Below are 72,089 nucleotides of genomic sequence, written 5' to 3' on the forward strand. Positions count from 1 at the left end.
CGGTCACCCCACAGCCATGCGTTCCCCTCCCTGTAACCCCTCAGCCCCCTTTCCCAGCTCCCCGGCATCCTGCGGAAGAGGCTTTCTCCCTGAGGCTGCAGGTGCCTCACCCAGGAGGCCTTCATGGCGGTGGTGTCTGCTTGGCCTGACCACTGACCTAGTTTCTGGTCAGCTAGCTTGCCGTGACCTCTAGGAAGGTGTGGCCGCTGTCCCTGACTGCTGACTTGCTTTTGGTCAAGACCCACCAAGAGAATTGAAGTGTTCCACTGCAGTCCCCAGGAGCTGGGGCCAGTTGTGTGTATGCTGAGGGGGCAGGTGATACTGCCCCTGCCCTGGGGGACCCCCCTTTTGTAGGAAAGAGGATGTGAAACTTTCAGCTTTGAGCGGGTTTGGGGCTTCGGTTCCTCAAGCCCTTATCTCTGGTGTCTGCCGCCGACCCCGCTCTATCTGTCTGGCCATCTGTGAATTCTGGTTCCTGTGTGTATCTCTGGTCTTGACTGTTGATCTTGATTCGGGCTCAGCCTACACCTCTTGTGTCTAAAGTCGGCCCTCCTTACCTGACCCGGGTTTCTCCTGCTATCTTGCCATGTGCGTTGCATGTACAGTTAAGAAAGCTCATTTCCTGAAAACAGGCTTATCAGCACTGTCGACTGAAAAAAAATGCATAACCTAAAAGTTGAGAATTATGGTTTATTCGGCAGACTTTCTGAGGACTTCAAGCCCGGGAGGCAGCCTCTCAGAGAACTCTGAGGGACTGCTCCCAAGAGGTAAGGGAGAAGCCAGGATATACAGGGGGTTTTGCAGCAAAGGCCAGGTAGTGGGAACATCAAAAGATCACTGTTGGTTAAAGGAAACCAGATATCCCAAGTAGTTGAATTTAGCGCTTTTCTGTGTATGGGAAGATGCAAGAGTCGGGGCTCATTGAAATCATTCCTTTGCTATGCAAAGATAAGGGCTAGTATCCTGTCCTTTCCCATCCTGTGTCCCCTCAGGGGGCACCGCTGGGGGTGGCTGCTGTGGCTGAGGGTTTGGCAGTGGGCAGCCCGTTTGTCTCCATCCTGAGTTCCCTCGGGGCTCACCATCGGGGCAGCGGTAGTGGCCGATGGCTTGCTGGCCGCAGCATCCTTTGTTTGCTGATACGGCCGGCAACATTTTTCATTCACAGCACAAACAATAGGTCGGGCCTGCAAGTCTGAACACTGGCACACGTCTAGTGTAGCCAGCTCGTCGCATTAGCGGCTAAGTTAAGTTAAAAGCAGAGATGAAGACAGACAAAATGGCAGCTTTCTTTTACCATATTCAACCCAATCATTTGTGTCTCAAATCTGCGGGCACCTTCTCTGAATCAGTCTCTACTGTGGCTTTCCAGAACGCATAATGCCAGGTCTTACTGGCCCCTGGGGGGATTGCCTTCCTCTTCTTGGGACACAGATGCATCAGCCTGGAGGCCCCAGTGTGTTTGCCGCGATCACCGTCACAGGAAACCGTGCTTGGGGAAGACAGAGCCTGGAGGCCGGGCTGCGGGGTTTGGGAGGGTTTGCCCTGTTATATAAATAAAGGTGACACGGCGGTTCATGCTGAGATATGTCTCCAGTAGGAGATACGCGTTTACTCAGACTCATTTAGTCTTTCACTACAGGGTTCTGGGGACCAGACTTCAGGTAGTGGTGGAAAGCTGGGCTTAGTCTGAGGCCTGACCCGGGCGGAGGATCCTGAGGCGAGGAGCTTACTCTGCGGCCTGCTTTAGGGGCCGCTCACAGCTAAAGAACAGGACGAAGCCCAGTAGCCAGAAGGACGTCTTGTAGCTTCACCTCCTTAGCCCCGTGGCCCTGTCCAGCCCTGGGGTGCATGCGGTGTGTTGGGAGCGGGGACAGCTTTTTGCTCCATACTCGGCCACCATTTTTAGTGCCACTGATGGCAACACCTCTGCTTCTTCCAGCTCTCACTTCAGCGATCCAGCAGCTTCAAAGATTTTGCCAAATCCAAACCCAGCTCCCCAGTGGTGAGCGAGAAGGAATTTAATCTGGATGATAACGTGAGTTTCAGAGCCTCCTTGGGGGATCTGGCTGCCGGACCTGGGTGGGGGAATGGCGGGGTGGGGGTGGGGGTGGGGGAAAGACCCTTTTAGGATTGTTGAGGCAAAGTCTTTTTAAATACAATGCGCCCAAGTCTCTCACCCACTAAAATTCTGGGCCCTAAAACCTCACCTGCATTCTTTTCGATTGCAAATTAATTGTCGATTTAAATACAAATGAATAGGGCCAATTTAAATACAAATGAATAGGGCCTGGGACAGGTCTGGGGCTGAAAGGGAAGGGATGGGGAACTCTGCTTCGCACCCTTCCAGCATCTGCCAGGACCCAAAAGCCGCCTTCAGCTCCCAAGTCCTGGACCTAGACATGGTCACCAGGGTTCCTGGACCTCCACATTTATTGTCACAGATTCCAGAAGATGACTCAGGTGTTCCGACCCCAGAGGATGCTGGAAAGAGCAGCAAAAAGCTGGGGAAGAAGTGGAGGGCCGTGATTTCCCGAACCATGAACAGGAAGATGGGCAAGATGATGGTGAAGGCACTGTCGGAGGAGATGGTGAGGCCTGGGACCCATGGGGGGGGCAGGGAGGACAGGCACCGCTCTGGTAGGGTTTGAGCATGGCCACTGTGACAGCCACGCTCAGGTAACGATGCCTGGCCCCATACAAGCAGGAAGGGGCACCTTGGGAAGGGAGCTCCCTCGGCCATGGACATGGCAGGAAGGCGTGGTCCTGAGGGAGCAGGAGTGGGGTCTGAGGAGGGATGAAGTTGTGGGTAGCAGAAGCTTCGTGGGCAGGCGGGTCTGAGGAGATGAGATCACACAGGGCAAATTCATCCACCGCAAACTTTTGCTTGGAACTAGCCCCTGTGATTGGGAAGGCTTGACTCCAAGAGGCCCTATGAAAGAAAATCGACAAGGCTGGCTTTGGCCCAGGGAGGGAGGGCAGAACACACAGCTGTGGGGCAGGCACATCCAAGTAGCTAAAGTCACACAGCGAGTCCGGTTTGCTCCTGGTTCTTGGAGGAGGTGCCCTGGCAGCAGTGTGCTAACTGGCTCATGCCAGCTCTGGATAGCAGTTGGTCAAATTTTCAGGGATTTTGTGAGCCAGGTGTGAGATACAACCATTACTGAAAATTAGCTTCTACCAACTTAGAATTAAATCTATTATTTTAAAAATAAAAAGACTAAAGTCAGTCTTCAAAACTCATTTCCTAATTCTTGTACTACCTTTCACTGTTCTCTGTGCCCTTGAGGTTACTGGCATCTACAGTCTTTGGGGCTGGAAATAGCCGATGATGGTACTCATTCAGTGACACCAGAGTGGTATTTCTCTGTTGCCCACGGTGGGGAGTATTTACAATACAGGAGTTGGCAACTTCTACAAATCAGGGCTTTTATTGCCATTGAGTCATTTGTGAAAGTTACCACCCCACAGAGGTGTGGGGAGGCCCAGGAGCTCTAGAGTCAGACCGACTTGTCTGTGGGCTCCTGCGTGGCCTCGGGAACGTTCCTCCATTACTTCTCATCTGTAAACTTGGGACGATCGAGCACATATCCTCAAGTGAGGATTAAATGAAATCCTCTGTCTGGCACATAGGAGCACAGTCAAAAGTAGGGACTCTCCAGCACCGTGGTCTGCCTGGCTACGCCCTAGTAACAGCTCTGAGTTTCAATTCTGGCACTGAGGCCTTTTCTGTGTGTAAGTTGGCACTTTGAGCTGACAAAGTGCATTCACACGGCACCCCCGTTGAGCCTCATTCCATGACGTGGGCAGGGCAAGGACTGTCAGTCCCACTTCACGGAAGAGGAAACTAGGGCCCAGAGGGCGCCATGCAGCCCGCGAGAGGCAGAGCTGGGGCTCCAGCCAGGCCCCAGTTCTCCCTGGAGCCCAGGCCCATTTCCTCTGCACCCGGGGCTGCCCCATGTGCACCTCAGCCGAGGCTGCTCAGGGCTTGCTGCCTCTCCTGCCCTCCAGGGAGATACTCTGGAGGAGGGCTCAGCCTCCCCGACGTCTCCAGACTGCAGCCTGGACAGCCCCGGCCCTGAGAAGATGGCGCTGGCCTTTTCTGAGCAGGAGGAGCGGGAGCTCCCAGCACTCAGCCGCCAGGCATCCACAGGTGAGTAGGGGAGGAGGGGCACACCTGCTGAGTCTGGAGGAAAGGACGGGGTTAAGGCCATACACGTGGCTGTCTGGGAGAGGGTGGTACAGAGAAATGAACCTTTACTGTTAGCCTGCTGGGACCTTTCCCAGCCCTCTAAACGTTAAATCTTCACGACAATCTCATGGGGCCAGTACTATTATTATCCCCACTTTATTGATGTGAAAACTGAGGCTCAGGGAGGTTAAGTGACTTGCCCAAGGTGACCCAGGCTTGAACTTAGTTCTGCCCTAGAGGAGCCTCCATTTGCTGGAGGGGCCCAAGGGCACAGGAAGAGCCCCATTGCCCTCTTGCACCAGCCCTCCCCCACCTTCCAAGGGGAGCTAGAGGCTACGGCTCCCTGGGCCTCTGACATCCGAGGCTCGGGTGGGGGTATAGGGTCTCCAGCTGTGAAGACTCAGCCTCATGGACACCAGTCTTCGGTTTGCTGGGCTCAGGACGCCACTTGGCATCTTCTAGATGTCCGTGGGGCTGGACAGGAGCTTCCAGCAGCCCTGCCTGGACAAGGGGCTGCAGGCTTTGCGCTGCAGACCTACAGAGGCACTGCCGTTCTCTCCCTTCGGATTAGTTCCAAGTTCTCTGATCTTTCTCTGGCTCCAAAGACACCTCCCTACCCCCACTGAAAGCCTCTTAGGCCCTCATCCTGCCCTTCCCAGAGAGAAAGTCTTGAGTTTCCGTGTGATGTTGTAACTCGACACAGAGTCTTATTAAGTAGAGAAAGTAAAATATTGATGCACGATGTGGCTTCCTGGGTGGAAGGTGGCTTCCAGGAGCACTGGAGTGGGAGTCAGGAAGCCTGGAGTCTAACAGACCCAGTGCTGCCAATTATAAGGTGAGAGGCCTTGGGCAGGTCACTTGGCCTGTCTGGCCTCAGTTTTCCTCATCTGTTCATTGGGGTGTTGGCCCAGTTGGTCTCTAGAGACCCTCCCAATTTGCCCAGTCTTTGATCTGTGAGCCATTCCTCCTTCTATGGTCAACTATTTTCATGCCTGGGGCGCCAGGAGGGAAGCTATGCTCCTTCAGGGTGGCAGAGGGGTTGGGTCAGAATCCCTTCTGCAGTGTGAGACTTACTAGAGCTCAGTTTTCTTCCCCAGCATGTATCCTTGGGATTTCTAGCCAGACCCCCTGGAAAGGTACCTGCTGGGCACTGCCCCAGCTGTCTGGGGACAAAGGTGACCTTCCTCCCTGCCCCATTTCCTGCAGGCAGTGAGCTCTGCAGCCCCAGCCCAGGCTCTGGCAGCTTCGGGGAGGAACCACCTGCCCCCCAGTACACAGGGCCCTTCTGTGGCCGGGCACGAGTCCACACCGACTTCACTCCCAGCCCCTATGACCACGACTCACTGAAACTGCAGGTAAGGTTGGCATCCAGGCCCCTGCTGAGCCTGGCAGGCTGTACCCCATACAGGTAGGGGGTACAGGAGGCCAAGGGGCCACCTCACCCCTGCTCTGTTCTGCTCTGCTCTCCTCCCACAGAAAGGAGATGTGATCCAGATCATCGAAAAGCCGCCTGTGGGCACGTGGCTGGGCCTGCTCAATGGCAGGCTGGGCTCTTTCAAGTTCATCTACGTGGACGTGCTGCCCGAGGAGGCTGTGGGACCTGCCCGCCCCAGCCGCCGACAGAGCAAGGGCAAGAGGCCCAAGCCCAAGACCCTGCATGAGCTGCTGGAGCGCATCGGCCTTGAGGTTTGAGCTGGGGCCTAGTCTAGTGTCTAGGAGCAAGGGATGGGGGCCAGGGCAGGTCAGCTCTGCGGGGAGAGACGGGTCCTAGGTGGGGGCGGCTTGTAAGCGGCCGCGCTGGTGGCCTGCTTCTGCCCACAGGAGCACACGTCCACCCTGCTGCTCAACGGCTACCAGACGCTGGAGGACTTCAAAGAGCTGCGGGAAACACACCTCAACGAGCTGAATATCATGGACCCACAGCATCGGGCCAAGCTGCTCACGGCTGCCGAGCTGCTGCTGGACTACGACAGTGAGTGGCTTGGGAGCGGGGGAGGGGCGTGAGCGCTGGTGCTGGGCGTGCTGGGCGTGTTGGGCGGCGAGGCCTGCCTGGCCCTGCCCCGGCGCCCCTCTGCAGCGGGCAGGCACCTTCCACACTTGAATTCCAGTCTCGGGCAGAGCTTGTGATGAGAAGGGATTTTAGAAACGATCGGGCTCAACTCCCTTTGGGATCAAACGGGAGACTTAGGGCCAGAGAAGATAAGGCGTGGACTCGAGGCCTCCACGTTGGGTAACGACAGAGCCACGATTCAAGAGCAGGTGTCCTGGCTACCAGCTCAGTGCTGAGGAAGTCTGAGCTCCTGGGCGGGAGAGCTGGCCTGGAAACCACTCCCACCAGAAGGGCCGAGAAAGGGCAGGGGTGGTTGGTGGTGGGCGACCAGAAGAAGAGACGGCCTCCGGCGGGCTTCCCAGGGTCCTTCCACCCACATGGGCCCCCAGGGTTTCTGAAGCCCCTCCCAGCTAAGGGCCAAGCCCCCCACATTCCTCTCCCTCCCTGGCCCCCGGCAGCCGGCAGCGAGGAGGCGGAAGAGGGCGCCGAGAGCGGCCAGGAGCCAGTGGCGCACACAGTGGCGGAGCCCAAGGTGGACATCCCGCGTGACTCGGGCTGCTTCGAGGGCTCAGAGAGCGGGCGCGACGAGGCAGAGCTGGCGGGTGCCGAGGAGCAGCTACACGGCCTCTCCCTGGCCGGGGCACCTTGAGGAGGCAGTGTGGGCCGAGGCTGGGCCCGAGCAGCCCAGGCCGCGGGGCTGGACCCAGCCTCCCGCGGTGGCCCCGGGCCGGAGGACCGGCACCGAGCCCGTCCCCGCTCCCCCAGGGGTACCTAGGGCAGTGGAGGCCGGCCGAGCCCTACAGGCGCTGCTGGAGTGCACGCCAAGCCGCCGAAGCCGGGCCGCCTCCCTCCACCAGCTACTGGACAGCACAGCCCTTCCAGCTGCGGCCGGAGCAAGGGGGGCACTGAGGGGCCACCGGGCCCACGTCCCTCACCACCAAGGCCTCCAAACCCTCCTTGCCTCCACACCACCCTCCCCTGTCGCGCTGCTCCTGGAAAGGGGGCCGAGTTGGTGGTTCAGGTCAATCTCAATACCCTAGGGAACCTGGTCATTGAAAAGAACTCTAACTGATCACAGGTGAATCCAGATTCTCTAAATAAGGTTTGAAGAAAGCCACGTGTACATGTATCTTTCCTACTTTCTTCACCTTAATTTTCTTACAGGTTTAGCCACTAAATCACTGTGCCACTTGAACCGAGTGCCTTCCTCAATCTGGGTCTAGGACAGGTCAGGATAAGAATGGATAGTTGCTGAGGGCCAACTCTGACATTCTGTGATATTAAACGTCTGCTGTCCCATTACCTGTGGCCCAGGACACCAGTGGGGTTTACTAAAGGGGCTGGAGGGGCCTTGGTCTCCCAAATGAAACGTCTCCTCCTGCTCCTCCATTCCATACTTCCCCACGTAACTCAAGCCAAGCTGCAACTCCCCCAGCTTAAAACAATGCCCACACCTCAGACAACAAGCGCCCTCCCCTTCCACTTCCAGCCCCTTAAATGACACTTCACCCAAGGCCAATGGCAGATGGCCCGACCTGGCTTCCAAGGGCAGACCGGCCCCTCAGAAGCAAGACTTGGCCTCTCATGTGGGTCCTTACAAGCAAAGAAAGCACAAAGCTTGATACTGGGGAGTCCACTATCCCACCTTTACTCTGCTAAAGGTTTTCTTGTACCTTGAGCTCCAGAAGGGGAGGGAGAGTCAAGTATCCTAGTACTTGACCCCAGTACCAAGTCTATGCCCAGAATTCCCAGAGTAACCCTTTCCCGGGGCCCAACTGGCCTGAGGGCAAACAGTGCCCGCCATGTCTTGGACTGCCTGTTTAGTGGACACTTGGACCTAGTACCAGGAACTCTGGTAGAAGCCATCTTGGGGGAGCGGTTTGGGTGTAAATATGAGGGGGGTGGAGGGAGATGGGTTGGTAGCAATAAACAGGTAGAACTAAATCACCGTCTCCGGTTATCTTTCCTATGGAGAGAGTGTTGCGGGGGGGCGGGTGGAACACACCAGTCTCCTTCAAAGCTGGACTCAGCAAAATGTTCTCCACTGTCAGGGCCATCTGTCCCTTCCCCAAAGATGCTCAGTGCCCTTGACCCTGCTGACCACTAACCAGCCCTCCTCAGAGCTCAGGCTCCCATGGCCACCAGCCTTGCTGGGGTCTGAGGGTGGGGGGTAGCTATTCCCCTCTTCCTATAAGAACTATTCATTGCCCACCCAGCCCCCCGCACCCCGCGACAAAGGGCCTGCTCCGAGGGTTGTCCAAGAGGGAGATCTGCAGTGAGCAGGACCTTCCCTCTGAGGTCACCTCTTCCTGGGTCCCACCGTGTGCCCACTGAAGCTACACCATCTCCTGGGAGGTGGGCTGGAGACTCCTGGCTTCCTTTGGTTCTCCGGCATTAACTGCACTAGGGAGGGCAAACTGGAGTGTGAGCTTTGTTCTCAGCTGCACTCGTCCCACTACCCTTAGTGGCTTCCAGCAGCCCAAATGGCCTCACCGCCCTAGTGGTACTGAATAGTTGCTGTCATTTCGTAAGCAGCGACACGTGTGCTGGGCTCCACGCACTTTGCATATATCTCTCCTGTGATCCTCATGCTATCCCCTCCCCCTGAGGTAGTACCATCATCTTCCCAATTTACAGAGGAGGAAACTGAGGCTCAGACAGGTTGAAGATGTTGAGTGGGAAGCCCAACAAGCTTTCAGAGCCCCGCCAGCCTTCCGGAGGGCAATCTATCACTCTGTGATGTACCTCTGACACCCTTTGACCCAGCCATTCCCTTCCCAGGATTCCATCCCTACAAAGAGCCACACAAGTGCCCACAAATATATGGACAAAGATATTCACGACAGCTTTGTGTAAGAAATTGGAAACAATGCAAATGGGGAATTAGTTAGATACCTTATGGTTCATTCATACAGTATCATTAAACATGACGTTGTAGAAAAATATTTAATGACACGGGGAAAATCTTTGTGAATTTTTATTGTTTAAATTGAAATTTTAAAATTATACAAATAACGTACAAACGTTCTTGAAAAAGAAGTCTGTGCAATATCATGGGGGAAAAGTGAGTAATAAACTTTATAGGGTGATTCCATTTTTATTTAAGAAAAGGAAACATACACAAGAATAAAGACCAGAAAAATCTGCACCAAATGGTTACCAGTGATCTTGTGAGGGGGTGGGTGGGATTAGGGGAGCGAGGAAGAGAAGTGTTAATACATTCTTGTCTTATTTGAATTTCAAAAGTATTATTTTTATATCTATAAAAAGGAACAATATTTTAATTTTTGAAAACAATGAAACTAAATAAATAAATAGGCCTAAGCCTCCAATTTACGGTAGCAGCAAAGTCATGATCCTGCTGCCTTTTGATGCAGGCTTTTGGAAAGATGGGGAGTGGGGGTGAATAAGACCCAAAGTGCTTAAAATCCACATACACCAAGGGGAGCCTATCAGAGGAGATTCCTAAACCTTTGAAACCCCCTGGGTAATACCTATCTATTAGCTCCAAGCTGGGGAGAGGAAAACTTCAGAAAAAGAGGAATGACTGAGAAAATGATGTTTTAAAGTCCTCCCCTGCCCTGGGTGGGGGGGGGGTGTGTGTCTCAGAGCTACGGGGCTTCAGTTTGGTCTGTAGGCTGAATACAGGCTGAAAGTAGGTAGTTGTGCAAGGGCTCCAATGATCACCAGACTTAGGGAGGGGCCAGTGAAGAGGGGCAATGAGGAAATGTAGACTACAGGCCAGGGCCTGAGGGCGAGGAAGGCAGTGCCTCTGTAGGTCTGCAGCACAAAGCCTGCTGCCCCTTGTCCAGGCAGGGCTGCTGGAAGCTCCTGTCCAGCCCCACGGACATCTAGAAGATGCCAAGTGGCGTCCTGAGCCCAGCAAACCGAAGACTGGTGTCCATGAGGCTGAGTCTTCACAGCTGGAGACCCTATACCCCCACCCGAGCCTCGGATGTCAGAGGCCCAGGGAGCCGTAGCCTCTAGCTCCCCTTGGAAGGTGGGGGAGGGCTGGTGCAAGAGGGCAATGGGGCTCTTCCTGTGCCCTTGGGCCTTTCCAGTAAGTGGAGGCTCCTCTAGGGCAGGAAGGTGAAGACTAGCAGTTAGGAGCTCTGGCCAACCTGAGTTCAAGTCTTGGCTCTGTCACTCACTAGCTGGGTCACTTTGGACAAGCCGCTTAACCTCCCTGAGCCTCACTTTCCACATCAGTACAGTGGGGATAATAGTACTAGCCTCATGGGGTTGTTACACAGATTGAATGAACTAGTGTATGTAGAATACTTAGCACAGTGTCAAGCACAAAATTCACGCTCAATGAATGATAACAAGTCACCACCCTGCAACCTCCATTTCATTCCCTTCAAGGCTAGTCTCACCTTGGACCCCTAGCTAGTGTAGTGACCCAGAGCAAAGGCTTTGGCATTCTAAAGTGTCTTCAAATCCTGGCTCCACCACTTACTAGTTAGTTACAGAATTTGAGGTAATTACATACACATATATTTCTTTTCTGTAAAATAAGAATAATGATCTATATTGCGATATATAAATATATCAAGTGAACACATTGCACACCTTAAACTTACACAGTTATATGTTAATTATATCTCAATTTAAAAATAATTTAAAATAAATAAAAATTAAATTAAACAAAAATGAATAATGAGCTAATAATACCTACCTCTTGGGGTTATCAGAGAAATAAATGAGATAGCATATAAAGTTTCTGGCACATAGTGACAATAAATGCTGGGGTTTTTTGAACTTTTTTGTAACCTCCAAGGTACTGAGCTCAAGAATGGGCACAAAGGCCACGCTGACATGTGCTTGTCTGCAGACTAACTGCTGTAGCTCAGAGACATGCTATATCAAAGCTCCCAGAGGGTGCTAGGATTCAGGGTAGAGGGTGCCAGCTCTGGTGTCCGGAGAGGCTGGTGATGGAGAGAAAGCCCACCTGAGAGCCTGAGACAGCCCTAGCTCTGCCCAGCCTACAGTACGATGATCAGCCCTGGGTATCAGACTTATTTTAGGCAATTCCGCTGGACATCCATGGGCTGCTAGAAGAAAGAGGATAAAGGCCAGATTCAAAAAGAAAAAGTGTAGAGTCCAGCCAGCTCCTCTCCAGTTCAGGATTAGAGATACCTCCCCAGCCCATCAGGGGAAGCAGTTGGGGGTATCAGCACATTCTAGCTAAACCATCGCCCCTGCCTGTCACTCCTTGCCTTTATTTCCCCAGGTAGGTCCTGATCAGCTCCCCCACCTCCCCCCCACAAAAACGGCTACCGCCTCCACAAATTCCCTCTCCTGCTCCCGCCCAAACTCTAGACCATCATGGTCTGCCTCTCACTCATAGAAACCCCGCCCAGGCTTTTCACAGAAGTGGAGGCCTCAGTGGGGCCATTAGAGACCAAGGGCATTAAAACAAAAGCTAAAAGAGGTTTGTAAAGGGGAAAATGGGCACTGATCATGGTAGTCTCAGTGAGGTTCAACACCTTCCCCCCTCCCAAGTCAGGAAATTCAGGATGAGGTATGAGGTTTCCCAGCTAGGGAAAAGAAGTGGCTCTCCCACCTCTCCTTCACAATAGAGGCTACCTTGGCTTCTCATACAACGTCGGCCACATTCTATATTATTCAGCCAACAACACAATCAAGTGGGAAGGAACTGCCTCCCCTCTAGACCCAGCCAACATTCCTCCTCCAGGAAGGTCCTAAATAAACGGAATTCTATAGCACTTGATATGTAGGCTTCACCTTTTCCTAGAACTTCACAGTTACCAATACAGCATTTGTATACCATTGCCTCTGGGACCTGCCAGGGATAGCGTCAGAGAGAGCCCAGGGCAATGGCCCTCACAAAGGGACAGGCGATTTGACTGTGGGAACTCGGCAAGGCAACTTCCTGACTTTCTGTGCTAAAGAAACCCCACCATCAGTTCAACCTAAGTGCAGGGGTCTGTAGAGAGATTTAAGAGATTTAAGTCTAAAACAAAAACCCAACAACTACCCCCATATCAGTCTGACTATATATAGTCAGCCCTCTGCATGCCTAAAAGGGAGAGATCATTGGTAAAATTCATCCAAAATGGCAAAAAAAATCCTAAAATTACTGCGGTTTCTCAACTCACAAGAGAATGGGGTCAGCAATGCAATTTCTCCCAAAGTTAACCCTAGCACATGGTCAGCAAGTTTTCAATAAGTATTTATTGAATGTTAAATGAAGGAAAGGCTCATTTCATTCAAGTGACACTTGGAATTATTCAAACTCCTTTCTCTGTCTACACCTGCTCGACTGAGGGGCAGGGGGTTATGCCAGAAAACTCTCTGGACTGGGAGTGAGGACATCTGGATTCTGGTCTCTGCTTTACCAGTAACTGTCCATGTGACCTTAGATACGTCACAGTACTTAATTTTCTGATGAGAGAGAGAGAGCCAGAGTGAGCACAAGCGACGTGGACCACGTGATCAGTGTTTTCCTTTCAGGGGTGTCATGGACAGAGGCCAGGTTTCATGACAACCACGTCTCTAATTTGGGGCACAAAACTATCACCCACTTGGCCAAGTTGGAACAGTCAGATAGCTGAAGATGGGCAGTGGCTGGCAGAAAAGGCAGTGTGAGGGGGGCTTGAAGAAAGCGAAGGGACATGGAACGTTAGGGAAGTAATTCAATGCCGTGCTCCAGAGTTGTAAAACCACTTCTAAATCAAGGCCCCTTCACTTCCTGGCCCATGGTGGAGGGTGAGCTCCAAGCTTTCATTTATTAATTGAGTAGAAAAACCCCTAATACCAGAAGAAAGATAAAGGACTTGGACGGCCAATTCGCAGAATACAAATAGCAAGAAACATAAAGCAGAGGGGAGGTGTGGAAAATGTTTAACCTCATTATTAACGGAAGAAATAGAAATTAAGAAATGAAGGCATCAAGATACCAGTTTACCGCTAGCTACTAAATTACCAAATGTTTAAATGAGGTGTGTTGAAGGAGGCTCTCTGATACAAAGCTGGTAGGACAAACTGGGACAGCCTTTCTGTAAAGCAATTTGGCCATATTTATCAAGAGCCTTTAAAAGAGCGCTCCCTTTGACTCAGTAATTCCACCTCTAGGAATCTATCCTAAGGAAATAAGATATGCCCATATATACGGAAGTTCATCACAGCAGTATTCATAATAATGAAAAATTGGAGACACCTAAATGTCTGACAATAGGGAAAAGGTTATGCACATATTATGGAGTCATTAAGAAGTATTTTCAAATAACTTCTAATGATATGCAAAATGCTAAGTAAAAAAAGCAAGATTACAAAACTATATTTATACTTGAATTCCAGTTATGTTCAAAAATATATATGCACAGAAAAAAGACCAGAAAGAAATACACCAAAACATTAACAGTGATTATTATATTTGGTGATGTGTTTATGAGTGATTTTTCAATCTTCTTACTTTCCTGTACTTTCAAAATTTTCAACATGTGCTACTTTTAAATTTGATGAACATGTGTTACTTTTAAAATTTAAAAAGCACATTAAAAGTATAAGGGGATGGGGGGGTGTTTTTGTTGATTTTCTAAATTTTCCAAATATTTAGAGGTAGAAAGGGACCTTTGAGATAATCTAGTCCAACAGCTCTCAACCCTATCAGCCCCAACCCTCCATTGGTATATACAGTATTTTGCAATGTACCCTTTGCCACCCTGAAATGAATTTCATAGTTAATATAAACTGCTTATACACATAATTTCCAGAATAGCAATATAATACACTAACTATAGTATAAAGGAGAAATAAAAGGAAAGTCATTTATAATCAGATAATAGATATTTCAGTACGCAAATGCCTGCACAAGACTATACTAAAAGATCTAACAGTCAGATGCTTCCACTTATATATTTAGATTCACTGCAAATGCAGCTGCTACAAAGGAAGACTAAGTATTGTCAACTTAAAAATCCATGAATGGCATTGCTACTGGCGACATGATTTTCAAAAGTCACAACTCTTGGTAAACTTCTGAATAAAATAAAGTACCATCTTCACTCAATTTACACAATTGTTGCATTACTGGAAATTCAGTGTATGATATTAAAACTGTAAAAATATGTTAGTTCCCATTCCCCTTTCATATTTATCCAAAACATGAAATCCACAATGACTCCCTCTTTTGTGAGTTGGGCTTGCATCCTTTAAAACTAATGATATTTGCAGTTTTAGCCTTTGATACTGTTTCTAAAACCCATTGCTGAAGAACAGCAAGCAATTCCTAGAATGTATTCTCAAAACCGACACAAATGCTTTTTGAATTATTGGAAGTATTGGTCTTCTTTAGTATCACCAAGGCACAAGAGCAAATTATCATTAAAAAAAAAAATTACTGTGATCCCTTGGTGATTTTCCCTAGCCTGGCCCCAAGCCTCAAGGGGTACAAAATGAACTGAGCTAGAAGAAAAGGACTAACAGGGCCAGGCTATGGGGAGAGGGAGGGGGGCTAGGTTGCTAGGTTACCACTTGAGCCAATCCAAGTGGTCCCAGAGGGGTACCAGACACACAGTTCAGGTCCCTCTCTCTGCCCCACTAGGCTGAGGGCCCTCTCAAAAGAAGGGGGTCAAAAGGTGGGGGAGGGGTCCGGTCACGCACGCTAGGCACAAGTAAAGAAATGAGGCAGAAGCACAAAGAAACAGACATCCCTGTATTTCTAAAACCATTCAAGTCTCCTTCATTAATTGGCTTCCCCCCGAAAAGAAGGATTTCTTTATTACGAAACACCAGAGAGTGAAAAACCCAGCACACATACACATTTGTAGGCTCACACAAAAGTGCAGAGATTTACATATTAAATTGCATTTAAGTTAGAAAATAGATTTAAAAACAAAATACTTCTTTTTCCCCCAACAAGGTAAAGAGATTTGGTCAGCAGGAAAAGGGGCCTTAAGGGTAAACGCAGGAAGGTCAGGGCAGGAAGAATGGAGTTTAGCTGCTATAGAGTTAGAACCCACTGCTGCCACTGGTGAAAAAAGCAAAGGGGGAGATGGTGTTCTCCACTGTGGCAAGCAGGGCCCCAGGGCCAAAGGGACATGAAAGAAAAAAAAGAGGCCTCAAAGAGCCAAATTCCACCAACCCCCAGAGGTTTTGGATCTGTGCCAACCATCCTGGTCTGGGGAAGTGGGGTGCATAGGAAACTTAAGGAATGGGGAGGAAGGGGAGAGGTGGAAAGAATGTCAGCCATTGAAAAGAGCAAACAATTTAAAGCCTATTCCCCTGGGAGGGACCAATTCTTCAATCTCCCCTCTGATCAGAACTCAGACTAGGAACAGTCCCAGCTGGTGCATGGTATGAACGGGACAGATCTGCAGGCCCAGGTCTTAAATGCAGAAGATTTATATAGGAAAAGAACAAGGGCAGGGAGTAGGGAAAAGCAGAAGCTTTTTAAAAAAAAATCATTTCACACTAATGATAAGGGGTTTCCATTCTGACCCTTCACCTCAGAAAAAGAAAGCTTCTCTAACTGACCCAAGGGTCAACAGAAGAGTGGCTGAGGTAAGTTGAGGGAGGAGAGAGGAGATGGGCTAAGACAGGATGGGTTGAGAACTGACTAAAAATGGGTTCATCTGAGTGGCAGGTTAACTGGAAAAACCTAATATCTTCCCAACTCTCCAGGCTTGGCCTTATTTTGAACTAACTAAAATCTAACTACAAGGACAAAACTGAGAGAGCCAGAAAAAGAATGAGAAAGTAGAGGCAGATAGGACAGGAATCTGAGTCAGTCAGAGTCCCAGTCTGTCTCTCTGTCTCTCTAAGGATTGCTAAACTCAAATCCTGCTACAAGAAAATAGGAAGACGTAGAGAAAAAGCTAGGAGCGGCCAAATTTCATTACTTCTGATTAACTGGGAAGAGCGAGACAAGAATTGGTAAGGAATCTTGATTACAGACCATTTAAAAAGAAATATACACCATCACTTGTAAAAGATCACTAACAAAATATTTCCAAGGGGAGGCCCTGAGGAGCCTGCTTTAATAACCAAGACTCATTTGCAATTAACAGCATCCATCTGCATAAAAACAATACCCTATTAAAGAACTTGTTCTCTTAATTTAATATAACCCCTGACCCTCCCAATCTTTCTAACACTGTTCATGGCCTTGAAAGGCCTCTTTTCATAGCCCAGAAGAAGGTAAACTTCAACCCAGAATGTAGTATAGGTCAATGGAGAGTTTGGGAGCTACCTCTCCAACCCAAGGGCCCCCTGGAAAATGGAAGTATGCGTAGTAACAGGCACCCCCTTCAACCCCCACCCCCACCCCACCCCCCAAAGATATTCACACCCCCACGGTGGTTCTTGAAATGGAAGGGGGAAGGAGGAGGCAGGCAGTTTGCATTAGACACAGTTTAATCGCCTTCAAATAGATTAAAAGTTCTGGTTTACGCTCCCCCCCCTCCCCGGAAGTCATCCAGACAGGACCCTGGCTTAGAAAAACACAGGTGCTCTAGGAAATATAGCCACATATAATACATAAATCTTCTTCCCTGAAATAGAGCAGGTCCTGAGTAGAGCTGACTGGGGGCCACAGCCCACCCCCAGGGTGAAGCGGCTCTGGGACTCTGCCGGTGGAAGTGCTGGAAGAGTGGGGCCTGGAGGAAGCCCCCGGTGTGGTTACCAAGCCCGAGGTGGGCCAAGGCCTTGGAGTGGGTCCCCCAGGAGGGCAGCAGTGCGGGGCTTTCCCTCCTCACTCAGCCGAGGCCTAATGGAAGTACTGGTTATCCTTTTTTTTCTTTTTTTTTTTCTTTTTTGAGGGGACATAGGGGGAGAGGAGAGGAGAGGAGAGCCTCTCTGTGCCTTAGTTTCCCCATTTGTGCATACAGGGCCTCTGCAGGCCTCACACAGGGAGTCTGAGGGGGTAGTGTTTAAGTGAGCACTCGGGCTTCCTCTGAGGAAAAGGAACCACCAAAGTGCAGACTTTTATTACTGCCGTTCCTGCTCCCAACGGGAACAAGAGTCAAAAGGAAAACAAATTAAAAGGGGCTAATGAGAGAGGAGGAGAGATGAGACAGAGAGTGCGAGGGGCCGTGCCGTTGGCATCTCATAAGTTCTTATTGAGAACAGCACAGGTATTAAAAAGTTTCTGGGTAGTCTACGAGAAATGTGAATTGTTATCTATACTGCAATTACTTACATATATCTCACTGGAAAAGAGTGGGGCTTGGGTGTTAGAGAGTGGACAGGGGACAAAGGAGAAGCTGCACGAATAAATACAACAAGTGGAAACTGCCTGCTCCATTCCTGAAAGGATTTGCTGGCAATGTTGGCACTTCGTAGCCAGGAGAATCTTTCAACCCCACTCTCCATCCCCCTCCATTCTGAAGGCCTCAAGAATCCAGTTAGAATTCCCTGGCCAGAGTTCTCTGTGACTGCCCCTGGACTCATGACGTGCAGCAGCTTGAGAGGATTTGAGCCAGTCTCAAGAAACTTTACCCCAGAATTGGGCCAGTGACCCCAAGCAGGAGAGCTGGGATCTGGGAAGAGAGGGGAGTCCAAGGAGCCTCTGTGGCTGAGGCCATGGAAAACCAGTGCCAGGGCCCAAGGGACCCATTTGTCCAGTTACCAGAGGTGACTGACATCTTCTGCAACTGCTTGGAGTCCAGAAATTAAAAAAAGCTTGCAGCAAGAAAATGCCAGTTTACAACTGGGTGAATAAAGACCAAAGAAAAACAGTAATAGGAACAGCTTACTTGCTCTCTGTCTCAGGTTATCTTCTCCCATTAAATCTCTCACAGCCCTAATCATACACAACAAAAGTCTCTTCCATAGATAGGCTACTTCTCAGCTTCAGTGGCCTCCTGTGAGGGCTCTGGGGGCTCTGGGGGTGGCATCTCTTCAGGAGTGCTGGTGTCCTCCGGCATCTCATCGGAGCTTAGATGGTCTGTTGGAGCCTGAGAAGGAAAAGATATCAAATTCAATACAAAGCTCTCCCTCAAAATCCAAATGGAGGTAATCCATAGACACTGAACTCTTCCTCTGAACCCATCAACCACACTGATGCTACAGATACGCCACCACCAATACCAAACTCAGAACCAAGACTAGACTGTTGTCTTCTCAGCAGAAGGCAATTGAAGTTTATTTGAGTTCTATTCTTAACTGTCTGTTGTGGACAGATGTTTCTATTATTATGCATGATAATAATAAAAGGGACCACAAATAATTACACAGACCACCTTCCCTCCTTCACAACAGACTGTTATAAAATAGTTGTCTAACAAGGCCTGACACGGTGGTTCTCAATCTTCTTTCGGCCCTAACACATACCTCCCTAGAACAATGATTCTAAACCAAAGAGGGTGGGGTGGTAAAATCTTCAGATGGTATATCTGGTGTGAAAATGCCTCCTGAGTGATTCTAAAATACCACCCTTCCCCACATTCAACTGAGAATCACTAGCCTGTATTGTAATGATTTAAGATCAGACTCATCAGAAAAACAATATTCAAAATGATGATAATGATATATAAACATGAGTTTGCTGTACTTCAAAAAAGAAAATTAAAAATTTAAGAAAGGCAAAGTAGAGAACAATTATCTAACTTACAAATAGCATTCACCTAAGAGTAGGATTCGATTTCTTTTTTTTGGCCGCGCTGCGTGGCTTGTGAGATCTTAGTTCCCCAACCAGGGATTGAACCCCGGCCCATGGCAGGGAAAGTGCTAAGTCCTCACCACTGGACCGCCAGGGAATTCCAGGAGAATTTGATTTTAAAAGAAAGTTCAAGTCTACTAAAAATCTATTAGAACTAATAAAAAAAGTTTAGCAAGGTTTCAGGATACAGAATCAATATACAAAAAACCCAATTGTGTTTCTATATACTCCCAATGAGCAATCCGAAATAACTTCATTCATAATAACATCAAAAAGAAAAAAATGTTTATGAATAAGTGTAACAAAAGAAGTGTAAAACTTATACTCTGAAAACTACAAAACATTGTTGAAAGAAATTTAAAAAGACCTAAATAAATGAAAAGACAGTCCATGTGTTAATGGCTCAGGAGACTTACTTAATCTTGTTAGGATGATAATACTCCCCAAATTGATCTATAGATTCAATGCAATCCCCATCAAAATTCCACCTGGCATCGTTGCAGAAATTGACAAGCTGATTCTAGGATTCATATGGAAATACAAGGGACCACAGCCAAAACAACTGAATAAAGAATAAATTTGGAGGACTCACACTTCCTAATTTCAAAACTTACTACAATGCTACAGCAACCCAGACAGTGTGATACTGGAATTAAGAATAAACTTACTGGGGCTTCCCTGGTGGCACAGTGGTTAAGAATCCGCCTGCCAATGCAGGGGTCACGAGTTTGTGCCCTGGTCCGGGAAGATCCCACATGCCGCGGAGCAACTAAGCCCGTGCGCCACAACTACTGAAGCCTGCATGCCTAGAGTCCATGCTCCGCAGCAAGAGAGGCCACCACAATGAGAAGTCCTTGCACTGCAAGGAAGACTAGCCCCCGCTCACGGCAACTAGAGAAAGCCCGCGAGCAGCAACAAAGACCCAACTCAGCCAAAAATAAATAAATAAATACATTTAAAAAAAAAGAAAAAAGAAAAAAAAAAGAATAAATTTACTGATCAGTGGAATAGGACTGAGAGTCCAGAAACAAACTCTCATGTTTACGCTCAATTGATTTTTGACAACGGTGCCAAGACAATTCAACGGAGTAAGAATAATCTTCAACCAACTGTGCTGAGACAACTGGCTATCCACATGCAAAAGAAAGAATTTGGGGCTTCCCTGGTGGCGCAGTGGTTAAGAATCCGCCTGCCAATGCAGGGGACACGGGTTCGAGCCTTGGTCTGGGAAGATCCCACATGCTGCAGAGCAACGAAGCCCGTGCACCACAACTACTGAGCCTGCGCGCCTAGAGCCCGTGAGCCACAACTACTGAGCTCGTGTGCCACAATTACTGAAGCCCGTGCGCCTAGAGCCCGTGCTCTGCAACAAGAGAAGCCACCACAGTGAGAAGCCCACGCATCGCAATGGAGAGTAGCCCCTGCTCGCCACAACTGGAGAAAGCCCATGCACAGCAACGAAGGCCCAATGCAGCCAAAAATAAATTTTAAAAAAATTAATTAAAAAAAAGAAAGAATTTGAACCCTCTACCTCACACAATATATAAAACTTAACTCAAAATGGATCAAAGACCTAAATGTAAGAGCTAAAACTCTAAAACTCTTAGAAGAATCATTTCTCTGATAAGGGACTTACATACAGAATTAAGAACTCTTACAACTCAACAATAAAAAAACCCAAACAACCCAATTTAAAAATTGACAAAGGATCTGAATAGACACTTCTCCAAAGAAGATACAGAAATGGCCAATAAAATCATGAAAAGATGCTCGACATCATTATTCATCAGGGAGATGCAAATCAAGATTACAGTGAAATACGACTTCACACACACTAGGATGGATGGCTAGAATCAAACTGGTGGATGATAATAACAAGTGTTGCCCAGGATATGGAGAAATTGGAACTCTCATATGTGACTGGCGGGGATGAAAAATGGTACAGCCACTTTGGAAAACAGTACAGCAGTTCCTCAAAAGGTTAAACATAAAGTTACTATATGACCCAGCAATTTCAATTCCATGTACATAGCCAAGAGAAATGAAAACATATGTCTATGTAAAAACTTGCATACACATGTTCATTACAGCAGTATTCATAATAACCAAAAGGTGGAAACAACCTAAATGTCTATCAATTGATGAATGGATAAATAAAATGTAGTCTATCTATATAACAGAATATTATTCAGCCATATAAAGGAAAGAAGTACTGCTACATGCTACAACATAGATGAACCTTGAAAATACAAGGCTAAATGAAAGAAGCCAGTCACAAAAGACCACATATAATATGATTCTATTTATATGAAATGTACAGAAGAAGCCTACAGCAAAAGAAAGTAGATTAATAGTTCCCTGGGGATGGGGCTGAGGGAACTGGGGGGAAAGGGAGAGTGACTGCTAATGGGTACAGGGGTTTTTTGGGGGGCAATGAAAATGTTTCAAAATGGATTGTTGTGATGATAGCACAATTCTGTGAACATATTACAAACCAGTGAGTCCTACATTTTAAACAGGTATTTTATGGTATCTGAATTATATCTCAACAGAGCTATTACAAAAAAAAGAAAGTTCAACTAATAACTTTTTAGGAACATACTTTGTTAAAGCATATGTGATCAGTATAGCTGGGAGAGTTTCCACATCTGCATATTCCAGTGAGGAAGCCCCCTTCTACCAAGGTAACCACACCACTAACTCCAACCCACCCCCCTGACCCCTGTCATTGCTCCTATAGCATTTTATGCTTCCCTCATCAAGGCACTTTTCACTACACGGACTAATAACCTGATTTCTCTCGTCCCCACTAGACAATGAGCTCCATAAGAGCAGACGCATCGTGTGACTTGTTCACTGGTGTATCCCTAGCACCTAGCACATTGGCTGGCACAGAATGTTGAAGAAATGACTAGATCTTAATCTATGTCAAGGGCACAAAGATCTTAAGGCAATGTCAGGGCAGAAGCAGAGACAGGGAAGCTGGAGTGATTGGACACAAAATTGCCTAATTATATCTCTAAGGTGTAAATTTAGTCTACACCCTCTATCCCCGACGCAGTCTTAAAGTCTAAAAGCCTTAAAAAGTCAGGAACACTTACTGGGCTCTGAGGCAAGAGGCTGGTACTGGCCTCCTGAGTACTGGGAGGTCGACTTCCACTTTCCTCCAGTGGCAAAATACCCCTTCGATCCAGCACACTGAAGGAGACAGGAGAGTTAACAAAGCACTTTGCATCCACCTCTCCATCCACCCACCCCACTGAATCTTCCTGTGTGTGCTGGAAAATATAAACCTGCCCTTTGGCAGTCTAGTCTGATCCTAGCACACATCTCCTACCTTCCATTCACTTTTTCTTCCACAAACCAGGGAATACCACATTAACAAGGGAACAAATAGATAAAATAAGAATGAAAGGTTATCCCTTCAAAACAACCAGCCCATGGCCTATGGTCCATGTAGATATGGCACCAAGGGACAATCCCCGGGAAGACCTCTTTTGACACGAAGAGGCCATGTTCAGAAGAATGCATCAGACCAGGTGCCAGGATCAGGTCAAACTGCTTGTCCCAAGAGTTCCAGGATCTTGTAGTCCTCTGAGTACCTGGGGGGCAAAGGGCCACACAGCACTTCACAGCAGTTCTTCACAATATTGCCATGGCTATAGGGATTCTGGACACGATTCTTCCCTGTCCATGAGCCTTTGATCTGCAAGATAAAAGCCAAGGCTTACATTAAACATTATGTTGAAGAAATACATGCAGCACAGGAAGATGAAAAAGTTCTGGAGATGGATGGTGGTGATGGTTGCACAACAATGTGAATGTACTAATGCCACTGAACTGTAAACTTAAAAAATGGTTTAAGATGGTACATTTTAAGGACTTCCCTGGTGGTCCAGTGGTTAAGAATCCACCTGCCACTGCAGGGGACACGGGTTCGATCCCTGGTCCGGGAAGATCCCACATGCCGCGGAACAACTAAGCCCCTGCGCCACAGCTACTGAGCCCACGCGCCTAGAGCCCGTGCTCCGCAACAAGAGAAGCCACCACAATGAGAAGCCCACGCACTGCAACGAAGAGCAGCCCCCGCTCACCGCAACTAGAGAAAGGCCGTGCGCAGCAACGAAGACCCAGCACAGCCAAAAAAAAAAAAAAAAAAAAAAAGATGGTGCATTTTATGTGTCTTTTACCACAACAGAAAAAAAAAAAGAAATACATGCATACCCACGGAAAAATATTCACAATAGAGTAAAAAAGCAGATAGATACCTGAGCGTTATTATTTCCATTTAAAAATACATAATATATTCACATAAACAAACATGGGAACAAGTCTAGACAAGTCTAGAAGACTATAGATCATACCATTAACAATGGTGATGCCTAGGAGGTAAAATTACAGGGACTTATTTGCTATTTTTTGCTCATCTGTATTTCCTGATTTTCTACAATGAATATGGATTAATCGGTAACTTTTTGTTTTTAATTCATTAATTTATTTATTTTAGGCTATGTTGGGTCTTCGTTGCTGCGCGTGGGCTTTCTCTAGTTGCGGCGAGCGGGGGCCACTCTGGCGCAGTGCACGGGCTTCCCATTGCAGTGGCTTCTCTTGTTGCGGAGCACGGGCTCTAGGCGCGCGGGCTTCAGTAGGTGCGGCACGCAGGCTCAGTTGTTGTGGCGCACGGGCGTCGTTGCTCCGTGGCATGTGGGATCTTCCCAGACCAGGGCTCGAACCGGTGTCCCCTGCATTGGCAGGCGGATTCTTAACCACTGCGCCACCAGGGAAGTCCCAATCGGTAACTTTTTAAAAGCAAGGACTTATTCAATGCAACTGTCCCTCTCCATTCCAAACCCAGAGGTACCAGTTAGCTTTTAAGGACCTATGAACAGCTAAAGACCTTGTGCTCATCCAACCATTCAATCTCTTCTTCCTAATTCCCTACAGGCATTCAGCTCCAAACAAAGGAGTCTGCTTTTTCTTCTACACACCTGGTTTAACAATCTCCCACACCTGGCTTCTGCCTGCCTCAACCTCCCAGGCCCTGGAGACTCAGTTCTCCAGCAGGTAATTAGAGAATAGGCTTTTGGTAGAAGCACATGTAATGAGGAGAGGAAAAGTTGACTCACATCTTCATTGGTTGTCTGGTTGAGAGCCACAAGGAAAGTGTGGAATCCAGTCAGTCCCACGACGGACCAGAGTGTGAAGAAGCAAATGAGTACTTCTAGAACAGTGAGGTGTTGTTAAGGAATGTTGAAGAAGCCACACCAGGGGACTTGATGCCGCAGCCCATACTCATGACACCAGTCACACCATCTTTACCCCTTGGAACATGTATCACAAATATATATCCATACATAACAACGGGTGAATTCTAAACTTGCTGGCTATATCCCTCATGAAAGGTAAAGGACGCCTGTTTATTCACTACAAGTAGCTCCCTAACAGATCTAGTCTATTTAGGTGTTTGTCTGTTTATTCATCATTGGCTCTTCAAAGGGGACATTTAGGAGGGGTCCAAAGCTAAACAATGTTGGCCATCACTGCCAATGGAAAACACATCCAAAAATAAACTTTATTGGTGGGAAAGAAACCAGAATGTGATTTCTAGAAATCCCATCTGAATCTCCTTTTCAGAAATGTAACTGCTGTACAAAATAAGCCTTAGCTGTAACAGGAAGGTGGGACTCCTAGTAAGTGACACAAGAGGTCTATTGAGAGCAAAGTATAGCCCACTAGAGAAGGCAAGGCTGAGCCTGGGATCAGAAGGACTTGGGAGGGAGGCAGTGGAGACAAAGGTGAAGGAAAGAACTCCCTTTAAGCCCTGGCCATCCTCCATTCTAGTCACTACCACTAAGGCTACATTTAAAAATTTTAGACGTTGGCACTCTCTGATGTCTGAAAAATGAGATGGTGGAGAACTGCAGACAGAAAGCATGCTGAAAAGTAGTTTAAGAGGGCTTCACAGGGACATCCTGCCAGGGGAGGATATGTTCCAGGAGTTTCTTTCAATGTCTCCAGGAAGCCAATTTTCAAGGATTCTGTGAAATTGGGAGGAGGAGTAGAGAGAAAGATTAGTAACTTTAGTAAAAAATACACACATACCCTAGTGCCTACTCACTTTCTTCCCTCCCTACCCCTTGTTACAAGCTGGCAAGAGATAAGCCCTCTTTCAGGCAAGGGACTCACACCTCCAAGCTGGTACTCTCTTGACTAAAGGGTTCACCTTCTCAATACAGGACCCAACACTGGACTAGAGAGTCGGCCACAAACCAAGCATCTGGCTCCCCTCCCTTTTCCCTAGCCTCCAGCTATGGCCATGGAGGGGGATATTCATTCATAGATGAAAGAAATCAGAAATATCCAAGAAAAATCCTCTCTCTTCATCAATCCATATCTCTTCACTGTTCAAAATCCAGCTCAGGACTCATCTCTCCCCAGGAAGCTGCCTTGATTAAGACCACTCCTTTAACTCCGCGTCCCATCTGCCCTTGGGCTGTTTTATGTGTGTGTATGTGTGCACGTGGACACACACACACCACACAGGTGTATATTTTCTATCTTCCAAAGTAGACCATGAGCCACTAAAAGACATTTCTCTGGTATAACCCCTTCTACCACCTGACACAAGGGCAGGTCTTATGAGGCAAAAGAGGTGACACAGCCAAAAATACATCCCCAACCTTTGGGATCACCTCAGAAATGCCCAGTACTCTAGGTACAGACCAGTAATTATGGTGCTGGTCTCCAGCAGAGCGCCACTGAGAAGCCCAGCACACTGGTAAATCCTAACTGATGTGAGCTGAGGTTTGGAGCTCTGTTCAGGAGCGGATAGTAGTGCTCACTTTTAACTGGTCCTAAGGTGCCTTCGCAATGGTAAAGTCCCACCAGGATACGGAACCACTCCCCTAAGCTGTCCTCAAGCCTTCTCCCACCACCCACCCCTCCAGCAACATACACTGCCCTGTATACTCACTGAGGGCCACGTAGACGATGTTGAAGGCAAAGACATAGATCGTGAGGAGGGACAGAGAAAGGATGAAGAGGTAGAAGTAGCGGTAGTTCCTCTTTCCAACACAGTTCCCCACCCAGGGGCAGTGATGGTCGAAGCGTTCTGTGGGAGAAAGAGAGAGTCCAGTGCCAAAACCTCCAAAACTAAGCACAACCCTGCCATCCACTTAATACCTAAGTCCAAGACCCCTAGGATCGCTGCCTATTTCAACTGTAAAAAACACTGGTTTTGTATACACTGATGTGTATAAAATGGATGACTAATAAGAACCTGCTGTATAAAAAAATAAATAAAATAAAATTCAAATAAATAAATAAATAAAACCAAAAAAAACCTATTTCCTTCCAAAATAAATTTTAAAAAACACAAACAACACTGGTTTTTATTTTTCACTTTTCCACAATGTTTTCACAGCCATCTCATTTGATCCCCACAATCATCCTGGAAGTTGGGCAAAAGAAGATATTCTTTTCTCCATTTTACAGATGAGAAAACTGAGACACTGAGGGGTTAAGTGATCTGTCTCACTGTCAGTTAACAGCAGAGACCTTGCTTTTCCAAAGAAAAGTCTTAGTAAGTGTGTCTACTAAGCGCAGGAAGAATAAATAGGTGTAAATAGTCAAGGAAATTTTGAAAAATGAGTAGTGTGGTTTTTCTTAAACTCCAGTTAGTAAAAAAATTATAAACCTACATACCTGAAATGGTGTGGCATAGCTCAATGGAATGGAAATCACCCAGAAACAGAATATATAAAAATTTACTGTCTGAGAATGGTAGTGCTTCAAAACCAGTAGAGAAAGGAAGTATCATTCCATCAACAACTCAGAGACAATTGGTTACTTGATTGAAAATAAGGTTAGATCTTTTTCCCTCACACTATTTACCAAAATTAATTCCAGATGAATTAAAGAGTTAAATGTAAAAACAAAGTGAAACCTTAAAGTAACCATAAAGAATAGGTGAACATTTGTCTCCTGTATGGAGAAGGACTTTCTAAGCATAAAAGTAATGGAAGAAAACCACAGATGACAAAGAAAAATAGATTTGATTCCATACACTTTAAAAAATATTTCATATATGTTAAAAATACTATAAAGAAAATTAAAGAGGAAAAAAACCCCGAGAAAGTATGTGAATTTTGTAACTTAGTCTATGAAAAGTCCTTACAAATCAATAACAAAATACAAATACTCCTTCAAAAATAGTCAAAAAGCAAAACAGTTAATAAATACCATATAAACATATATTTAAACATTTTCAGATTCACTAACTCATCGCAATACTAATACAACAATAAGACACTTTTCTGCCTGTCAAAATAAGAATATAAAAAATAATATTCAGTGCTAGTGAGAACACGGTAAAATGTACACTCTAATATACTGTTTGTGGAAGTACAAATTGAGAGAACCTTTCTGGAAAGCAACTTGCCCGTATGTATCAAGAGCCTTAATAATGCTCACACCCCTTCGGCAGAATAAATCCATTTTTAATAATCTCTCATAAGGAAGTAGAGATGTGCACAGAAATTTAAGTTCAATACTTTTTTATTAAACTTTTTATTGTGGTAAAATATATAAAACGTACAATTTGCCATTTTAACCAATTTTAAGTGTAAAATTCACTGGCATTAATTACATTCACAATGCTGTACAACCATCACAACTACCTATTTCCAAAAATTTTCATCACCCCCAAACCACCGCTTGGATTGTCTCCATCTTTTGGCTATCGTGAACAGTGCTGATGTGAACACTGATGTACAAGTATGTTTGAATTCCTGTTTGCAATTATTTTTTGGTATTGTTATGGACAGAATTGTGTCCCCCCCTAAAATTCATATGTTGAAGCCCTAACCCCAGCGTGACTGTATTTGCAGATAGGGCCTCTAAGGAGGTAACTAAAGTTAAATGAGGTCATAAGGGTGGGGCCCTAATCCAAAACAACTGGTATCCTTATAAGAAGAAAAGGAAGAGATACCAGAAGTGCGCGAGCACAGAGAAAAGGCCATATGAGGACACGGCAAGAAGGTGGCCACCTGCAAGCCTCACCAGAAATCAACCCAGTCGGCACTGTGATTTTGGACTTCTAACCTCCAGCCCTGTGAGAAATTAAATTTCTGTTATTTAAGCTACTCAGTCTGTGGTATTTTGTTGGCAGCCCGAGCACACTGGGTAATACAGGTATTACCCAAGAGTGGAATTGCTGGGTCATATAATTCTATGTTAACTTTCTGAAGAACTGCCAAAATGCTCTCCACAGCAGCTGCACCATTTTACATTCCCACCAGCAATGTATGAAGGTTCCAATTTCGCCACATCCTTAAATTTAATATTTTTTTTTTAATTTAATAATTTTGATTGCAGTTTTATAATAATGAATAAAACAGGATCGTGAATAATATCTACTGATAGGAGACCACCTAAATAAACTAGAATATAGCCATATGATGGATTATGCAGTCATTAAAATAATATATTCAAAAAACATTTATTAAAGATGTAGAAAAATGCTCAGGATATAATGGTAAGTGACAAAGGCAGGACTAAAAACTCTAGTATGATCCAATTTCACAAACAAGAGAAAGACTAGAAGGAAATACAGCAAAATGGAGAGTGAGTTTGGGATTAAGTTTTATTAATACCTGTACTTCCCATATTTTCTACAATGAACATGTATTATTTTAATGAATGAAAAAAGCACAAAGAATAAAATACATCATTTTTAAGGCACAGTGAGCTGTGTACCAGTCAAAAAATAAGGCTGTAAAAACAGGTGCATCTCCTAGTTAAAGGGCTATATCTTTTCTGAAAAGGGAAGGAAGATAGCCTTACTTTAAGCAAACCTGCCATATAGAAAACACTGAAAAATGCAGATTTATACAGATATATTCAATATTTTTACCATCAATATATTATAAATCACACTTTTTTCTGATAATATTGATACAGGTAATACATGCTCATTGTAGAAAACTTGAAAATAATTTTTTTCTAATGAAGGAAACAAAATCCCTTATTACCCCACAACCTATAGATAATAGACAGTAAGCATTCTAGAGTACTTCCTTGCATAATTCTTTATACATACTTATATTTTTTTAAATGTGTAACTGAGATCACACTATAAATGTAGCCTATCTTCTATTTTTTAGCTTTTTAATTTATTTTAGCTTTTTTATTTCATTTAGCTTTCTGGTATGCGCTTTACCCATAGAAGTCCACTGTATGTTACGTCCCACAATTTATTTGACCACTTATCTACTGGTGGACAGTTAGTTTCTTTCCAATTTTTCATTACTATAATAATCTGGAGGTAAATATATCCATACCTAAATCTTTACCACATCCCTAATTATTTTCTTGGGATAGATCCCTAGAAAGCAAGTCACTGGCATCAAAGGGTTATACATGTTTTAAGGTTTTCATGAAGTTTATTAGGTTGCCTTCCAAAAAGTTTGTTCCAATTTATACTCCTACCAGTGTAGGACTAAGCGTTATCAGGTTTTCCTTGCTAAATTTCTAGGTTTAAAAAGATCTTGTTTTAATTTTTATTTTTTTGCTTTTTAGTAGAGATGAACCTTTTTTTCATGTTAACTAAGTAATTGCATTTCCTGTTTTATCTGCTGTCCACATTTCTACTGAAATGTTATTGCTTCTTTTTTAAAAAATCAATTTGCATGAGTTCTTTATGTTTAAGAATATTAATAAGGAGAGGGAATACTTTTTGAAAACCTTCACATCACACTTTCTTGAAATATCAAGTTTCCTGGCTCATTTAAAATGAGTTTCAATTTATAAAAATCCTATCTACATATAGCTTTTACCATATAAAGTAAGATGTATCTTCCCAACCTTAACCTAAAAAGAATTGGCTAATGAGAGGAAAGCAATGTACTCAGGCATGCTCCATGGCATATATAAAGAATGCTGGAAGTATGCCTATTGATAATATAAGGAATTACACATATCTGCCTATCAACAGACATAATTACTGCCTGTTTTTGATCTTTCCCAGGGCTCAGCATACACTAGGCAGTGATTACAACTAAGTCACACATATGCAGATAGAAGCACAGACCTCTGTATTATGCACACATACACCCCCCCACCCTTGCAGCAGAAGCAGAGAAAGAACAAATGAGGGTTTTGGAATCAGAGCTGTTCCAGCTTCATCTCATACTAATTTAATTATATGAACCTAACAAAGGTGCTTCATCTATTTCTTCATCTGTAAAATGGGGATAATACCTATCTTATGGGGTTCTTATGAGTCTTAAATGAGAGAAAGGGAAAGCACTTAGCACGTGCCTAGTATATATTAGGAATTCAATAAATGCTAGCAATTTTTTTCTTCCTGGGAATACCACTTCTCATTTAGCCCTTCCTTCCCCGATGCTGCCCTCCAGTGGACTAGGATTCTCCTCCCCCTATGTTAAGGTGGGTTCCACTTGAAACAGATCCAGTAGAAGAAAATCTAGATTTGAAAAACAGGTAAAGTTTATTTCTTTATTTACCAAAGAGGTTGTTTTTTTTTTTTAAACTAGAGGATATTTAAATTATGATTTGATCTACAGAAGTACAGTAGATTTACAATTGTTCGGAAGCTTGCTTCCCATCTAAAGTTTCTTAACTAAAAATCTAGCTTGTTTCCTATCTAAATCTATCTTCCCACCCCCACTGATTTTTCCTGAGAAAAATCACCCTGACCCTCTTCTTCAACTCAGCCTTTCCCCCAGGCAACGTCTCTTTGGTTTTACTCACCCACACAGTTGTCACAGATGCTGCAATGAGAGGCCCGGGGAGGCCGGAAGATCTTGCATGTATAACAGTATTTCAGCTTCACAATCTGGTTGTTTATCTGGAAATTCTTGATACGAGGGGGTGGTCGCTGGCCTTGGGGTACTGCACCATTGGTAGCTTCTGTAGATCAGTAAAGACAGTTAACACCACTGCTAGCCATTATTTGAGACCAAAAGTCTTACCACCTCTCCAAGAGCAATGGGAGTAATCAAACGTTCCCTAGGCCCACTGTCACCCCCAGGCTGGCATTTCCAGACTAGACTCTCAACATCACACAGTATCCTCCCCAAATTCCACTGAGTGCCATGCAATTATTTTGTGCACATGTAAAAAAGTGTTTCTTCAAGCTTTTTGGCTGATTACAAAGAAAAACATTCATAAAAGAAGAAATAAAAATGGCTAAAAAACATATGAAATGAAAACATACAACTTTACTGATAATCAAAGAAATAAAAATTAACATAAAGATACCATTTCCACCTTCTATATTAACAAGTATTAAAAAGAAGAACCTAGGGGCAGGACAGGAATAAAGACGCAGACATAGAGAATGGACTTGAGGACTTGGGGAGGTGGAAGGGTAAGCTGGGACGAAGTGAGAGAGTGGCATGGACATATATACACTACCAAATGTAAAAGAGATAGCTAGTGGGAAGCAGCCGCATAGCACAGGGAGATCAGCTCGGTGCTTTGTGACCACCTAGAGGGGTGGGATAGGGAGGATGGGAGGGAGACGCAAGAGGGAGGAGACATGGGGATGGATGTATATGTATAGCTGATTCACTTTGTTATAAAGCAGAAACTAACACACCATTGTAAAGCAATTACACTCCAATAGTGTTAAAAAAAAAAGAATAAAAATACCCAGTGTTGGCAAGGATGGGGAGAAGGTATTTTTATACATTACCAGTAAGCAATATGGCAGTGACTACCAAAATTTTAAATGTGTATACTTTTTTAAAAACTTAATTAATTTATTTATTTTTGGCTGAATTGGGTCTTCGTTGCTGCGCACAGGCTTTCTCTAGTGGTGGCAAGCGGAGGCCACTCTTCGTTGCAGTGTGTGGGCTTCTCATTGCGGTGGCCTCTCTTGTTGCGGAGCATGGGCTCTAGGTGCGCAGGTTTCGGTGGTTGTGGCACATGGGCTCAGTAGTTGTGGCTCGCGGGCTCTAAAGCGCAGGCTCAGTAGTTGTGGCACACGGGCTTAGGTGCTCCGCGGCATGTGGGATCTTCCCAGACCAGGGCTCGAACCCGTGTCCCCTGCATTGGCAGGCAGATCCTCAACCACTGCGCCACCAGGGAAGCCCTTAAATGTGTATACTTTTGACCCACCCGTTCTACTTCTAGGAACTTATCAAAATTACAAAGAGATGTACAAAAGATGGTAACACAGGATATTTGTCACAAAAGTCACTTTTAATAGTGAAAGACTGAAAATAACCTCAATATCATAATAGGAGGTTGGTTAAGTACATTATGATACATGCATGGGATGGAATATTATGCAGCCATTTCAAATGATGTACACATTTTAAATGATGACAGGAAAATATTCACAACATACTGAAAAATGAAAATGTACGCTAAAAAGAAGCATGTATAAAGGATTTTACCTTGCAAAAGTAAAATATATGCATGAAAAAAGACTGGTAATATTTAGAATCAGAAAAACAATTATCTAAAAATAAGAGTAATACATGCTTATTGTAAAAAATTTGGAAACAACAGAAAATATGAATAGAAGACAAAAAAATCACTGATGGTCTCTCAACTCAGGGATATTTATGCATTTTGGTATATTTCCTTCTACTCTTTTTTTTAAAATAAATTTTTACTTATTTATTTATTTATTTTTGGCTGCATTGGGTCTTCGTTGCTGCACGCGGGCTTTCTCTAGTTGCGGTGAGCGGGGGCTACTCCTCGTTGCGGTGTGTGGGCTGCTCATTGCAGTGGCCTCTCTTGTTGCAGAGCACGGGCTCTAGTCGCGTGGGCTTCAGTAGTTGTGGCTCGCGGGCTCTAGAGCGCAGGCTCAGTAGTTGTGGCGTACGGGCTTTGTTGCTCCACGGCACGTAGGATCTTCCCGGACCAGGGCTCGAACCCGTGTCCCCTGCATTGGCACCCGGATTCTTAACCACTGTGCCACCAGGGAAGTCCCTTTCCTTCTACTCTTAACAAATAAATAAACATTCATGATTTTTTAAATTTGAGATTATATTTTAGATACAATTTTATACCTTGTATTTTTCACTTAACGTTATACAGTAAGCATTTTTCCACGGTTGTTAATTTTTTTTCCGAAAACATCATTATTGGCAATACAGTGTTCTATCATATGCATGTACTGTAATTTATTTAACCAATTCATGTTATTGGGCATTTAAGTTGCCTCTGGTATTTTGCTATTTAAATGATGCTGCATGCAAAAACTTAAAACATTACAGACAAAGCTTAAGTCCCCTTTGATCTCCACCCTAATCCCAATCCCCTCCTCCCTTCCTCAAGAATATGTTCATGTGTTAAAATTAATTTCTAAAACATAAAGAAAAAAAGAAAAGCATGTTGAAGTCTGAGCAGTAATATATGAAGTTGCTGGCATTAAAATAGCTAGGAAAAAGAAAAAATGATGCATTAAAAATCCTTCTACAAGTATTTGTGTAAACCTCTGATTATTTCCTTTAGCTAATCCTGAGAGAAGTGAAATTACTGGCTCAAAGGGTATGAACCCTTAAAGCCCATATCACTTATTGCGAAACTGCTTCCGAGACAGATTGTATCAATTTGCACACCCGCCCATCTGCAGCATATGAGAGTGCCTGTCTCATTGCACCCTTGCTGTGCAGGATAATTCTAAAAACAGAATATTTTTTCAATTCACTTTGATTTTAAAAATATCTGCCATATGGAACTTTTTTCCTTTTTTTGCGGAGTGGGGTGGATGCTGTGAAATCAAACAATAACAGTGTGACACAAGTCTTAAAAGAATGGGGATAGCTATTCATTAGAGGATGATATAAGTACCAGCATGCCACCCTAACATTCCTCTGCATGTGCTTTACATGAGGGCACCTGGGAGAGAGTTCAAGGCTCTCCCTCCCCATGAGGCACGCTATGATGCAAGGGAACCAACCACATGCCTTCTTCTCTCCCCCACCCAGCCCCTACCCACAGCATACCCAGTACAGGGCTGAATGTAAGTTGACAAAAACTTGCTAACATAAACATACGTATGAACTCAAGAACGCACTCTACTATTGAGAGAAACATGCTAAATGCAGAGGTAACAACCTGACAGCTCAAGCCTGGGCCCTGGGCCCAGCAATCTGGCAAAACAGAGCTAACCTTGCTAACAGCCTGCTGTGAGAGGCAAGATCAAGTCAAGGCACTGCCTTGACCTTCAGTTTCTCTATACGTGATGGAAAGAGGACGACAAAAGACTAACCCAGAGAGAGAAAAGACTACACTCACAACTGTCCCTTCCTATCTTGCTCCTAATAACTAGTCCAGGTCTCCCCCAACTCCAGCTGCGCCAACACACCTCGTCTCTGTTTCCTTCCCACAGTTCCCACCCTCTCCCCACCCCTAAGTAGTCTGAGCTCAGATGTGCACAAATCTATGTCCCCTTACTGCAACTAAAACAGGCTGAAATTTTTCAAAAAGAAATCCACTAAGAAGCTAAATAAACACAGCTAAATAAACAAAAGAAATACAAAAGCTGGAAGCCTTCAAAGCAATCTGAAAAAGTATCAAATCAAAACGTTGTACACCTTAAACTTACACAATGTCATATGCCAATTATATCTCAATAAAACTGTGGGGGGGAAAAAAAGAAACCAACTAGAACTGGGAGAAAATATTTCCTTGACAATAGCATGCATATAAACAGGAATAAACTCAATATGAGAAGTATAGAAACTATGTTAAAAAAAAGTATAAAAATTCTATTAAAGGGCACAAAATTCAGTCTAAAAATACAGAAAGATGTACTATCTTCTTGGGGATAATTATACATAATAATTATACAAATGTAAATTCTCTCAAAAATAATATATAAATATAATACCTATTAGAACCCCAATGTGTTTGTGTCTTTTTAATTCAATAAAATATTAAAATCCCAACAAACAAACAACAACAACAACAACAACAAAGCACCTGAAAGAACTAAAGGCTAACCACAGATTGGTGCTCCACTGGTACAGCTTTTCGTCTTACAAGTCCTGGGTCCCTTTCTTCTACTGTACGTGGCCTGGATGCTGACTCGAGCTACTTGGGTACCAGATTTGAGAACAATTTAGGTAGGCACCACTGTTGGATCTGGTGGGCTCCCAGTCCCTCCTAGAACTGGCATCAGAGCCTTCTTTCCCAGTGTGAGCTCCAGGAGTCTCCCAGGAGCTCCCCTCCTCGAGTCCTGGGATGCTCTGCTTCAATTCATGAAGGCACCCTGGCTCCTGGTTAGTGTAGCTCTTCATTTCTGTCCCAAAGAGCCCTACCCTGAGCTGCAGACTGTACTGTGATTAGCCTGTAACCACTTCCTTTACCATTCCTAGAATTCCCAATGGTTCCTGTCCCCTCTCATCTTGTGTGTTCCCCTACAGCAGGAATTCTTGGTTAGAAACCCACTCATGTGCCTCAAAAGATCTATAAATCCCTGAAATTATATCCAAAATTGTATGTATGTGATGCATATAAGAATATTTTTATGAAGAGGTTTATAGTTTTCATCAAGAAAATCAAATGAGGGACTTCCCTGGTGGTCCAGTGGTCAAGGATCCACCTTCCAATGAAGGGGACGCGAGTTTGATCCCTGGTCGGGGAACTAAGATCCCACATCTGCGGGGCAACTAAGCCCGCGTGCTGCAACTACTGAGCCCACGTGCTCTGGAGCCCGTGTGCCACACTACAGAGCCCACACGCTTTGGAGCCTGCACGTCACAACTAGAGAGCCCTTGTGCCGCAACTACTGAGCCTGTGCACTCTGGAGCCCACACGCCACAACTAGAGAGAAGCGCGTGTGCCACAACTAGAGAGAAACCTGTGAGCCACAACTAGAAAGAAGCCCACGCACTGCAACGAAAGATCCCGCGTGCTGCAACTAAGACCCTACGCAGCCAAAAATATAAATAAATAAATAAATAATTTTGAAAAAAAATGAAATGAGTTGGGCTTCCCTGGTGGCACAGTGGTTAAGAATCCGTCTGCCAATGCAGGGGACATGGGTTCGAGCCCTGGTCCAGGAAGATCCCACATGCCGCGGAGCAACTAAGTCTGTGCGCCACAACTACTGAGCCTGCACTCTAGAGCCCGTGAGCCACAACTACTGAGCCCACGTGCCACAACTACTGAAGCCCACGCGCCTACAGCCTGTGCTCCGCAACAAGAGAAGCCACCGCAATGAGAAGCCCGTACACCACAGTGAAGTGTAGCCCCTGCTCGCCACAACTAGAGAAAGCCTGAGCACAGCAACAAAGACCCAACGCAGCCAAAATAAATAAATTAATTAAATAAATACAAAAAAAAAATCAAATGAGTTGACGACCCCCAAAAAGTTTTTTAAAAAATCCTCTTGGGAACAGTGCAGCAGGACCTTGGTAAGAAATCCCTCCTAAAATGCAACCCAGAACAGGGAAGAATGAAGTTCACGTTCTTCACAGGGTGGTAATGATCTCAGATTCAGGATCTCAGAGGGAAAAGGCTAGAAGTGATTATTAGTCTGCAACTACAATTATGATTCCATTCCCTTACTAATCAAAGCCACCCACTGTACAATATCTTGCCAGCTGGTTAGAAAACTCACCTATCTCCATTTCTATGAAAGCTGCTTCATCTGGTAGGGCCCGAGGGATCACTCCAGGATCGCTGAAGCTGGTCCTCAGCAGTGTAGCCATGGAGAAAAGGAAGAGCATGGCAGCAAACACAGGGATGGCAGGAGACAGCTGGACAGCCAGGTAGCGGCATCTGAAGAAAGCAAGCAATTGAACATCTAGTTATTCCTACCCTATATTGACCTGGAATTGTTACCGGTATGTCAATCTGATCTCCACAACAAAATTATAGTACCTCAAGGGCAGGGACCATATTTTTTACTTCTCTCGAATTACTGAAAAGTCCTAACATTTGGTTCTGCACATTCTAGGCACTCAACAAATACTTCATTGATTGATGCCACCTATAACATACAGAAGATAGCCTAAGGAACCTCCGCTACCCTCAAGCCCAGTCCCTCCCATCAGCCTGCTGGGGGTCACATTTCCTCTGTACCTCAGCAAAGGCTCATACCTGTTCAGGTCAGGGACCCAACTGAACCTGGATTGTAAGCACCATAGGTTGCTCTCACTCTGGGAATGTCTAGAGCTATTCATACCCACTCATCTGGCATTAGGCCTGAGCTCAAGGAGGGGGAAGAAAAGATGAGGACCAGTCATGAAGCAGAGTCCCAGTGTCAGATAGACGGTATGTCCAGCGTGCTTGAAGGCCAGTGAAAAGCTTCAGGGCTGCTGACTGACTCTGCAACATCCACTCACTCCTCTTCCTTCCTCAAAGAGCTGAGCCAGTAGGTGACTAGTGACCATAAGCAAGGGAATAAGAAAACTGTATCTCCTTAGCACCCCTTCTCAACATCATGTTTGTTCCCCTCTTTCCATAATTCACCTGGAAGGCCATTCCTCTTTCTCTCTGGATATCCCCGCTCTACTCGTCTTTCAGATCCAAAGCCATCAATGCCGTCACTGTCATCATCGCAGCCACAATTTATTGAGCACACACCATATGCACTAAGCTCTTCAGGCGCATTACAGCATCCACTTCTCACACTACATCTATAATAGCTGAAGAATCTGGGATTTAGCGAGGTCTTGGCTCTTCCAAAGGCCTATCCTAAACTGCACTGTTTTTCACTATGTTGACCTCAACTCCCCCAACTGAACTTCATAAGAGCAAGAACCTTGTCTTTTAGAAGTGGGAATGCCTGGGTTTGAATTCTGGCTCTACCAGCTCCTAGTTGGGTAACTGAGTTAACTTCAGTCTCCTTATCTGTGAAATGAGGATGATAATGACAGTATTTCATAGGGTGGTTGTGTGGTTCAAATGCATGAATAGAAATAAAGTGCTTAGAACTGCCCTTGACACATAGTAAACGCTAAGTAAATGTCAGCTATTAACATTATCATCACGGTTCTCTATCTCCCAGAGCCTAATACAAGTATGAGAACAAAGAGGCTATCAACAAATACTTGTCGAGTTGAACTGAGTATCAAACCAAATAAATAGAAATACGTGATGAGAGTTACCACTGACCTATTTTTACTCTCCTCCTCCTGAGGCATATTTCCTCCTTCAACATAGACATCTTCTCTTGGAGGCAGACTATAAGTGGATGAGCAAGGACCAGAGGCAGAGTGAGGAAAGTAAGCTAAGGAAAAAGGCTTATCTCATCTGCATAGGGATTAAGCAAGCTGCTGTCCACTCAGAGTAAACGTTTAACCCTGGGTTGTACCTTCGCTGCAGGTTTGGAACAATCCCCATGAGATCCTCCCCCTGCCTCCGTGCCACACACACGACTGCATGGGGAGTGCAAACCAACTTACTGAGCAGTTTGCCACGAAGGTGAACATACGGAGTGAACTTGCAAAATGATTTCTGTGGCTTTTTGTTTGCTTGCCTGCTCGTTTGTTTTTTAATAAAATCCTCGGTTTTAGCTTGCTTTTGTAAGATTTTCTTCCTTCTCCTAAAAGCCAAGGGTAGGATCTGGCTGAGTTCAGGGTAATGAAGGTCCTTGCATATCACTAGCTTGTGGATTACCCTCTTTTCCACTGTTCCCCTTCACTGGTACAGATAATTAAGAAGTGAATTCAGAAAAGTCACCTCCATTTATCAGGGACCCAAAGGGACACAGGAGAATCACGAGGCTCCGTTTCACAAACAAGCCAAATGAAATTACCACGCTGACAGAAAACAGCCATCTTCTTCGTCACTGCCCATCTCTCAAATCACTCTTGAAAACAAAGAAGTGACGTCTCCAGGATTCAAACTGCCCTGGGTGTATAGTCTCCAACGAAAACCCTTAGAAAAATCAGAGCCATCTGATTGGCCACCTAAGGGAGTTTAAACTGTTTTATTAGAGGGAAAAGATACAGAGAAGGTAGAACACACACGCACACACACACCCCCCACACACATACTAATGTCGCCCCCATGCACAGAAGGACCAAGCTTAACTAAGTCCCATTTCAACACCTGCTTGTTGACCGGACAAAGGACAACTTAGATTTCAATTACACTACGCCATTAAGGATAAAGGTCTCTGTAATCTCCACACAGACTATCATCTGCACCTGCTAAAACAATCCACTCTGTATGTCAACAAGTACACAACAGGCCCATTGTATTGTTCTCCAGAGACAAGGATACTGGCAGCCAGTTGTCACTAGTGAGTGGGTGTGGCTGGCAAGGCAGATGTGGGACCCGCAGGCCTTTCTACCCCGAATAAGAGGAAATAAGAGAGCCAGTGGCTAAGACCACTGTGAACTACAACCCATCTGTCTGTCTTTAATACCCACCTAGGTCAGTCCCATAATTGCAGTAAGCTAGAGATCTGTCTTGTATAGGAATAAGCTATGTGAAGATTTGGGGGTAATTCCCAGTATCGACCTCAAAAGTCAGGAGTATCCTCAAGCATCACGAATTTGTCCTAGTGAAACACTGGATCTGTCATCCACAAATATAAGCTGTTCTTGAAACCCCGTAGTACTTTCCATCTATATCGATACGAATAATGATAACCATACACTTCTTGACACAGAACTCTCCTTTGTCTTCAGAGTACCAGGGGGGTTAGAAGTTGCTTTTCTCCCTTGTGAATCTTATAAATGCAACCATGTGCCCACTAAGTCTTCATTTCTGCCACCTGAAGAGGCATCATCATTTTAAGCCATCCTCTACCAACGTCTTGATTGGCCTCAGGCTTCCGTAGCTGGACTAGACGACAGGACTCCCACATGTCTCATGGGCCACATGGTGGTACTGACCAGCAGTAACCAGCAGTGCCAGGCTGAGCTGGTGTGTCATGTCCCAGCCCCCATCCCTAGCACACTAGCGTTCACTGGAGGGACAATGCTAATGACACAGACTTCAATTCACACGAAAAAACTCAAAAGAGATTCATGAGGGGAGCTGGTAAGAAACCAGACAGATTCCATGGCAGGGCTGCCTCACAGACTGGCAGGGTGGACTGGTGTTCTGTACTCTGCTTCTAAGTCTCCCTAATAGCTTTCTGGCTGTGTTTTTTGTTGTTGTCCTTTTATCAATGCAATCAATCAGCCAACAAGTATTTATGGGTCTAACAAATGAAGAACAAGAGAAACGGGAGTTAATTTTGTTGAGGAAAACATAACTAACATATGAAACAGCTAAATAAGATAAGACCAATAATCAAGTGTTCACATGGTGAGTCAGACTCTAAGGACTGTAAGTGGTCAGAGAAGAGCTCTCTTGGGAAGCTGATGGCTGCTTGAAACTGCTCCCAGAGCAGCCATTAAGGTTGGCTTTAAGGAAGAGCTGTACTTGGAACAGCAGGAATGGCCCAAGGGTTAGAGCCCCATAATGGCCCTTGATCCCAGATAACAGAAATAAGCCTTAGCTATAAGTCCTCCCTGATACGGACGGCTGTCTGTCCTTTTACATATGACCTACCTCTAGAGCACAGGAAACATGTACAACCACCCATAAGACTGGTTCAACATTCTTCTGATGACACTCAGAGTCTGCTACGAGGGAAAAAGTTTCCTTGGACACTAAAAACATAATTTAATATCAGCCTCCAGATTTACTGCTATGTGAAGGTCAAAGGAAAATGCATAACCCTGTTTTGCTCCAGGAGCAATGGGGAAAATTAACCAAACAGGGACCTTTTCAATTGTGAGGCAATGAGCCATCCTCGCACTGAGGAAGGCCAAAATCTCTATCCAGGCGAACCTGCTAAGTAGTTGCCAAATTTCAGTTATAATAATAAATTTCACATTTCAATTATAACAAATATAACAAATTTCAATTATAATATCCTCCTGATCAAGAACGTAGAACAATTCCCTGCTGCCTATTATATTAAGCCCCCAACTCCTCAGGCCAGTATTCCGAGGCCCTCCTTTAACTGGCCTTATCTAATCATTATCATAAGGTTCTTGCCTCCTCCTTGCTCCATTCCAGACACATCTCCCTCATTACCCTGAATTCACTAGCCTCTTGTTATTGCAAGAGGCTTAAGATGCCTTTTTTTTGTTCTTAAACACAATACCACTTCTGGCATCTCTGAGGAGGAAGATTTAGGACTCCTCTCCCTCAATAAACATCTCAACTGATATAGGCATGCTAGGGACATCCCTGTTCTTCGTGCTCACTTTTCCTAAAATAGACGATCACTATACTCAATTAAGACTCATTCTCAAAAGATGGGAGACGCATTCAGTGGAGACTGACAGTGTGAAACTCATTACCACAAAAGGTAGTAGAGGCTGAAAATATACAGATGAATTCTGAATGACAGAACCGTAAAGAATTGTTAACGGAAAGCACACTGTTCAGGAGACATGACTCAATCCTTCTCCAGGGGACATGCTTTATCAGGAAGTTGAGTTTAGCTAAGTACTGTTAACAGAATGATGCCTTTCTAAAACTGTCTTTGGTTGGCCAAGTCACAGACAGAATCTTGGGCGGGATAAGCACAAGACTGAACCTCCATAGAGCAGCTCTCCAGAGAATACTCTCTTGGTTAGAGATCATGATAAAGTCACTTTTTCCTCTTCCTAATCTCACCTAAGGAATTCAGGAACCTGGACCTTGTCACTATAGGCACAGATATTCTGCCATGTCAGAGTCTGGCTTTGGTCTACCTAGCCCTGTGTCTCCTCAAACCTGCTAAGTTTGTTATCAGATTGCCTCTTCTCTTGCTCCTGTCCATGGGGACATGGTGTCCCTCTCATCACCATCACCCACAGAGTAACATGGTAGGGAGCACACACTGCTTAAGTTTTCTCTGAGCTGTCCTCACCCTGGCAGCAGGGACTAGGAGCAGCGACGGCAGTGATAATCTCTTGTAACACACAAAGCTTACTTGCTAAGTTCACACTTACACATGGGCTCCCTTGTCCCTGCAAGGCTACCAGAATGCCATGCTGGAACGCTGTCAGTTTTCCACAAAGATGCCTTCGTTTTCTAGGAGCATGGGCTAGGGAGGCCAAAATAAACTGGAGTCCACTAAGGTAACACAAACACTAGCTAGCAAGACCCCAGAATATGCCGGTCCAGCATTTGGCACTATGCACATCTTCAGTAATCTGCGCGTCTTCAGGATTCCGTATTCAAAAAGTAACAATGAGATGAAAAGTAGTGTCATATAAAGGCACTGGCTGGCCGATCGATCTTGATGAAATAACCCCATTTCTGCAGACTTGGTTTCATCACCTGCAAAAGGATGGGGATAGTCTCCAAGGCCCCCTCCGGCTCTATCACTCTATGATTCTGTGAGTCAAGACTGTTACATTTTAAGTGCATCCAGAATGTATCAATTCAGCAACATTTATTCATCACCTACTCTACGAAAGGCCTGGCAGGGGGCACTGTGGGGGCCACACAGACACAGAAGATGGTCCCTGACATTGAAAGAGCTCGAAGTGTAATCACCACAGAATTCAGAAATATAAAAAATGTCATATAATTACGTATTAAATGACTGGTATGTACATTCTCAGGACTCTGAGAATGCAGAAATTACTAGAAAAATTTCATGAAGGAAGGAAGACTCAAGAAGGGACTTGAAAAAGAGGTAGAATATGAATAGGCTAGAAGTGGGACAATTACTAAGCAGTGCTACAAAACCTTTGTCAGTTCATCCAATTCAATGACTCCTCTGTACATCAGGAGCACCCAGGAGGGTCAGTCCAACAGGGTTTGATAGTGCCTTTGATACGGTTTCCTCTAGATACAGCACAGTGAGGCATAAGCACTGATCATAGCAGCAAATTACTTCTACTTCAGGGGTCAAGAGTCACACAATCATTCTTGCCACAAGAGAAGTCTCAGGACCTTGACCCCACTAGTGATCTGGTCACAACGTTAAAAGACACAGCTAGGAAGCCACTTCCAGAACACAGTGCACTTGGTCCTTTCCCCAAGCTTTATGAGGAAGTTGAATTTGACTAAATACCACAATAGCCTTTCAGTAGCTGGACAGCTCACAGGTTGTCAGTGTCATTCTGCTATAGTGTCCTGACATTCCCGGCCAAGCTGTTTGCTATGTGTTCATCACACAAGCTGGACAGGGTTTGGGCAGAAAGGACTGAGAACGGTTCATGTGCTCAAAGCTCACACTTCCTAAATACCTCATCCTAAGAATACATTAGGAAGTTCTTCTTTTTTTTTTTTTTTTACTAAAGTATTTTTTTGAAGTATAGTTGATTTACAATGTTATGTTAATTTCTGGTGTACAGCAAACTGGTTCAGTTATATATACATTCTTTTTTTTATACTCATTTCCATTATGGTTTATCATAAGATACTGAATATAGTTCTCTGTGCTGTACAGTAGGACCTTGTTGTTTATCCATTCTATATATACAAGCTTACATCTGCTCACCCAAATCTCCCACTCCATCCCTTCCCCACCCCACCCCACCCCCGCCAGCAACCACAAGTCTCTTCTCTATGTCCCTGAGTCTGTTTGTTTCGTAGATAGGTTCATTTGTGTCACATTTTAGAGTCCATATATAAGTGATATCATATGGTATTCATCTTTCTCTTTCTGACTTACTTCACTTAGTATGATAATCTCTACTTGCAAGGAAATTCTTTTTTTGAAGCACCGTACAATTTACACTCTGCTTCAAAATTCAAAGACATTTACTATAGATACAATTACATTTAAAATACAGCTACCTACTAGTAATCTTCTATCCCCTCCTTTTCTGTGTGTGTATTTGAATTTTCCAGACAGACACAAGAGTTATATAGAATTTCAGACTCTAAGAGTTGCAAGAGGCCTAGTGATAATCTAGCCCAATTTCCCATCCTGGGCAGGAATCCACTCTGTGACAGCAGCCCTGAGAGATGGCTACCCAGCTTCTTTGGAAACACTTCTCTAACAATACAGAGCTAACTCGCTCCTGGATGGACCACCTTTTTTCATTTTACGTATTCAACCTACTGTCTGTCCACTGAAAATTACAGGTCCCTCCTTCGAGAAATCTAAACGTGTAAAGGCAAAATCCAAAAATAAAAAGATGTCCACTGGCACTACTAACACTGCATGTTTTTCATCAAGGGGTGCCCACACGCCTGACCAGATTTCTCAAGCCATCTGGCTGACCCAGGGCTGTGCCATGGGTGGTTATAAATCACCTCGCACTCGTTCCTATGCACCTGCTGCAAGCAGGACGCTGTTACTAAAATGCAGGTCCAGATGTGCCTCAAGATCTGAACTTTCTTCCTCAAGGCCAAAATGCAGCAGCCAGGGGATGTATAGTCTACGCTCCTAGACAATTTAAAGATGAAAAGAGACAGTCCTTTGTCACTGGTGGTTCAGACATCCTCAACTGCCTGAAGGCAGGGGGCTAGATCAGCTGATTTCTTGAGGTCTCCCTAAGTTCTCATACTAGCGAAGGAGCCCATATTCTGCCCCCAAACCCTATCCATCACCACGTGGTTGGTAGTAAATTATAGACCCCAAAGAAAAAGGTCGACCAGAAAGAAACTTCCTTCCTCAGAGGCATGCTGGTGTCCTCTGTACAGCCTGTCATTGGTTAGGCTCAAGGCAGCCGCCACCTAGAGTGCCTGTGTGTCTGCATATGACAGACAGATGCATGCACGTTCACAAACACAGATTCTACCATTCTCAGTAAAAACAGGATTCATTGCCAGGGTCCTCTCCCCTTTGGTCAGATGTAGACTTCCCCATTCCACTGCTCAGCTAACACGTTTACTTCCTTCTCCCCTCCGGCCTTCTTACTCCCTCCCCCAGCCCTACCCTCAAAAATATTTACTCTACCCCACAGACAGCTGGAACCCAGGGCAGTTTACAAACAACCTCACCCTTCATATCTGAGGGCAAAGCGCAAGAAATAACTTGGGGGAAAAAGTCATCTTGGTAGAAAACCCAACCTGCCTCTGTCAAACAGTAACTTGGCTAATTACAAGCTTCATCCCACAGGCAGTTTTCTTCAGAGGCCTTCAGGGCCGAAGTGGAACAGATCCATATCAGACTCTGTCTGGCTCCCAGATGCAAAAAGGGCCAAATGCCAGTAGCTCCAAATTTCAAGTTCCCTTGGCCAGTAAAACCAGAGGTTTCCTGGGCCCGGAATTACCAGCTCACTCAGGGTCTAGAAACAAATCTCATCTCTGTTTTGAATGGTTCCAACCACAACAATTTAACCCTGGGCGGGGCAGGGAGGGTGGCAAAAAGAGCTAGTGATTCAACAGAGGAAGGAGTGAGAATGATAGAAAGCAGAGTTCATCTCTGCACTTCCAAAAAGAAGCAAGGCAGGAATAAAGCAAAGAAAACTTGGAGAAGGGTAAGGAGTGGGGAAACATTTTTTAAAATGTTATGCATATGCCTGCCCACCTGCACACGCTCACTTGTACCACACACAGGTACACACACACACACTCAGCCATGAATCTCAGACTGGAAAGCAGCTAAGAAGCCAACATCAAAGTGTCTGACTTTGCCAAATACTTTACAAAGTCAGCAGCAATAGCAGCAACAGAAGTGCCTTTGACAAAGAGGTCCTCTGACCTTACTTTCCTAGCCCTGTTATAAACTACGTCCCCCTCCTTCCTCTGCTGTTACTCAAGCCAGCTGCAACCATCAAAAAGTCCGGTAAAGCAGCCTGAAAAAAAATCACTCTTGATGCATTGGGTAAGCCTGAAGCCCTTATAGAAGAAAGACAAAAATGAGCCCCAAGAGACCAGAGCTCATTTTAATTACCCACAAAGTCTGGCCAAGAAGCCCCGTCCTCCGTCCCATGGCCACACCCCCTCATGGGAGCTCCATTTCCAGGTCACCGGAGCACAGGAACTGTAGCAGGCTCATATTAGGTGTGGTTCACAGTTCACAAACACACCTCTTGGCTCCTCAAGGCCTTCCTCGTAATGCTGTAATCCCAAAGCGATTAGCATTGCTCCCACCCCTAGACTGTACAGCATTCTCAGCATACCCAGGAGTCATGCCACAGTACCCTAGAATCCAACTGGCCACTTCCCTTGAGCAGTGACCTACACAGACTTCAAACAGTGGCTCTAGTACTAGCTATCGCATCACAGAAAAAATAACTCCAAGGCTGGTATCAGGCACACACAGAATAGAGAGTTGTTTATGTTGAGCGATTTTGAGTGAAAGAAAGAGCAACTCACATTTAATAAGCACATATGTGCCACACACACAGCTAGACTGTGGCACGGCTGAGGCTGGAACCAATCTGCAGGTTCCCAATTCAGTTGGCTTTTCAATTTAACAGCTAGCTGAGAGCTGAGCCCTAAGGAAATAGGACCCAGAATAACAGAATAAGTGAGTATTACAGGGTGGAGTTATGACCATGGGGAGTGCCCCTAGGCTCGGGAAGGGTAGGAAAGAGGCAGTCTGTCACTAAGCACCTAAGGAGAACACTGAAAAGGGGAGGTGAGTAATAAAGACAAACTCTTTTATTTCCCAAGTGTTCCAGGGGTGGCCCCAAATCAGTGCTATAAAATTGGTATCAAAGGTCTTGGTCTTTTTAGGAGGCACATACTCTGCTATAAGCTCAAAGCAATGAATTCAGTTGGCATGACCTATAGACATTGCCCAAGAGGACAATGACAGCCATCCAAGGACTAGCCACAAACTCTCCAGAAAGAAGGTTCTTCCCCTGGACCCAAGGGAACCATAATCAGGCAACTCTACTCAATGGAAACTCACTCGAAGGCGAAGAAGAGTGTACACGTCCCCAGGATGAGGAAGAGGGTCAAATAGAAGATGCCCTTTTGCCGGGCCATCATCACGCGGCCATCACAACAGAAGGTGTTCCTGCCTGGGAGTTTCTCCCATTTCCGTGTCACCTTCTTTCTCACCACCATCACAGACATGATTGGAATTCCTGGTCCAAAATGGGTTTTGTGATTACAAGAGGGAAGAAACAAAAGCTGAGCCCAGCTTTGAAATCACGTTGCCTGCTATTGCTGCCGCTGCGTCAAACATCATCAGAAGTCCAATTTCTAGCCCTAAGAAAAAGCACAAAAAAAAAAAATGAGGCAGGAACAAGAAAATGCAGTTCAATCTTCCTTTCCCAGAGGCAGAAAGATGAGCACCACTTGAAGGGATGGGGGTGAAGAAATGGGAGAGTTTATTTCCAATCTGTTTCTGTCCCCTAAAAGAAGAAAAGGTTAAAGGTTCTCAAAAAGAGAAGGGGGCTAGCATATCTCCTTAAATATACCCCTTTACTTCCAATATAATACTGATGATGTGATTATCATAGAACCTTGGAACTAGAAGGGATTTTGTAGTTGTAGGCCCAATTACTTTGTTTTGGAAATGAGTAAAGTCAAGACCGAAGAGGGGAGATAACTTTTCCAGGGTCACAAAGCCACGAAGCTAAGCCAAGAAAACAGGTCTGCTGACTTTAAGTCCAGGGAACTTTCCACGATACCATATTCTTCTATAATCATCACAAAGAGGACTCTAAAAATAATAGGAGAGTTTCTGTCCTTAAGGAGCCATTCCCACCCCTCCTCCACTTCTTCGCCTTCTTTCTTCAATTAGCCACTCAAATGTGAATCACACCAGGGAACAAGTCATCCTCTGGCAGAGCTAGGTTGTGGACACTCTGTACACAAACCCAGGTTGTATTTACTCAAAACAGATTTCCCCTAATCAAACCCCCCTTACTTCCTGAGTCCGGGAAATGAACCAACCTTGCTGGTCTAGCCTAACATTTGTGGGAATCTTAATGAAACCACATCACAGACCTGTAGGTGAAAGGCTGACTTAAGCAGGAGAGGTTCTGCTATGGCTGGGGGGAGGAGGGGCGGGAGGGGGGCACGGCAGCAGTCAAGAAAAGTCATAAAGGTGCTTTCTGGGACATTTCAGAAGTACCATCTCCACTTAGCATCCTGAATCCCCAGGCCCAGCCTTTCTCCGCCACTGCCACCCTTCTCCTCCTCTCAGGTGCGGTGCTGTGGCCTCTATTTACTGATACCACATGCCCCGCGCTGGCAAGAATGAGGCGGAAGCCTGCAGCCCAACTGACTGATGAGGAACAACCAACTCGAAATCATTCCTGGACTGGAGAGGGTAAGGGTCCCAAGAGAGACGAGGAACTGAGCAGGGAAAGGAGAAGGTGGAAGGCTTGGGAAAGGGGAGGGGGCACCAGAGGTACAGAGAACACTTCCTTTGTGTAAAACTAACCTGGAAAATAATCTTCTCCTGATAAACCGGCCCAGCGAGAGAAGAGAGACCAGGAAGGGGAGCCGGGCCTGGGAGAACAAAGATCAAAATCCGTCAAGAACCAGCGACCGGCCCAGCGGCACGGGGCCCGAGGCCGGAGTCCCGGGCGGGCGGCGGGCGCGGCCTCGGGAGGCCCGCCCTGCCTCGGCCACGCCGCCGACCACCGCCCCGGGCAGGTTGGGACGAGCGCCACCTCCGCACGCTCGTACACACTCACACACGCCCCGCCACGTGTAGTCACCCCCGGCCAGGGGCTCGGCAGTTGCCTAGCCGAGAAGAAGAGACCCAGGGTCCGCGCGTCCCGGTGCAGCCGAGGGAGCGGTAGCTTACCACGCGGCCGAACCCCGGAGACCCCCACCCCCACCCCCACCCCTTGTTACCTGAACCCCGGAGACCGAACTCGGCCGGGAACCGAGGCCAGGAAGTGCACTGTCCCAGGGGACCGCGTCGGCCGCCCGAGGTGGCAGCGGCTTCTCCCCAGCCCGGAGGCTGCCTCCTCCTGACAAGGGGCCCCAATGGTCGGGGCCCTAAACCAGCTGTGGCAACCGCCCACCGCTGGGCGAATGGAACGCTCCTCACGTCACCAGGTCGTTCCAGTAGTTGCTCGCCCTCCATTGGCTGATCCGCCTCGGTGCCTCCGCCTCTGCCACCCCTGCCCCGAACTACCATTGGCTGAGCCAAACGCCGCTCGACGATGCCTCCGCCCCACTCCCCCACCCATCTCCCGGCTTCGTGCCCACCTGCCAAGCCATTGCCAGACTCCCTTTGGGGTCTGAGCGCCAATGTGTGAAGTGTCGCCTTCTATTAATATAGTTCCGCAGAGACTGGGGTGAAGGGTAGTGCCAATGGGACCAGGAGGGACAGGGGACCTGCCTCCCCCCCACACGTACCGTGAGACGCTGGAGCAACACTGGCTCACAGATCCCGATGCTCACCCCAAACTAGGTCCTCCCTGGGCCTCTCCAGCCCTACTTGCATGAAATCAACTGTGACTCGGGATTTTACTCTTTACCGGCGTAAAAACAAGTCCCCTGCCTCCCAAGTCCTATTCACTAGGTAGGGACCCCACCTCTGTCCCAGTCACCCTGGCCTGCATCTCTAAGGCTTTCAGAACAAAACAAACAAACGTAAAAAGGAACTTGAAAGGGATAACTGTCCCCAAGAATAGAATAATTTTGCAGTGTCGTAAACAAAAAATTGACAGTGATGAGCTTAGAGAAACTCTACTTACAGGACGTAAATTCTTTCAGGTAGATAATGAAGTAAAGATTGCCCCAAAAATGCTTGTAAATTCGTATTAGATTTGAAGAGCTTGTGAAAATGAGGCGGGGGGCGGGGCGGGGAGAGCGGGGAGCGGGGATCCAAGGCAGAATCTCCACCCACCAACCACATTGATTCTTTCCTTCTGTCACCTTCCTCAGCAGGGCAGTTATTACCATGATGAGCCACTGCTACTCATCTGAGTGAGTGGCATCCTTTAGAGTAAGATTGGAGTGGGGAAAACAGTTGAGAACCATGGTATCAATATTATACAACAGACTTTAAAAGACACTAGGTCTGTTTCCACTAGGATGGCTCTTGGCTTCCAAATATAACGGGAAATATGAGAGAGGGCTGAAGGTGGCCTTTCCTTACCTGTCACACGGTTAGGGAGAGTGCCCAGATTGTCAGCTATTTTCCTGAGCTTGAATAAAGTTTCTCTAGGGTGAAGGTATTTGCAATGAATACAAAAGAGACTGCCAAAGCTCTTCCCACAGCAGTTTTTTGTGTTAGTTGAAGGACCACGTGCATGGTCAAGAACTATTTCTCCTTTTACAGGATTTGGGTCCCACATGATATGAAGCAAAATGCTACCTAATGATAGTTACATTTGACACTTTCATGGCACCCTTCAATCAAAAATTTTAAAGGATTAAAAAATCACTAGGTGGGCTTCCCTGGTGGCGCAGTGGTTGAGAGTCTGCCTGACAATGCAGGGGACACGGGTTCGAGCCCCGGTCCGGGAAGATCCCACATGCCGCGGAGCAACTGGGCCCGTGAGCCACAACTACTGAGCCTGCGCGTCTGGAGCCTGTGCTCCACAACAAGAGAGGCCGCGATAGTGAGAGGCCCGCGCACCGCAATGAAGAGTGGCCCCCGCTTGCCGCAACTAGAGAAGGCCCTCGCACAGAAACGAAGACCCACACAGCCAAAAAAAAAAAAAAAAATCACTAGGTAATTCTCTTATGAGAGAGATGTGTTATAATTAATTTGTAGGGGAAAGTATGTCTTTATAAAGGTTCTATTGTTCCCCAGCACTCATGCTGATTATAATCATCGGTTTAGTCTTTGTGAACCTTATGATGAGTATCATTGCCTCCAGTTCTCCCCTTTAAATCCTGGAGGCTGCTGGTATTGCACACACTTGGTATGGAAGGGAGAGGAACGTCCCTCAGCCCCATCAGGCCCCTGGATTCCCAAGCCTGTGTACACCAGATGCCCTTAGGAGTGGCACAGTCACCCCAGCTGCCATCCTCCTGACTGGGGAGCGGACAAAAAGAAACCTCCACAGCATCCAAACATACTTTGTCCACATCTCAGGTGCATGTGAAGCCCGGGGCGTCCTGGAATCAATGTGTCCGGCAACACATTCCTGAGCTCTGCCCCTCCCTCCTCTGGGTCACATTCCCTCTGGGATTAAGTGGCTGTGTAGGTCAGGCTTGCTTTATTACAATCTATTATTATTTGTGCTCACCTTTAAAAGAAAAATAAGGAAAATGTATATGGACAAACATTCCATACCGATTCCTTCTATGTCATTACATTGTTTTCTATAATCCCGAAAGTCTTAATACACACGCCCAACTACACTGTGACTATAAACTAAGATCGTTTTTTTCTTTTCTCTTTCTTTTTTCTGTTTGCTCTTCCACAAATCTCTAGACTTCATGCATCCAAATCGGTGTTGGTTCCTTTGAAGGGAGTTACAGTCACATGGTGAGCACTCGAAACGGTATGGAATAAAGGTCTAGGCTTCTACTGTGCGGTCACATATATTCTGGTGTGCTTGTTTAAAAACACCTGTCTCCATATTGATGGGTCCTGTGTGAGTGTGTGTTCATGGCGTGTAGGTGTAAAGTGCTGTCTGAACAGCCTCAGATCCTGAGTGCCGCCACTGGGTTGCAGCTTGCCTGTTAGTGTTGCTTCAGACATCTCTTCTGTAAACACCCAGAGACCCCTTCAGTACTGTATCCAAGAACAGACCCCAAAACTTAGTCCGCATCCTGCGGTCAACTCTTGTTGGCCCTTTTTTTTTTCTCTCTGTTTACTTTAGCCTCAACCCTTCCATGCCCCTTGCTCTCCTCCCCACACAAGTGTCCCTTCCCACCTCACCTACCTGGCCTGCTCTCCTCTCCTTACTTTCCGGCTATAAATAAACATATATTTGTAGAATGAATTGATGAACAAAGGAGAGAACCACGGACACCCTGTCCACACATGACCAACTAGTGTTCTTAAGCAACAGCTGTTTCCCTGACGCCCGGGCTGCTATCACTGATGCAGAAGAGACATGATGGTATGCATAGTAGAAAGCTCCAAAGCTTTACAGCCAGAAGGACCCAGGTTCAAATCCTGGCTCTGCTACTTAGTAGCTTGTGTAAACTACAGCAAGTAATTTCTCCATTCTGAGCCAATTTCCTCATCTGTAAAATAGAGCTAATGCCCACTTCATAGAGTGATAAAGGGGATTGGAGGTAATGTGTGTGTGCTAAATGTCTGGCATATAGGAGAAACACAACCAATGTTGTACGTTCTAATGACGTCGGTGGTAACTGCCGTTTCCCACCTCCCTCCTTTACCTGCACTGCTGACTTGGGGGAGAAAGGTAAGAAGAAGGAGACCCATTCTTCACTCTGTCGAACCCTTGTCATCCATGTGCCGCATGTTTACAGACCCTCTAAATCCGTCACTGAAATTAATCCTTATCTGACTGGCCACTTAGTTTCTCAATCCCCGGGGAAACTTACTGCTGCTTGGGAAAAGCTTGGGATGTAATCTTGGTCTAGTGGAATGGCTGTTCTGTAGCACCATCACCTCAAGTGAATCCTCAATATTGCCTCCACATCATTTGTTTCAACAGGTGAGAGATCAATGGCATCTCTTTCATTACACACCTTCTGTGTTCACATCTTTGTGCTGGGATTGTTGGCTCCTGTCAGAGACTGAGAAGCACCTTAAAGATGCCACCGTGTGAAAGCCAAACATACAAAAAGTCCAATAAGAACTGCCTGGGGTGACAGGGAAGGTGCTATCACAATGCAACTAAATTGCTCAAACCCAGCCGCTGCTTCTGCCTCTGATGCCTGTCTGCTCTCGCTGGTTCTGAATTTTATTTCATCTCTAGATTGTGGATTTCTGAATCCACCAGGAATGATTTTAGATGCTGTGCCAGAGCCCTCAACACTAGTCCTAAGACTACCCTCTCACTAAACAGGAGTCATAATGACATCAATAGAGACCATTTATTAAGGTCTCTATTAATCCCTGAGCCAGGGATTGTGCTAGGTGCTCACAGTTTAGGTTCCTAGATTATGGTCTAAACTTGATGTCTAAGTGAGAGCATCTGATACTGACCCAGCACAGCCCTAGCCTCCCACTCTGCCCAGCCTTCTCATTCCAGGAGCTGACCTCAAGGGATTGTGTAGCCCAAAACTATAAACTGGTTTATCGGTCAGTCAATCGTTAAGTATGTGTCAGGCACCCACAGTTTGCCCAGCCTGTACTAGGCACTATGGGAAATACCAAAGAAGTAAGTGACATGATCCCAGGCTCTAAGGAACTTCAAATATTCTAAGCAAGAAAAGACCAGCTCATGTGAAGTCATTAAAGATAAACATGAAACAGGGCAGAGTCCAATTCTCAACCACGCACAGCAGAGTCTCCAACCTTTTAAGGAGAGCATGCCTCAGAAGGGTGTACCCTCTCAAATACTGTTGATAGAAGAGGAAATTGGAAAAATCTTTCAGTAAGGCTGTTCAGTAGTATCTCTTAATATTTTTACATTATATAACCATTGACCCAACAATCCTACTTCTATTGAGAAATACTAGCACATATGTTCAAAGATATATGTACAAAGATGTTCACTATAACATTGTTTGTCATTGCAAAAGTTAGCAAACAAAAAGTTCTTTAACTGTATACACAGGAAGGAGTAGACTATCACCTTCCTGTATGTGTATATATTTCAATAAAGATTTTACATTAAAAAATGACATCAAGTATGCCCAATATATACTAAGTTTAAAAACCAAGTATCTAAACTTTTATAAAATCCAAACTTTACAAAATTTAAAAAACCTTTTGTGTGTGTAAGTGTATGATTTTATGTATGTATATTTTATTTTAAAAGTCTGGAAGGATATTTACTGAACAGTGGTTACCTCTGAGGAGTGAGAGTGGTGAACAAACTTTTAAGTTTTACTTTACACACTTCTTTCATGTCTGAATTAGTTGCAAGGAGTATTATTAATTTTAGGACTTAGAAAGATTTAAAAAATTATTATAAGGCTGTATACCTCTCATTCAATATGGCAGAATGATCACATGCATTTATATCCACTCTCTCCTAAGACACCATTAGAATTATAGTAAAGGGATTAAAAAGGCATAAGCTCATAACAAAGAAGAGAAGAGGGGCATTAGATGACAGTATATTTCACAAATGTCTGGAAGACAGAAATTGGAGGAAACGGTATTGACTGAACACACAAAAACTAAGGCTGATTTTGGAACCAACCAGCCCAGAAAAACACCATACAGAACATAAAAAGAGGCATCCAGGAAAAAGGGAAGTTGGCAAAAGAGATGGTATGATTAAGAGCTAGGAAAACTGAAGATACAATAAAGGCACAGAATGCAAGAAATAATCTAAAAAGAGGCAATGAAGAAACGCCAAGAAAAACAAAATCTGTACAAGAAGTCCATGGATCAAATGTGAAAATGTGAAGAATTGGATAGAATTAACACAGGAAGTGGGCTTCTAGACAAATAGAATTTATTCTGAGCACTAGACAAAATGAGAAAGCTGGAAAATAGCAGAGATATGGTAAAGACAGCATATGTTTAATCGACCCACAGCAAAAAAAAAAAAAAAAAGGCAATCAAAAATTCAAGGAAAATACAAAGCCTCCTGCGTATTCACCTGCCAGCAACGGACAAAAGAGGCATTTCCTCCCTGCAACAACACTTGTTGTTTGCCAGTCGATGGTTAAGAAATTGTATCTCATTTTTTGTTTTTTTTTTTTAATTAATTAATTAATTTATTTATTTATTTATTTATTTATGGCTGTGTTGGGTCTTCGTTTCTGTGCGAGGGCTTTCTCTATTTGCAGCAAGCAGGGGCCACTCTTCATCGCAGTGCGCGGGCCTCTCACTGTCGCGGCCTCTCTTGTTGCGGAGCACAGGCTCCAGACGCGCAGGCTCAGTAGTTGTGGCTCACAGGCCCAGTTGCTCCGCGGCATGTGGGATCTTCCCAGACCAGGGCTCAAACCCGTGTCCCCTGCATTGGCAGGCAGATTCTCAACCACTGCACCACCAGGGAAGCCCTTGTATCTCGTTTTAATTGCTCCAGGTATTGGTGAGGTAGAGCATCTTTTCATGTGTTTTTTGACCATTTTTATTTCCTGTTTTAAAAATTTCTTATATATATCTGCTTCTCATTTAAAAATTTTTTTACCTTTTGGTGTCATTTTTGCTGATTTATTGGAGTTTGTTGTAAATTTTGAATCAGTTCTTTGACACATATTGCATTTTTTTCTCCTATTTTATCACTTATCTTTAAGACATCTTGTGTAAAAGTTTTAAATTTTATTTTAGTCAAATTTGCTAAAGTTTTTTTTTTATATTTGCAATTTTTATTTAAGAAGGCCTTTCCTACCCCAAATCAACAACATTTTTCTTCTATAGTTTTACCTAATGATTTGGAGGTACTTTATTTTCCCTTTTTAGCTCAAAAAAGACATTCATACACAATTCATCATTAAGGTAGTTTTCGATGGGACTGAAAACAAACAGCTCCTATTTATTTGGGAAGTTCTATTCAGCATTTGAAAAATCTGAAGTCTGACATGTTAAAAACCATAATTTTACTCATTAAATTCTACTTATCACGAATCATAATTGTTAAGGAAGGACCTACATAGGAAGTCAAATCTTAAATAAAGTTTTGTTCTAGGCCAAAAAAAAATTCAAGGAAAATACAAAACTGTTCAAAAATGCCACTTTCCAATAATGAAGACAACTAGAACATGGAGTGATATAGAATAATTGATGGAAGTTGTAACATGAAAATGTAAACAAGGCCCAATTCTTGGCTTTACACTGAAAACTCTACAACTGTAATAAGACAAACACTATCTTTTTCAGTTTTTAACCTTTGGAATCCAACCTAGAGACAATCACCGGAAACTTAATTATGATTACAAAGTATAAAGTAAATGTCAACAAACAATGAAGAAGCATAGGGTACAGAAATTGAAAGGTAGATGAAGTTAGGGGAGGTGGAAGGATGTGTAGAGGCACTAATATTCTAATTTTAGAAAGCATAGACTCAAGAGATTCGATCTATAGATGATGGAACAAGAAATAGAGATTTATGTGTCTTATATAAAGGCACAAAGATAACCAAAAAAGACATGCAAACAAAAAGATAGGCATTAAAATGGTTGTCTGTTGGGAAGGGAATTAAATAGAGGAACTAAAAGGAGTGATGTATTAGGAGGAAGAGAGAAGTGGTTGCTGCAGTGTAAGTGAGCTAAATCTCCATTTATTAGAGCAGGAAGTCACTAGATGGACGATGTCTAGACCTGGTCAACCAAGGAAGGACGTATCATTTAGACAAAATGGATTATTACAACACTCCCCTTACTGGTCTCTCTGCTTCCACCCTTGCCCCCTTTTGGTCTATTATTAACACAGCAGCTAGAGAGATTCTTTTAAAAGTTAACTCAGACCTTGCCACCCAATGGCTTCCCGTCTGTGAAATAATAGAAAAAAATTTTATTGGTCTCTGCCCCCCAGTTCCTGGCAAAGCGATCCTAAAACCCTTGTCATTTCCTGGGTGATAGGAGTGTCTTTTGTTCTAATGAGGCAGCGCTGGGTGGGCTCCTGGCTAGCTCCTGGATGAAGGCTGGTCACCAGAAAGACAGAGCCATGATTAGTAGCTTGGAGTTTTCGGTCCCACCCCCCATTCTCTTGAGAAAGGAGAAGGGCTGGAAATGGCGTTAATAATCAATCATGCCTACGTGATGAAGCCTCCATAAAGCTCCCAAAAGTCTGGGTTCAGAGAGCTTCCAGGTTGGTGAACACATCCATATACTGGGAGGGTGATGCACCCCAACTCCAAGGGGGCAGACGCTCCTGCGCTCAGGACCCTCCCAGACCTCGTCCTATGTATCTCCTCATCTGGCTGTTCATCTGTATCCTTTATCATATCCATTTATAATAAACTGGCAAACATAAGTAAGTGTTTCCCTTAGTTCTGTGAGCTGCTCCAGCAAATTAATTGAACCCGAGGAGGGGGTCATAGGAACCTCAGACTTACAGCCCATCAGTCGAAAGTAGAGGTGACAACCTGAACTCACCATTGGCATCTGAAGTTGGGGGGGAGGCAGTAGTCTTGTGGGACTGAGCCCTTAACCTGTGCAATCTGATGCTCCCTCCAGGTAGAAAGTGTCAGAATTGAGTTAAAGTGTAGGACTCCCAGCTGGTGGCACCGAGTATTGCCTGTTTTAGGGAAACCCACATACACAACTGGTGTCAGAAGTGTTGTGAGTATGGCAGTTGTGTGAGAGTAAAGGAGAAACACAGGAAGGAAAAACAAGGTGTTTCTAATTCACCATCTCATTCAGAACAAAAGCCAAAGTCATTACAATGGCTTACTAGACCTCAGCCAGTCATCTGCCTCAGCATCTCCCAAGCCCTGCATCTACTGCTACTCCCCCTTGCTCACTCTGCGTCAGCCCCAGTGGCCTCCTTGCTGTTCCTTGAGCAAACTGGACATGTTCTATCACGGGACCATTTTGCACCAGCTGTTCTGTCTGCCTAGAATGCTCTTTCCCCCAGATATTTGCATGGATTGCTCTATCACCTCCTTCAGGTCCTTACTCAGAATCTCCCCTTCTCAGAGAGATTTTCCCTGGCTACACTATTTGAAATTGCAGGCCCACGCCCCCAAGAACTCCCTGTCTCCTTTTTCTGCTTTTTCTCCGTAGCACTTACTGTCTTTTAACATACTATATATTTTAATTATTTATCTTGCATATTGTTGCTCTCCCCCACTGGAATGTAAACTCAATAAGAGCAGGGGTTTTTGTGTTTTGTTCACTGCTCTTTCTCCAGTGCTGAGAACAGTGACTAGCACATAGTAGGTGCTTGTTATGGGCTGAACTGCATGCTCCCAAAATTTATATGTTGAAGTCTCAACCTCCAGTACTTCAGAATGTAACAGTATTTGGAAATAAGGTCTTTAAAGACGTGCTTAAATTAAAATGAGGCCCTTGGGAAGCGGTCATAATCCAGGATGACTGGTATCCTTATAAGAAGAGGAAGAGACACCAGGGGTGCACATGCACAGAGGAACAATCACGTGAAGAGGCAGCAAGAGGGTGGCCATTTTTAAGGCAAGGAGAGAGGCCTGGAACGGATCCTTCCCAAATGGCCCTCAGAGGAAACCAAGCTTTCTGGAACCTTGATCCTGGACCTCCAGGCTCCACAACTGTGAGAGAATAAATTTCTGCTGTTTAAGCCTCCCAATCTGTGGTATTTTGTTATGGCAGCCCTAGCAAACTAACACAGCGCTCAATAAATATGTGGTTTGAGTGAATGGATAAACAGGTTGATGGATACTACAGGAACATTAGAAAAACCCAAACCAGAAATAGTTAAATGTGGTAACCCTCAGGGAATGGGACCACAGGTGGGGAGGAGTGGGGCAGGAGATAGTTGCTTTTTATTGTAAGGAAGCCCTTTGGCACTATTTCATTTTTAACCACATGAATGTATCACTTTGATAAACACTTATAAATGTTCATTTTTAAAAGGGGGTTTTACAGAACAACAACAAAAAACTACGTAAGTTCACCTGGGGACGATTTTGCCCCAGAGGACATTGGCAATGTCTGGACGTTTTTTGGTTGTCACAGCTGGGGGTGGAGCGCTACTGACATCAAGTGGGCCGAGGCCTGAGACGTTGCTAAATATCTTACAATGCACAAGACAGTGCCTCACAAAAGAATTATTCGACCCAGAATGTCAAGAGTGGTCAGACTGAGAAACTGCTTTACATAAATGTGTGGATGATAGATCCATAGCAAGTTACTAAGGAAAGTTATGGCTGTTGAGTAAATAGAACTAACCTCTGAGAAGAACATAATGGAGGAAAAGTACCATACTATCCTACAATCCATTCTTTGGTGCCTCTGTTAGAGAAAAATTCTGGACTGATGGAAGTACTAGGAACATGGAAGGCATAGAGGGACTGACTGACCTCTGTCCATAGATCCTTATACAAAACTTCACTACACACAAACGCAAATGGCCATTCATCCCATATTACCTCACTTTCACTGCACTGCCTCCTCCTGCCAGTCCAGTTCATCCCCTCGGCTCTTCACAAATCAACATTCAACACTCCCTTCTTTCTCTTAACCCAAACTCCAAATTGAAGATTTCCCCCAGACCACAACGCATGCTGGAATGCTTCTCCCGCACCTTCGAGGCCAAGGTTTCTCCCTTCTGTTATTTACACAACACCTTTCTGATGAAACCTTCTCCAACTCCTTGGAAAAGAGTGAACAATTGCTCACTGAGTCCATACTGCGTAAAAACAGAACCCCTTCCTGCTCAACAACTAGAAAAAGAATCTACTTTTTCACATACACAACTAAGTAAATATTTAATGTATGGATCTGTTAGGTGTTTCTGTTGCTGTGTATTCCTGATAAATGCATCTGTGTTAGTGTTATGTCCAGTTAGAAGTGGTTTAGACAAATGTCTGGTGATCTGCTTTGGGTATATGGTTTCCAAGGAGGGCTGTGAGAAGAGCAAGGGCAGTCACTGTTCCTTGCTACTGCTCATAGCATTAGTTTTCACCTCAAAGAGCAGCATTTTCATGCTGCCAGGTACTGAGTGCCAGCAAGGGAAGGGAAAGATCTTGTTCCACCATCAACGCACTGTGGAAGATCTGTAGAAGGAAACACAAGAGACTGGTAACAGTGCTTGCCTTCAGAGGTGGAAACTGGAGAACTTGGATATAAGGGTGGGAGAGAAAGCTAATTTTCAGTGTACACTCTTTTATAGCTTTGGAATTTTGCTCCATGTGCATATATTAGCTAACAGAAATTGTAATTAATGTCTATATCAATGTACTGTACAAAACTACAGTATTTGGATCTCAAGCCAAACCTCTACCCAGCTACAAATGTATACAAAATTATCCCATTTCTTATATTCAGAACTGAAGTATTAAATATATATTCAGACAATCTGTTAGACTGAATCCCACACCGAGAAAAAACTAAAAAGAAATTAATGTTTGCGAATATATGTTCCTTGTTGATGTGATTTTCTTTGAATTGTGCTGAAATAGGTAGAAGAAAATTGTCTATAGTAAACTATAATGTCCATCTACCTCACTAAAGCACTAATTTTAAGGATATTTAGAGGTCTGAAAAAACGCAGTGACAAAATTTTAATTACATTTTAATATGATATATAATTGATTGACCAGGAGCTTTTAGCACTCTGTGTTATAGATGACAAGAGACGACCATTCTATCCAGGAATAAATAGTCTCTGCCTTGTTTTAATTTGGATGTAATGATGATAGAGACCAAATCCCTTGGGAGGAGAGAATGCTTTATTGAGACCTTCACTTCCTGAAAACTTCCACATTACCCAGTGACTGTAAAACAGAATGTCACAAGTTAAAAGCAAACAAAACAAAATAGAAATGTTCCTTGTCCAAACTGAGCCTCTCTTATGAAGATATACTCCTTTTTTATCTGAACTTGAGAATGTCTACCAGATCTCTGGCCATCCAAGGTAAACGGTCACTAGTCTGATGTATCTTTCCCTGGAAACTCCAAGAAATTGACTTTAATTCCCATTAAGGAACCTCACCCTACTGGCACCTCCCATCACATCTTGCTTCTAATCTCTGAATTCATTTGCATAGAAGGTAAGCTGAAGACTAATTTTCAAAAGGTGATATGAATATGTTAAAAAAAAAAAGAATGTGTTTCTTAATTTCTCTTCTAAATGGGGAAGGAAGCTGGCTAAGCTGAATCAGCTAAACCAGGCTATCTAACTACCTGGAGCTATTCAGTATACCTTTGCCCTTCTACTCTCTGTGTTTCTGTTCCGGGTTGAATAATATCCCGTTAGCTATTATATTTATCTGTAGAAATTTGATCTCTGTTATTCTAAAATAAAAAAGGTATCTCTTCGCTCTTACAAAGTCTGCTCCTATCTGATAACAGCTTAATTGGTTGCGCATGTAACTCTGATATGTTCGTCTGCTCGCTCTGCCATAACAAAATACATAGACTGGGTCGTTTAAACACAGAAATTTATTTTCTCACAATTCTAGAGGCTAGAAGTCCCAGATCAAGGTACCAGCTTGATTAGGTTCCTAGTGAGAGCTCTCTTCCTGACTTGCAGACAGCTGTCTTCTTGCTGTGTCCTTACGTGGCCTTTTCCTCTCTGGCATGCAGAAAGAGAAAGAAATGGAGGTGGGGGTGAGGGAGAGAGATCTGGTCTTTCTTCCTCTTCTTATAAGGATACCAGTCTTATTAGATTAGGGCCCCACCCTTATGAGTTCACTTAACCTTTATTGCCTCCTTATAAGCTCTATCTCCAAATACAGTCACGTTGGGTGTTAAGGCTTCAATATGTGAACTGAGGGGGAGGGACACAATTCAGTCCTTAACAACTGGTTTAGCACTAAAACAGATTGTTTCATATTTTAGTAAATTATCAGTTTATCAGAGATATATATAGGGAGCATGTAGCTACCTACATATATACAAACATAGAGAACATTAGAACCAGCCAAGAGGCAAAGTGAACAAATTGTTTTGAAATTGGTAGAGATGGTGCATAGAATGCATTTGGGGAAGGAAGAATAAGGATGTTAGGGAGGAATGGGAAAAATCAGCTGGTGGAATAAGAAAGGAGGAGCAGCAGCAACCTATACTCGTAGTCTTGAACCAGGAGAGTGTTGAGTTGCTAGCAAAGTCTTGCATCAAAGCAAACAAATTCCACAGGATTGAATAAGCTGCTTTGAACCCTCACTCCTCCCAATATTCACTGGGGCAAAGCTCTGTCTGGCAGGCTGGACTATGAACATTGGCCTAACCTGTCCCATCCTGATTGCAGGCTCACAGGAGAACAGCAACTATGTCCTTTTAACTCTCTTTCTACAATATTATTGGGCAAAAAAAGCATTTAAATGCTTTCAATGGTGATGATTATAGAGAAAAATGGAATATAAATGGCTACTGACATGTTTCATTGTAACAACTTTTATAACCCCATTATTAAGGAGATGAATATCTTCATATTCCTAAATAAGAAGTAATCACATGTCTAAAGCTTCTTCGCCCCTCACTTATTTTGTTAAAACGCTATTCTCATTTATTTTCCATCTTTTCCCCCTGGGTGTGCATTAGTTACTATGGAAACATTGGGATACCATAGTTTGAGCATATCAACATTCCCCAGTTCTATTAGAGTATGAAGCCAATTTATATCAAGGTTATCATTGGGAGAGGAGTTGCTGCTGAGGGTTATAAATGAATGCAAGACAAAATGAAATGTATGGCACTGCCAGGCAAACACGGGCCCCACTTAGCATCACAGAAGGGATGAGGCTCATCTCATCTGCCCACTCTGTGTACAGAATTCTGACTGTAGTTAACAGTGAGGTTGTGTTGGTCCATTCGTATCGCTATAACAAAATACCATAAACTGAGGGGCTTATAAACAACAGACACTTATTTCTCACAGTTCTGGAGGCTGGGAAGTCCAAGATAGGGAAGCAGCATATCCAGTGTCTGGTGAGAAACTGCTTCCTAGACAGCTGACGTCTTTTCACTGTGCTCTCACATGGTGGAAGGGGCAAGGGAGCTCTCTGGGGTGTCTTTCATAAGGGCACTAATACTTTTGGGTTTTTTTTGGTCTCACTGCGCGGCTTGCGGGATCTTAGCTCCCTGACCAGCGGTCAAACAGGGAGGGAACCCAGGCCATGGTAGTAAAAGCGCCGAGTCCTAACCACTGGACCACCAGGGAATTCCCTAGGGCACTAATCTTATTCATGAGGGTTCCACCCTGATGACCTAAGCACCTCCCAAAGGTCCCATCTCCTAATATCATCACCTTGGGGGTTAGGTTTCAACATATGCATTTGTGGCAGACACAAACATTCAGTCTACAGCAGAGGTCTACAAAGCAAAGATATTTATCTATAACAACAGTAGCATGGGTTCTTCTCTTTTTTTGCTTTATCATGTATTTATAAACAATTTGTAATTTGTTTCTTTTCCACTTTAACCCAAGAGTTTTTAGACAAGGTCATTTAAAATTTCTAAGTGGCCAGATATTTTTTTGCTATGGTTTTATTGTTAATTTCTCTTTTTTTATTTTATTGTGGTAAGAACTTTTGCCCACGTGTGTATGTTTACCTACTATACATTCTCAACCACAATGCACCACATACGACTAAAACTGAGTTTATCATTTTCTCTCTTGAACTAGATACTCCTCTATTGTCTTTATCTCCGTTGTAATGCCGCATGCATCCAACCGCTCAAGCTAGAAATCTGTAAATTACCTTTGCCTTCCCCCTCTCCCTTACTCACTAAATTAAATCAGTCACCAAGCCCTGAAAATTTTACCTCCTAAAAATTCTTCAAATGTGTCCCCTCTTCTTTCTTCTTTGACATTACCTATTAAATAATGTGATGAGAGACGAGGATTAAGCTCACTTCAAGCACTTGCACCTCTCATCCATTCCTTCCAATATAATTTTCACATTAGTATTATTTCCTCTAATGGTTATCTTTTTTACTTTAAATAGTATGCTTAAACTTATGTTTCCTGTTCAACCCAACCAGAGGTATTTCCCCCCTCTTTGTAAGATGAAGAGATAAGTCTCCTATATTTCCCTCTACTTCTCGCCCCTATCTCTCAACCTATGTCCATTTCCATACGCCTCTATTTTCACACTTGTCCAAGCCATCATCTTATCAAGCCTCCTACCTGGTATCCTTATTTCCATTCTTACCCCCTCTTAACTCTCCACACAATAGCCAGAGTTATCTTTCATGAGTCTAAAGCAATTTCTGCTTCTGTCAGTGGTGGACTAACTTGTTTCAGACTAACCATCCCACTGAGAACAACTATAATAGCTGATCAACACATGAAAAGACATATTTTGGTCACATTGAAGGGCCCTCAAGGCAGCAAGGACTTGAGAGGCCAAGACTCTAGAGAATCTAGAAAGAGAGAGAGAGAAATGAGCCAGACATCTGGCTGCATTTTTGCTTTTAAGGCATTTGCGTCTGAAAGCTGTGAATTGAGAAGCTAAGAACCCGAGGAGAAAACAGTGCAGAAAATAGTGGCTGGGAGTCTGAGAAGCTGAGCAGAGATTTCAGAAGTCTCATGGAGCTGAAAGTGGTAAAATGGAGTTGAGTGCCCGTGAAGGAGGAGGAGCCCTGATAAACACCACAGAATTTCAGCTGAATCCACCAAACAGCCATTACCTAGGGTAAAAGGGAATGGGAAACAAATCAGCACTCATAAAGACTGAAGCCCAGTCTTAATCTCTGATCAGATTAAGATGATCTATCTCTACCTTGAGTGCTTGCCAGAGTGAGAAAATAAATCCCCTGTGTACAACATCAAGAGTGAAGCCCAGGGTAAACTATGGACTAATGGTGATTATGATGTGTCAACAATGTAGGTTCATCAACTGTGACAAATGGACCACTCTGGTGTGAGAGGTTAATAATGCAGGAGTCAGTGCATGTGTGGGAGCAGGAGTATATGGGAAATCTCTGTATGTTCCCCTCAATATCGCTATGAACCTAAAAGTCCCCTTAAAAAATAAAGTCTTACCAACAACAAAATTTTTTTAATAAAACTAAATAAATCCCCTCTGGAGGAAGATAGCATCAGCCATCCATCACCTCAAATTATCTCTTCAACTTTTTATGTTGTGTCCAACATTTAATCACTAATAATGAAGCATGTTAAAAAATCAAGAGACTGAAAAATTAAGAGAAAAGAGGCAATAGATACAGACCCACAGAAGATCCAGATATTAGAGTTCTCAGACACAGGCTTGAAAATAATTGTAATTGATATACTCATGAAATTAAATGATATATGGAGAATTATAGCTGCAGAAGATTGATTACATATAGGATTATAATAAGAAAATAGGTACCATATTTCTCACTCTTAATCCACTGAGAGGGCCTGGGAGCAGCAACACCTTTATCTTAGTCAGGTTGCTATAACAAAATGCCATAGACTGAGTGGCTCAAGCAACAGAAATTTATTTCTTATAGGTCTGAAGGCTGTGAATCTGAGATCAGGGGGCCAGCAGGGTTGGGTTCTAGTGATAGGCCTCTTCCTGGTTTGCAGACCTCTTCCTAGTTCCCACCTTCTCACTGTATCCTCACATGGTGGAGAGAGCTCTGGTATCTTCCTCTTCTTGTAAGGGGACCAATCTCACCATGGGGGCCCCATCCTCATGACCTCATCTAAACCTAATTACCTCTCAAAGGCCTCATCTCCAAATACTATCACATTGGGGATTAGGGCTTTAACATATGAATTTTGTAGGGACACATTTAGTCCATAACAACCCTAATAAGAAAGAAAAGTCCTAGCGCCTAGATCTTGGTTTCTAAATACCATTCTCCATTAAAAAGGAACCAGGCTCCTTGGAGAAAAAGCTAATTCTATAACTGGGGCACAGAAAGAATGAGCAGCTTGAAACTTATTTTTGTCTCTAAAAGTAAAGAAGTGCTCAGAGAATGATGGGGAAGTGTCAAAAGGACATAGAAGGCAGCCTAAAAGGGCTCCCACTGGCTAAATTTGAAAATCACAGTAAATAATGATAGTATTAGATTAAAACCCATTGAATAAAGTAAGAAATCATGAGTCCATACTGATATGAATGAATGAATGAATAAGTAGTTTGATTAGGAACTGGGGAGATATATATGTATATAGCCTGGAAGATACCACCTTAATGTAATAAAAGATCAAAGCATCACTTCAGTGATATTCTTGCCAAAAAATTATAAACTGAATATGATCATGAGGAAACATGAGATAAACCCAAGTTGTGGGACATTTTATGAAATAACTGGGACATTTACAAAATAATAATCCTCAAGTGTCAAGGTCGTGGAAGTCAAGGAAAGAGAGAGGAACTGTTGCAGATTGAAGAACACTAAATAGACATGCCAACCAAATGCAATGCTTGGTTCTGAATTGGATTCTTTGGCTATAAAGGATATTATTGGCAAAACTGGCAAAACTTGAGTGGGATTTCATTACTGGATAATAGTGATGTATCAATGTTAATTTTCTTATTTGATGGTTATATCTAGTTTTGTAAGAGAATGGTCTTTGCTTTCTAGAAAATACACATGGAAATATTTTGAAGTGATAGAGCATCATGTCAGTGACTTACACATAAAAGGTTCGGGGAAAAAACTTTTTTATAGTGTATTTAAAATTTTCTGTAGGTTTGAGATTGTTTCAAAGTTTTTTACAAAAATGTCTTGTGGGTTAAAAAAAACACAATGAATTAAAATTTATGATGTTAACAGCACATGACAACAACTCAACTTAAAAGGGAATAAAGTGAGTTAAAGTGTTGAAAGGTCCTTACATTAAGCAGTAATAAAAGTACTAATTGCAGGTAGGTTTTAGTCAAGAATGCATGTTGTAATTTTTTAGGTTAACAACTAAAAGAGTAATAAAAGAATGTGTTGCTAGGAGAGTGGCCAAGATGGCAGAGTAGGAAAATCCTGAGTTCGCCTCCCCCCACATGAAAATAACAACTATTCACAGAGCAACTACTGATGAGAAAGACCTGAAGATTAGCAGAAAAGATCTTCTAAAATTAAAGATATAAAGAAGGAACCACAACGAGATGGGTAGAAGGGGCAGAGATGCAGTATGGTCAAGATCTACGCCCCTGGGTGGGCAACCCACAAACAGGAGGATAATAAGAATTGCAGAGGTTCTCCTAAAGGATTGAGGGGTCTGAGCCCCACATCGGGCTCCCCAGCCCAGGGGTCCTGCACTGGGAAGACAACCCCCAGAACGTTTGGCTTTGAAGGCAAGCAGAACTTAATTTCAGGAGAGCCAGAGGGCTGTGGGAAATAGAGACTCCATTCATAAAGGGCACAGACAAAATTTCACATTCTCCAGAACCCAGGGCAGAAGAAGTAGTTTGAAAGAAGTCTGGGTCAGACCTAGCTGCTGATCTTGGAGAGCTTCCTGGAGAGGCAGGGGGCAACTGCAGCTCACCCAGGGGACACGGACACTGGTGGCAGCCATTTTGGAGAGCTCATTCTACCATAAGGACACTGGTGCAGGCAAGACCCATTTTAGAATCCTCCCTCTAGCTTATTAGCACTAGAAACCGGGCCCATCTACCAGCCTATCAGCACCAGTACTAGGACAACTCAGGCCAAGCAACTAGCTGGGCAGGGACACAGCCCCATCCACCAGAGGGCCCAGGACCCAGCCCTGCACACCAGTGCATCAGCCCAAGCCCTGAGACCCCCAGGGCCCTGCAGCCAGAGAACCTAGAACCTAGCTCAGCCTATCAGTGGGCCAGCACTAGCCCTGGGACCAGCCTCACCCACCAGTAGGCAGGCACCAGCTCCAGGACCTCCTAGGCCCCAGCCCCAGACACCAGCAGGTCAACTAACTCTGGGACTGCCAGGGCCCTGCAGTCAGAGACCCTGGGACCCGGCTCCACCCTCCAATGAGCTAGCACTAGCCCTAGGACGCCCTGGGCCTCAGTCACCCCCACCAGTGCACTGATGCCAGCTCCAGGGCACACGGGCCTTGCAGCCAGAGACCCTAGGACTCAGCTCCACCCACCAGTAGGCCAGCACTAGCCCCAAGACCTGACCTTACCCACCAGTGGGCAGGCATCAGCCTCAGGACCACCACAGCCATGCAGCATGCCATGTCAGGAACTAGTGCAACCACCAGAAGGCCAATGCCAGCTCTGGGACAACTTGTGCCCCTCAGACAGCTGCTCTGGAATCTGGCCACACCCAGAAGTGGGCTGACTAGATCCAGGACACTTGGGGCCCTGCAGGAAGCCACCTAATGACCTGGCCCCACCCACCAGAGGCCAGCAAGCCTTTGCATCAGGCATGGCAGCAACCAACCAGACTGGGGGACAGCCACATCTACCAGACCATGCGTAGTAGTTAGCTCACCACAACAGAAGGACCCATGCAGCCCAGATAGGAGGTACTCCTAGAGCATATAGCTCTGGTAAACAAAGAAGAGTGTGCTGTTGGAACACATAGGATGTCTTCTACAAAAGGCCACTTATCCTAGGTCTGGAACCATAACCAACCTACCAAATACATAGAAATAAAAACAGCAACTTAGGCAAAATGAGGTAACAGGGGAATATGTTCCAGATGAAGGAACAAGATCAAACCCCAGAAGAACTAAGTGAAGTGGAATAAGCAATCTACCCAATAAAGAGTTCAAGATAATTATTGTAAAGATGTTAAAAAAACTCAGGAAAAGATTGGATGAACAGAGTGAGAAGTTAGAAGTTTTGACAAAGTGTTAGAAAATATAAAGAAGAACCAAATAGAGATGAAGAATACAATAACTGAAATAAAAAATACACTAGAAGGAATCCATGGTAGATTAGATGACACAGAGGTACAGATCAGTGAGCTGGAAGACAGAGTAGTGGAAATCACTGAAGCTGAACAGAAAAAAGCATAAAGAATAAAAAGAAATGAAGACAAGGACTTCCCTGGTGGTCCAGTGGTAAAGAATCCACCTTCCAATGCAGGGGACGCGGGTTCGATCCCTGGTCAGGGAATTAAGATCCCACATGCCGTGAGGCAATTAAGCCCATGCGCCACAACTAGAGAGAAAAAAAAACAAAAACAAAACCCGCACACCACAACTAAAGAGAAGCCCACACACTGCAACTAGAGACAAGCCCATGCACCGCAACGAAGACCCAACACAGCCAAAAATAAAAAATAATAAATAAATGAATAAATAAATTAAATAAAATAAGTAAGATTTTTTTTTAAATGAGGACAGTTTAAGAGACCTCTGGAACAACATCAAGTATACTAACATTCGCATTATAAGGGTCCCAGAAGGAGAAAAGAGAAAGGGGCAGAGAACATATTTGAAGGCACAATAACTGAAAACTTCCTTAACCTTGGAAAGGAAATAGACTTCCCAATACAGGAATCATAGAGAGTCCCAAACAGGATCAAACCAAAGAGGAACACATCAAGACACACTATAACTAAAATGGCAAAAAATTAAAGATAAGAGAGAATATTAAAAGCAGCAAGGAAAAAGCAACAAGTTACATACAAGGGAACTCTCATAAGGCTATCAGCTGACTTTTCAATAGAACCTCTGCAGGCCAGAGGGAGTGGCATGATATATTTAAAGTGATGGAGGGGAAAAACTTACAACCAAGAATACTCTACCTGGCAAGGCTTTCATTCAGACCTGGTGGAGAGATCAAAAATTTGACAGACAAGCAAGAGCTAAAAGAGTTCAGCATCATCAAACCAGCTTTACAAGAAATGTTAAAGGGACTTCTCTACATGAAAAATAAAAGGCCACAACTAGAAATATGAAAATTATGAAAGGAAAAATTTCTTTGGTAAAGGCAAATATACAGTTGAAGGTAGTAAATCAACCATGTATAAAGGTAGTGGGAAGGTAGTAGACGAAGGTAGTAAAATCATCTATATCCACAATAAGTAGTTGAGGTATACACAAAACAAAGAACATGTAAAATATGACGTCAAAAATGTTAAACAGTGCAGTGGGAGGAAGTAAAAATGTAGGATTGTTAAAATGCATTCGAACTTAAGAAATCAGTAATTTAAATTTTTCACACACACACACACACACACACACCCACACACATATATATAGCTATATATAAACCTCATAATAACCACAGACCTGGGCTTCCCTGGTGGCGCAGTGGTTGGGAATCTGCCTGCTAATGCAGGGGACATGGGTTCGAGCCCTGGTCTGGGAAGATCCCACATGCCACAGAGCAGCTGGGCCCGTGAGCCACAATTACTGAGCCTGCGCGTTTGGAGCCTGTTCTCCGCAACAAGAGAGGCCGCGATAGTGTAAGGCCCGCACACCGCGATGAAGAGTGGCCCCCGCTTGCCGCAACTAGAGAAAGCCCTCGCACAGAAACGAAGACCCAACACAGACAAAAATAAATAAATAAAATTAAATTAAACTTTAAAAAAAGATAGCATCATGTAATGGCAATTCTATAAATCTGGGTTTAAAAAAAAATAATAACCACAGACCAAAAATCTGTAATAGATGCAATCACAGCAAAGAGAGAGGAATCCAAAGATAACACTAAAGATAGTCATCAAATCACAAGGGAGGAGAGCAAAAGAAGAAGAAAGGAACAAAAAAAGAACCACAAAAACAATCCCAAAACAATTATCAAAATGGCAATAAGTACATACCTATCAATAATCACCGTAAATATAAATGGACTAAATGCTCCAAACAAAGGACATAGAGTGGCTGACACTGTGGAGAACAGTATGGACGTTCCTTAAAAAACTAAAAATAGAACTACCATATGACCCAGCAATCCCACTCCTGGGCATATACCCAGAGAAAACCATAATTCAAAAAGATACATACACCCCAATGTTCATTGCAGCAGTATTTACGATAGCCAGGACATGAAAGCAACTTAACTGTCCATCAACAGAGGAACTGATAAAGAAGATGTGGTACATATATACAATGGAATATTACTCAGCCATAAAAAGGAATGAAATTGTGCCATTTGCAGAGATGTGGATGGACATAAAGACTGTCATACAAGTGAAGTACGTCAGAAAGAGAAAAACAAATATTGTATAATATTGCCTATATGTGGAATCTAGAAAAATGATACAGATTAACTTATTTGCAAAGCAGAAATAGAGGCACAGACATAGAGAACAAACATATGAACACCAAGGGGGAAAGGGGGTGGGAGGAAATGGGAGACTGGGATTGACATATATACACTACTATGTATAAAATAGATAACTAATGAGAACCTACTATATAGCACAGGGAACTCAATGCTCTGTGGTGACCTAAATGGGAAGGAAGTCCAAAAAAGAGGGGATATATGTATACATATAGCTGATTCACATTGTTATACAGCAGAACTAACGCAACATTGTAAAGCAACTATACTCTAATAAACCTTTTTTAAAAAAAGACATGGAGTGGCTGAATGGATACAAAAACAAGACGCATATATATGCTGCCTAAAAGAGACTCATTTCAAATCTAAAGAGACACACAGACTGAAAGTGGGGGGATGGAAAAAGGTATTTCCTGTAAATGGAAATGAAAAGAATGCCAAGGTAGAAATACTTATATAAAAAATAGATTTTAAAATATAACAAGAGACAAAGAGGGACATTTCATAATGATCAAGCATTCAATCCAAGAAAAAGATATAGCAATTGTAAATATACATGCACCCAATAAAGGAGCACCTAATACATAAAGCAAAAAATAACAGACAAAGGGAGAAATTGACTGTAACACTATAATAGTAGGGGACTTTAATACCTCACTTACGTCAATGTACAGACCATCCAGACAGAAAATCCATATGGAAACACTGGCCTTAAATGACACATTGGATGAAATGGACTTAATAGATATATATAGAACATTCCATCCAAAAGCAGCAGAATACACATTTTTTTTAAGCACACATGGAACATTCTCCAGGATACATCACATGCCAGGCCACAAAACAAGTCTCAGTAAATTTAAGAAGATTAAAATCATATCAAGCTTTTTTTCTGACTACAAGGTTACGAGACTAGAAATCAACTACAAGGAACAATAATTGCAAAAACACAAACATGTAGAGGCTAAACAATATGCTACTAAACAACAAATGGGTCACTGAAGAAATCAAAGAAGAAATTTAAAAATACCTGGAGGCAAATGAAAATGAAAACACAACAATCCAAAATCTATGGGACACTACAAAAGCAATTCTAAAAGTGAAATTTATAGTGATACAAATCTACCTCAGGAAATAAGAAAAATCTCAAACAAACAACATAACCTTACACCTAAAGGAACTAGGAAAAGAACATACAAAACCCAAAGTTAGTAGAAGGAACAAATCAGAAAGATCAGAGCAGAAATAAATTAGAGACTAAAAAAAAAAAAAAGAAGGAAAGAAAGAAAAGATCAATGAAACTAAGAGCTGGTTCTTTGAAAAGATAAACAAAATTGATAAACCTTTAGCTAGACTCATCAAGAAAAAAAGAGAGGGCCCAGGCCAATAAAGTCAGAAATGAAAAAGGAGAAATTACAACTGACACCACAGAAGTACAAAGGATCATAAGATATTACTAAGAACAATTATATGCAAATAAAATAGACAACTTAGAAGAAATGGACGAAATCCTAGAAATGTACGATCTCCCAAGACTGAACCAGAGAAGAAATAGAAAATATGAATAGACCAATTACCAGTAATGAAATTGAATCAATAATTTTAAAAGCTCCCCAAAAACAAAAGTCCAGTACCAGATAGCTTCACAGGTGAATTCTACGAAACATTTAGAGAAGAGTTAAT

At 44.2% G+C, this 72,089-nt stretch overlaps 2 protein-coding genes across 2 annotated transcripts in view; one reads left to right on the top strand and one right to left on the bottom strand.

Annotated features, from left to right (window-relative positions):
* Positions 1-7,417, top strand: part of SASH3 (SAM and SH3 domain containing 3) — a 13,104-nt gene extending 5,687 nt beyond the window's left edge. The window contains exons 2-8 of the mRNA XM_059910783.1: positions 1,940-2,035; positions 2,442-2,588; positions 4,009-4,150; positions 5,396-5,544; positions 5,666-5,875; positions 6,011-6,161; positions 6,698-7,417. Of these exons, the coding sequence (XP_059766766.1) occupies positions 1,940-2,035; positions 2,442-2,588; positions 4,009-4,150; positions 5,396-5,544; positions 5,666-5,875; positions 6,011-6,161; positions 6,698-6,888 (1,086 nt within the window). The 3' untranslated portion in view covers positions 6,889-7,417. The remainder of the gene's footprint in view (positions 1-1,939; positions 2,036-2,441; positions 2,589-4,008; positions 4,151-5,395; positions 5,545-5,665; positions 5,876-6,010; positions 6,162-6,697) is intronic.
* A 9,184-nt stretch (positions 7,418-16,601) lies between these two features.
* ZDHHC9 (zinc finger DHHC-type palmitoyltransferase 9) lies at positions 16,602-46,848 on the bottom strand. The gene is made up of 9 exons (XM_059911135.1): positions 46,613-46,848; positions 36,470-36,630; positions 30,637-30,795; positions 25,838-25,975; positions 24,854-24,902; positions 23,991-24,093; positions 22,467-22,570; positions 21,966-22,062; positions 16,602-18,160 (listed from the first exon to the last, which is right to left on the bottom strand). The coding sequence occupies exons 1-9, from the start codon at positions 46,777-46,779 to the stop codon at positions 18,044-18,046; spliced, it is 1,095 nt and encodes a 364-aa protein (XP_059767118.1). The 5' UTR covers positions 46,780-46,848; the 3' UTR covers positions 16,602-18,043.
* Between the last annotated feature and the right edge of the window lie 25,241 nt (positions 46,849-72,089).

This window comes from Balaenoptera ricei, chromosome X, assembly GCF_028023285.1.
Source record: "Balaenoptera ricei isolate mBalRic1 chromosome X, mBalRic1.hap2, whole genome shotgun sequence".
In the NCBI taxonomy this organism is placed as follows: domain Eukaryota; kingdom Metazoa; phylum Chordata; class Mammalia; order Artiodactyla; family Balaenopteridae; genus Balaenoptera; species Balaenoptera ricei.

Coding starts and splice junctions, on each gene's coding strand:
- ZDHHC9 (XM_059911135.1), bottom strand. CDS start 46,779: ATGTCTGTGATGGTGGTGAGAAAGAAGGTGACACGGAAATGGGAGAAA. Junction 24,094..24,853: donor TTGAAAGAAACTCCTGGAAC/ATATCCTCCCCT, acceptor ACAACACCTCAC/TGTTCTAGAAGTACTCATTT. Junction 22,063..22,466: donor TGTGGCCCTTTGCCCCCCAG/GTACTCAGAGGA, acceptor TGTCTCCTTCAG/TGTGCTGGATCGAAGGGGTA.